Source organism: Pongo abelii, chromosome 1, assembly GCF_028885655.2.
Source record: "Pongo abelii isolate AG06213 chromosome 1, NHGRI_mPonAbe1-v2.0_pri, whole genome shotgun sequence".
NCBI lineage: Eukaryota > Metazoa > Chordata > Mammalia > Primates > Hominidae > Pongo > Pongo abelii.
Genome location: NC_071985.2, coordinates 83,083,235 through 83,135,200, shown reverse-complemented (window position 1 = coordinate 83,135,200; position 51,966 = coordinate 83,083,235). Strand labels below are relative to the sequence as shown.

The window sequence follows — 51,966 nt, the reverse complement described above, 5'->3', positions numbered from 1 at the left end:
AGTTTTGCTGCTAATGAACCATAAGTTGTAGGGGGCATGGTAGAAGGGTTCAGGAATTGGTGAGGAGAAGAGGCTGCAGTAGAGATGTACAGAACCTTAGGGAGATTTGGGTGTGGGAGATGAGCAGTGACCTAGGAGTCTGGTGGTTCTTGTAGTAACTGATATAAACAAGGATAAAGGACATAAGAAAGTTGGTCCTGGTGGAGTCAAAGCAGATAGGGATGGGAAGGTTACGATTGTTAGCAGACTAGGAGTTTCTGTGACTCTTCACTCGTGACAATGAGATTAAAGAGGATATGGGAGTTGTGCTCCCAGAAGCAGTACACTAGTTCAAGTAGACCTCTTTTTGAGTGGTCATCACTCCAAGCATGTCTGCCTCATTTTGACCCCTGTAGATGGACTGAAGGAATTTTAAGGAAGCTTAGAAGTTGGGAATCTATGGCCTGGGAGTTGGGGGTAGGTGCAAATAGCACTGCTATCATTAGTCTCAGCCTAGGGCCAGCAGCAAAGTAGAAAGCCTGAGCCTGAGCCTGAGACTTCTGCCTCTCAGGGAGGTGAAATTGTATCAGGTTGGTGGCAACCCTTGGACACTGTCAGAAACAGGTAACAATCCTCTCTTAAGAAATGTTTGTCCATTTTCGTTTCCCAGGATTCCTACAGATTAAAATCAAGCAGTAAGCTCATTAAACAAAGCCTTAAAAAAGGTGACACACTGTGAGAGTAGAATCAGCAAGTAACAGTTACCCACTGCAGATACTGAAATTGTCAGACATAGAAAATAAAAGAGCTATGCATGAAATGTTTACATAAAAGACTCATTCACAAAGAAGAGCAAGCAGGTGTATTTGAAGAAAAAGAAACAAAAGGAACTTCCAGAAATAAAACAAATTAGAATTGTTTAAGTGAAAAAACCCACAATGGGAAGTTAATCACAACTGAAAAGAAAATTACTGCGTTGGAAAATAGTTCTGAAGAAATGTAGAAAAAAGAGACAATGGAATGGAACATAAGAAAGAGATGTTAAGAGATATGAAGGAAAAAGATGAGGTTTAAGAATAGAGAGATGGATGAGAGGCTATATTTAAAGAGAAAATGGCTGAAAATTGTAAGAAATAATGAAAAACATGAATGCTCAAGATAAATATAAAAACCTATCCCAAAGATATTGAAGGGAAAATTCATGAACACCAGAGTAGACTTCGAAAGCAGCCATGGAAAAATATCGCCTACCTTTGTAGGGACAAATGACAGAAAACTCTGGCAGCAGCAAAGGCAGTCAAGAGATGGGAAATAATATTTCCAAAATGTTGAGAGAAAATCATTATCAAACTAGAATTGGGTACCCAATAAACTATCTTTGAAAAAAGAAGATCAAATAAATACATTTATACATTTAAAAATCTGTTGCCACCAATTGAACTAATAATAAAGGACTTCTGAAATTATCCTAGAAGGACAGTCTGAGATGCATGATGAGATAGCAAGGACATAAAATGGCAAACGTGCAAATCTAGACAAATATTGTTTGTATAAAAATTGTAATTATTAGTATATTTATTAACTTGTGAGGTTATAAAAGGATGGGACTAAAATACTGGATCTATAATAACATGTAAGTCTGAAGAAGAGTTAAATGAAATTAAGGTATTCTAAGTTATTGAATGGTTTATTAAGAAATTAATATATTATTTTACACTCGATATTATTAAGTCAAATAGGTGTGGCAAAATTTCAGAGGTAGCCATGAAGAGAATATAAATAAAGTAAATAATTCCAAACCAATAGAAAACAATTGGAATAAGGAAAAATGCAATCAACAACAATAAAATTAACTCATACCTCTGGAGGCAAGGGAAAAACAAGAAAAACATGGGGTTGGGGAACAAGGAAAATAGTATAAAGTAAAATGGTAAAATCTAATGCAACATATCAATACTTAAAATAAATGTAAATGGACTAAACTCACCAGTTAAAAGTTTGCCATTCTGAGTTTTTAAAAATCCAGTAACATGCTGCTTATAAGATTTACACCTGAAGCTAATTGCTACGGAAAGATGAAAAATAAAAAGATAGGCTGGGCGCAGTGGTTCACCCCTGTAATCCCAGCACTTTGGGAGGCTGAGGCGGGAGGATCATGAGGTCAGGAGTTTGAGACCAGCCTGGGCAACATAGTGAAACCCGTCTCTACTAAAAATACAAAAAAATGAGCTAGGCGTGATGGCGGGTGCCTGTAATCCCAGCTACTTAGGAGGCTGAGACAAGGAGAATCACTTGAACCTGGGAGGCAGAGGTTGCAGTGAGCTGAGATAGTGCCATTGCATTCCAGGCTGGGCAACAGTGCAAGACTCAGTCTTAAAAAAAAAGAAAAAAGAAAGAAAAGAAAAAAGAAAAAGGATAAAAAATATATATACTGAACCTAAAATAAAAGTTTAAAAATAGATAAACAGAGAAATACCACTCCTGTCATAATTATATTAATATCAAATAAAAGTGTTTAGTATAAAAATCATTGCATTAACCAGGAAATATAAAATACTCAACATTTTTATATTTCCTGGTTAATTCAATGATTTTTCCTTTTATACACCTATTATAATAATTTCAACAAATGCAAAACGAAAACTAATAGAATATAAGGAAAAACAGACAAATCCATCATCATGCCAAAAGATTTAAACACAAGTCTATTATTGATAAGTCAAGCATACCAAAACCCAGTAAATATATGGAATATTTGCAATTTTAAACTAACAAATTTGATCTAATGGACAATTTGTCAATCACATTCATTTCAAACAGACATGGAACTTTTTCAAAAAATGATAATGGACCAAACCATAAATTAAATCTCAATAAATTTCAAGAAATTGACATACAGTCATGTTCTTTCTCCACTATTCATCTATCAATAAAATTTTTTTATAACATTTAAAACCTGTAAGTCTGAAAGAAATAATGGATTCTAAAACCTTCTTATGACTAAATGATAGTAAAAATTCTTCATAACAACTGTACAATAATCAAACACTACATATTAGAATATAGAAGCATTGAGAAAATACTTATATTACAAGTAAAGAAGGGCTGAAAATTCAACAATTAAATACCAACTTAAGAAGTTAGAAAAAGAATAAGCCCATTAAATATAGAAGGAAGGTGATAATAAAAAGAAAGCATCAATGAAATAGAAACGATATAATAGGTTCAACAAAGCCCAAGTTGGCTCTTTGAAGAATATTAAAATAGATAAAACTCTGGTGAGATAAACCAAGCAAAAAGAGGGAAGGCACAAACAACATTATGTTCCAAAAGGGGACATTAAGTTCAGACCAGCAGGGGTAAGGACATAAAATAATTAATATGAACTTTCCATACCAATAAATTTGGGAACTTGGATGAATTGGAAACAAATTCCCAGAAAAATATAATTCACTGGAAGTGTCTCAGGAAGAAAGAAAGCCTATATTTCCTGAAACAGAGAAATTGAAACAACAGTTTAAAGTATTCTAAAGAATAAAATGCCAAAGCCACAGAGTTTAACAGCTGAATTCTAAACTTACAAGGAATAGAGTGTTTCAATATATTTAAAAAGTCATGTCCGAGTTGAGTTTCTTCAGGAGAGCAAGATGATTTAGCATTCAAAAATCTATAAATGTTATTTACCATATTAATAGATTCAAGGAAGAAAAGTGGTGCTCACCTGTAGTCCCAGCTACTCAGGAAGATTGCTTGAGCCCAGGAGTCCGAGTCCAGTCTGGGCAACATAGTAAGACCCTGTCTCTTTAATTAATAATAAAGAGAAATTTTATGAGAGGCTTTTTGGTGACTTGGGCAGTAAAATATTGAAGTGTAGAATTTTCTTTCTCTCAAGTTAGGGTATCTTAATCTTTAAGACAGTTGATTTGGGAAGAGCTAGAGTTAATGAGTTGCCTGAGACTTTTCCTGTTTTAGAAAATAAAGGTGGAAGAGTGCTTTCCCAGTAAATCAGATGTCTTTATCAGCTGCTGAGCTGAAACTCTGTGTCCTTACTTAGCTTTAAAAAAAAATACAAAAAAGAAAGAAACGTTCAATCCAGTCCTAGTTGGATGCCACCTTGGGATTTTATTCACCCACCACATCACAGTTTGAGGAACTGGAAAAGTTCATTTCACTGTTCGAGACGACAGACAAGGATGGCAATTTAAATAAATTTGGCTTTCCAGGAGCTAAGAATCAAATCTGCCAGCAGAGTCCAAAGAGCATCCACCATTTGCACTAGACTTTGCTAAAAATAACATGCATTTTCTGTCTCCCACTGGGACACAATGGTGTTAAGCACAGCTACTTCAACACTGGAACAGATCACAAAAGAGGGTGATGAGTGTTTAAAAAGCTTTTAACTAGTAATATTAAACCCTTGACTTTTATCAGATGCTAGCAGCACCCTTACGGAACTTTACAAATTTTCTGGCACCTGCTTTTAACCAAAAAACTTGTTGGAGGCTAAAGCACTGCTGAACATGACCTGAACTTGGAGATTGGGGCATTCATTCCAGTTCCACTGAGGTATACTTAAACAAAATACAAACTCACACTTGTACCTAAATTTCCACGAGCCCTGACTTTCTAGCCAAGCCTGGAATGCAATCTCATCTCTGCCTCTCTTAGGACACTAAATACTTTCCATATTATAATAAGAAGTGTATGTATATTTTGTCTCCCCAACTTGAAAACAAAAAGACATCCTTTTAAATTAATATCACTATTACTATTTGTAATTGGCATTGTATGTATGTAGCTCAAATTCAAAAGTTACCAGGGATACACGGTAACCCCTAGGGATGACACCATTGTCCCCATGTACTTAATTCCTTTCCCCAGGACATCAATGTGGCCAGTTGTTGGGTATTTTTCCAAAGTATTATACACCTATAGAACTATAACAATCAAGCATACAGTCATATATTCTTTATTCCTTCTTTGAAAAAATGGAAATTGTTATGTGAGGTGGGGAGGATATCTCTCCTTCTACCCATCTTAGGTTCGTGGCTGAGATCCTGTAACAAAAACAGATTAACAAGAGAAAAGCATACACATTTATAAGTTCTATGTGACATGGGAGCCTTGATAAATAAAGACTCGAATAAACAATTAAACCTGAGTGTTTTTTTCATAGATTTCATAAAGAATGGATAGTCATGGAGAAATACGATAGGATGAATTGGTGTGGTCTAAGGGTAATGAACTGGGAGAAACTTAGCAAGGCCTGCCTGTTCATATGCTTTTTGGCATCTCTTGATCTTCAGAGATAAGGACGTTCCTTTCCTTTTCCTCCAGGTACAGGAAGGGCACCTCTCACATGAGGGTCTTATGACTTACTTCAGGGAAAGGTCAGGTTGACAAGTTATGTCACCACTCTTCCTCACTGTTGCTGTCATCTACTCCACCAGATCACTCCCACTCATTCTTTGATTATTTTAGCTCTGAGCTCTGTCATACTCTCCAACACTACTTCTGCCTTAGTTCTTGGAGAGTTCAGTCTCCATGAGATGATCTTCTCATGGATCAGATGTCTTGGTTCTTTGGCATCCTCTCCTCAGGAATTTGCCCTTCACCCTGCTTCTACTATCCACTTTCTTAGACATATACCAATAACACAACTCCACACCCTCCATTTCAACATTATACTCTCTGCTCACCACCTCCATTTTTAGCTCATAAATTCTGGCACCCCAAGTTAAACAATTCTCCTATTTTTGAACTTGTAGGTTTAATGGGACCTACAACCCATTAATTTAATCATATTTTTTCCTGTGTCATACAATGCTTTTGTTCACACTTTGACCCTTACCATGTTCAAAGTCCACAATCAAGTGTTATGATCACTCCCTGGTATACATTCCCACTTCCCTTACTAAACAATTGTGTGGCACTATCTAAAGCCTTGCTAAACACAACTCTCTGCTTACTTCACACCAACACCTACACATCTGAATAACACTGAAGAAAAGCACACTGCCATGCTACCTGGTCTCACTGTGAATTCATGACCGCCACCCTCAATGAGGCCCTTAACACTACTGCATTTGCCTCATCCACTGCCTCTCAAGTCATGCTTTTCTTTTCCTAGTCCACTCACTCGCTAACTCTTCTTCTAGATTACTCTTTCATACCTTCTCTTCTTTCCTTAAAATGCCAACATCTCCTTCCCAACCTCACTTTTAGCTTCACACTTCACTGAGGAAGAGAACTTCTATAAGCTCTCACCACCATATGCTGTGTCCCCCACTCCATCCTCAACCCTGCGTGTTAGAATGAATAACTTGTTGGTGCTCCTCTTAAGGCCAATAACTCTCCTCTTCTCTAAATCTCATCCCAGACTCAGAGTGTTGAACCAGCAGTTCTCCCCTCTTTGGCATCATTAATGGTTCCCTCCCAATTGGATCATTCCCATCACTGTACAATTAGTTCTCTCATTAAAAATAAAAATAACCCTTGAACCCCTCTCTGTCTATTGCTTCATTATTGGCTCCCTTTTAGAGCAAAGCTTCTCAAAAGAATTATCTTTTCTTCCTGTCCTCAATTTCTCTCCTCCCATTGTCTCTTGAACTCAGTCAGGCATTTGTCCATGTCACTCAACTGTAATTACTCTTATCAAGGCCACCAGTGACTTCCACATTGCTAAATCAAATGGTCCAAGTCTCAGTCCTCAACTTAATTGACCTATAAGCAATATTTTGTAGACACAGTTGAAACAGTTTCTTCACTTGGCTTCTAAGACCACGCATCCTCTTGGTTCTCTCTTGCCTTATTGGTTGCTCCTCAGTCTTAGCTGCTCTTTCATTATCTCCCTTTCTCAAAATTTTATAGTTCCCCAGAGCTCAGCTTCCAGATATCCCAATTTCAGACTTATTGCTGCCAGAACTGTGAAAGAATAAATTTCTATTGTTTTAAGCTACACATTGATGACAATTTATTTGGCGGCTCCGGGAGATTAATGCATACTTCAATAAAGCTGCTTAAAAACAAACGAACCTGTACTGGTTCTTCATCCTAAGTCATGTGAAAGTTCAAAGTCAAAGTCCTTTCTGTAGCCACTAAGACCCTGCACTATTTCCCTGGCCTTGCTTCCCACACTCACCTCTGCTCCGTCTGCTGCAGCCACACTGTCCTCCTTACTCTTCCTGAAATACTCCAAGCACACTTCTGCCTCAAGGCCTTTGCCCTAGGTGGTTCATCTACCCAGAATGCTCTTCCTGTAGATATCTGCATACCTCTCTCCTCACCTTCCTCAGGTGTTGACCCAAATGTCACCTTCTCAATGAGGTCTTGACCCCTTCTTCAAAATAGCAGTTATCCACATTCTGTAGCCCCCTGGCCTGATTTATTATTCACCATTGTAGTTATAAGCATTGGACATACTTTGTTTTACTCATTCATTTTATTTAGGATTACCTTTTCCCACCACAAGGAAAAGAAATTTGTCTTTCTCTTTGTTCACTGCTTTTTTTTTAATTTGGACAAATTTATGGCATACATTTGAAATTTTATTACATATATATAATGCGTAGTGACCAAGTCAAGGTATTTGGAGTGTCCATCACCTGAGTATAATACGTTTTTATTAACTATAGTCTCCCTACTCTGCTATCAAACATTAAATTTATTATTTCTATATAACTGTACACTTGTGTGCTTTAGCCCACTTCTCTTCAACTTTGCCTACCCTCAACTCACCCTTCCTGTTATCTTTCTATTCTCTGTCTCCACATAATCAAATATTTTAGCTCCCACATTTAAGTGAGAATATGTGATATTTGTCTTTTTGTGTCTGGTTTATTTCACTTAAGGTAATGACTTCCAGTTCCATCAGTGTTCTGTACATGACATGATTTCATTCTTTTTTATGGCCGAATAGTACTCCATCGTGTATATATATACCACATTTTCCTTATCCATTCATCTGCTGATGGACACTTAGGTTGATTTCATATCTTTGCTATTGTAAATAGTGCTGCAATAAACATGTGAGTGCAGGTATCTCCTTGATATATTGATTTCTTTTCCTTTGGGTAGGTACCCGGTAGTGGGATTGCTGGGTCAATCTATTTTTAGTTTTCTGAGAAATCTCCATGCTGTTTTCCATAGTGGCCATATTGGTTTACATTCCCACCAACAATGTGTAAGAATTCCCTTTTCTGCACATACTCAGCAGCATCCATTATTTTTTGTCATTTTAATAGTAGCCATTATAAAAAGGGGTATGGGCTATGATGATATCTCATTGTGGTTTTGATTTACATTTCTCTGATAGTGATGTTGAACATTTTTTTCATATACCTGTTGAGCATTTGTATGTCTTATTTTGAGAAATAGCTATTCACATTCTTTGCTCGCTTTTTAATGGAGTTGTTTTTTCTGTTGAGTTGTTTGAGTTCTTTGTATATTCTGGATATTAGTACCCTGTCAGATGGATAGTTTGCAAACATTTTCTCCCATTCAACAAGTTGTCCCTTCACTCTGTTTATTATTTATTTTGCTGTGCAGAAAGTTTTTAGTTTAATTAGGTCCCATTTGTCTATTTTTGATTTTGTTGCCTGTGCTTTTGAGGTCTTAGTCATAAATTCTTTGCCTAGACCAATGTCCTAGAGTTTACTCTAGGTTTTCTTCTACTATTTTTATAGTTTCAGGTCTTATGTTTAAGGCTTTCATCCATTTCGAATTGATTTTTGTATATGGTGAGAGCTAGGAGTACAGTTTCATTCTTCTGCGTGTGGCTAATTTTACCAGCACAATTTATTGAAGAGAGTATCCTTTCTCCAATGTAAGTTCTTGTTGGCTTTGTAAAAGGTCAGTTGGCTGTAAATACGTGGCTTTATTTCTCAGTTCTCCATTCTGTTCCATTTGTCTATGTATCTATTTTTATACCAATACCATGCTGTTTTGGTTACTATAGCTGTTCACTGCTATTTTTACAACATTGCCTGGAACAGAGTAGATAATGGATAGATATTTGTGGAAGGAAAGAAAGAAGGAGGGAAGGGAGGGAGGGATGGAGGAAGGAAGGAAGGAAGGGAGGGAGGGAGGAAGGAAAGAAGGAAGGAAGGAAGGAAGGAAGGAAGGAAGGAAGGAAGGAAGGGAGATTCCCTATTATTCTTTTTTTCAATCAAAATGCTGGGGCCATCTTGTTATTTGACATAGGGCTTTTGTTTTTATTGTTGTTTTTGTTGGTTTTACTTTTTATTATAGAAAGTTTCAAACATACAAAAGTAGAGAAAACATATAAAGAATCTAGTGTACCTCTCACCCTGATTAAACAGCTATCAATACAAGTATGGCAAATTTTGCTTCACCTATACCCCCACCCATTCCCTGTACCTCCCACCAGATTATTTTGAAGCAAATTTCAAACATATTATTTTAATTTATAAGGATTTCAGTCTGTGCCTTCAAAAGATAAGGACTAAAAAGAACAAAAACAAACCCAAAAAATCAGGCCATCTCAGTACACACCTAAAATCGATTTATAATAATGCCTTAATGTTATTCAGTAGTCAGTCTTCACATTTTCTCACTTGTCTTAGAAATGATTTTGGTTTTGCTTTTTGTTTTACACTTTGATAGTTTGGATTGAGATACAAATAAGTATCATATATTCTAATTTATTGATATGTCTCTTTTATTCCGTATGTTCCCCCTTTATTTTCTGCAAACTTAAAAATTTTTGTGATAAAACAAGCTCTGTAATTTTCCATAGTTATACTGTAGTTTCCTATAGTCTGGATTTTGCTGACTGCATGGCTGCCCTAATAGATCATTTAACATGTTTTCCTCTGGCCTGTATCACTTATGAACTGGTAATTACATCTAGATACTTGGTCACATTTTTCCCCCACCTCAGGCCTTTACAGGTGGTGTTTGTATTTCTAATAGGAGGGACAGTCTCTGTTGTTTTCTTTTTTGAGGGTGATGATCATTGCCCAAATCCACTACTTCAGTAGGTTTTGAAACATAACGATACTGTAATTCTATCCCATTCTCTTTTTCTTTTTCTTTTCAGCAGAAATACTTTTGCAAAGAGAAGCCCCTCTACCAACACACCATATCAAATATCTGGTTTTTCTAATCATTTAAGAAAGAGAGAACAAATGTTTTATTTACCTATTTTTAAATTAATAATGTGGGTTATTCCAGCATCTTCCAAAGGGGACCAATGAGCTGTTGTGGTTATTTTAGTATCATTATAAAAATGGATATGTGGTTTTAAAGTTTTTACTGTAATAATTATCTTTATTATCATTGCTTAAGTCATCCTGTCTTTTGGCCAGTGGAAACTTATTTAGATTGACATCTGAGTCCTAGTGACACAATTCTAATAATCTTTGATAACTTCCTTATTCCTTTATATTTTTCATTTTTAATAGCCATTCTAACTGGGGTACGATGATAACTCATTGTGGTTTTGATCTATACTTCTCTGATTGTTAGTGATGTTGGACATTTTCTTCATATACCTGTTGGCTATTTGTATGTTTTCTTTTTAGAAACGTCTATTCACGTCCTTTGCTCACAAATAACTTAATGAAGTTATTTGTTTTTTTCCTGTTGAGTTGTTTGAGTTGAATATATTCTAGGCTCACCTTCCCCAGACCTGGATTCAGCCATTTCTCCAAAAAGCCATATTTTTGTTTGTCGGCAATGGTATTTACCACAATCTGTGTACTAGTGGTGCCTTGCTGTCAGTTTGCAGCAAAGGATTAACTCAGCAGGCATGAGTTGCCCAAACCCTGTACATTCCACAGAAAGTTTGGCCCTTGACCAACTCCTGGGAGATAACTTTGAAGACCTTGGGATGTCTTTCCTGATAAGAATGTCTGTTTCTGTAGGACCTTGGGCCATACCGGCTAACAATGTGATTTTTGATAGATGCCTCGGGCCATGCAGTATCAGTTGACCTTTGGAAATTCCTGCCCACATCACTAACACCAGATTTAAAAAAAAAAAAAAAAAAAGGCTTCTGTGGTTGGCACTACCTTGTATGCGCTGCTACACGTCATTGCTGGGAAAAATTAAGACTGTCCATATGACTCCACTGGGACAGGAAAAATGGAAGCTTGTATCTTGTCTTTCTTGCAATCTTCCCTATGTGCCTTTTTCCATTGCTGATTTTAATCTGTATCTTTTCATTGTAATGGACTGTAACCATGAGTACAGTAGATTTGCTGAGTTCTACCAGTTTTTCTAGAGAATCACTGAACCTGAGTTTGGTCTTGGGGATCCCTGACTACAGTCAGAGACTCTGTCTGGATTTCTTCAGTAGGCAGAACTAGAAAATATGTTTTTAAGATCAAACATGTCATGATTTCATACAGATATTCCAAATGAAATACAGGTCTACGGGTTCTTACTTAAACTTATTAATCTTGCATCTATATCTGCTTTCAACCACACCAAAAATATATAGTTCTCAATGAAACCAAATAATCACTTTTCTTTATCCTACAACACAGTAGTCTCAACATAGCAATACCAACTCTACCACCAACAATATGACTACTGAGAACAGTTCAAGGTTTTGTTTTTGTGTTTGTTGTTCTTTCTGTCCTTAGGATTGATCTCAATGGGAATATATGGCCAAATTGCTGTTTTAAAGTCATGTGAAGGCTGGGCATGGTGGCTCATTCCTGTAATCCCAGTACTTTGGGAGGCCAAGGCAGGAAGATCATTTGAGACCAGGAGTTTGAGACCAGCCTGGGCAATATAGTGAGACATTGTGTCTACAAAAAGTTAAAAACCTAGCTAGGCATGGTGGCATGCGCCTGCAGTCTAAGCTATTTGGAAGGCTAGGTGGGAGAATTGCTTGAGCCCAGGAGGTAGAGGCTCCAGTGAGCCAAGATCAGATACATGGTCTCAAAAAAAAAAAAAAAAGTCATTCGAGGTTGCTTTTGTAGCTTAAGTGTGATGACTGAGTTTGCATGTGCATGTGTGAGATGTGCCAACCTCGAACCTTATTACAGCATGAGCACATTACCCATCTGACATGAAAAAATATAAAATAAAATAAAGTCATTTGAAATTATTTTTCTTTGTTTCATAATGGTGTTTACTGGCTACACAAATATAATCACATTTTATTTTTGCTTTGGGGGATTGTGTTTTTATTTAATTTTGTTTTATAATTAAAAAATAATTTATGTTTCTAAAGACAAATCTTTGGAATATTCAAAGATATTCCTCCCTCTCCTCTTCTATACAGCTATTTAAAAATAGTTTTTATTCCCTTATTGGTTTTTATAATGTAAGCAAATGCATACCTACAGAGATAGGTAGATAGGTTCTACTCTTTCTTTCATATGTAAATGGTAGCTTACTACACATATTTTTCTTCACTTTGCTTTTTTCATTTAACAGTATACCCTAGAGATCTTTTACTATATAGAGATAATCCCCATTTTACACTGCAGTGTATCATTATGTGGCTGAAGCATTATTTAACTATTGTGCTATCGATTCTGATTGATGCCAGTCTTTTGTTATTACAAATAATGCTGTAACAGTACCTTATACATACATCTTGTCATATTTTTGCTACTGTGGCTTTGGGATAGTGTTCTAAAATCTAGATTTCTAAAAGAAATGTCAGTATGATTGCTGAGTCAAATGGTAGATGCACATATAATTTTGCTAAATTTCCCCGTATTCCCCTCCATCATCATGATGCCATCTTTTATTCTTACAAGCAATGTAGAAGAGTGTTTGTTTCACCCTAGCCTCACCAATAAAGTATGTGGTCCAAATTTTGGATTTTTGCCAATCTTACTGGTGGAAAATTGTATCTTAGTGTAGTTTCAATTTACACTTATAAGTGAATGATGTTGAGCATCTTTTCCCAGGGTTAAGTGTAATTCTCACTTCTTTTCCTGTGCATTGTCTGTTCGTGTCTCTGATGAGGCTTTTCCTCATGCTTCAAGTTATTATATTTTTGTTAACGAACACAGCCTTAAATTCTAGCAAGATCTGAATATGCCAAAGAGACCTCAGGTCCTATGGAAACTCAATTGGAGGGTGGGGTATGGGGACCATGGAGTATCACAGACATGTACTTGGCACATGGACAAAAACACGAAGATTTTCAAATATTAATTAGAGTCTTGAATTTTAAGAAATATTGGATTTCTTGGATATTTAAGTTTATTTTATTAATTCATTAATTCAAGTAATATTTGTTGAACATACGCTATGTCCAAGCACTGTTTTAGGCACTGGAGTTACAAGAGTGAACATATTTTCCTTCCTCAGAAAGTAGTGGAAAAAAAAATGACGTTATTCTCCTGATTCAGGCTAAAAGACCATCTCTAAAAGAATAGACTATTCTTTCATATGATTTTCCCCATATTCCCATTTGCCATATTCAGAAATTGCAGGTCAAACCCCACTGATAAGTTAAAAGCAGAGGTAAAAACGTTGGTTTCTTCCATACAGATGACTGTTGGCTCTAGAAGAGGATCTTGAACCTCTTCCTGACTCATTCTCTTATCAATAAGAGGGAAAAATCTCCAGAGACCTTGCCACTGTTCAAAGTCACACAAAGCCGGAGCACCTGGTTTTCACGTCTTCCTCAATTATTTCCATGGCATCAAACTTGTAGAGAAGCTAAGGGAGCAGCAATAACACAAATGCAACCCTGCTCTTTGGTCCTGTCGGGTCTGGAGAACAACCCTTATTAATGGGACCTTGGGCGATATTTGATGGTGGCATTGTTTCTCTGCTCTGCTTAACTGTTCCCCGGCCAAGCCACAGAGCTCTCCTCTGTCATAGAACAGGTTCAAAGGGACTGCAGGATGTTTTTAGTTTCATAAAAAAGACAATGAAAGCCAGTTAGAGAAAAGTCAGAACAAGAAGATGAAAGTAACATGCTGGGAGAGGAGGAAGGCTTCCCTGAGCTGATAAACCATATAGATTGTTCCTGAAGGGAGAGATTAAGGCTCATGGTATGAATTGTACTTAAGCAACTAACATCTTTATTTAAGGGTTCTCAATCTCTTTCTGGGAAAAAAAAAAAAAAAAAAATCTATAAGACAGCCCAGAACTAACATAGTTAGACCTGAGTTTGGGCTCTGTCTTTGTCACTAACAAGCTACATGATCCTTAACAAGTCACTTTAATATCCCGAGCCTTGGTTTCCTCATCTGTAAACTGAGATGAATAATGCCTGGCTGATAATGTGGCTGTGAAGATTAAAATGGGTCATGCCTTTGAATATGCTTTATAAAATTCAGTTCTTTCATTTCCTCAGCCGACTGTTCATGTTCCTCTAATACACTGTCCCCACCCTGGACAACTTCTAGCAGGTATACGCACATCTCAGGATACTGAGACAGGGAGACTGACTAGTTGTGATTCACTGAGGCCAATGTGTCTAGAAAGTTGCTCACTAAGTATTCCCGCAGGGTGTTTGCAGCCTCTTGCTGGATGCCTGGTGAGACGAGACACTTTGAAACCACCTTGCAAAGCTCCTGCTCCAAGACAGCTGCAGCCTGTGCTCTGTAGAGCGATATGAAATAATTGCCCGTTGGCACAATAAGCCCATCTCCTCTCTGGGCAGCACAAAAGAAAGCTCAAAAGCATCTCCGGTTTTGATTGCCAAGTGGGGGAGGCAGTGAAAGTAGACTAAATTATGAGTCCAGGTGCCTCGCTACAGAAATCCACTTCCGCCTCGCTGCAGCTCTGAAGGCGCGCAGTGGGTGTTGACGTCACCTTCGGCCACAGGAGCTTGGAGAGGCTGGGCCCTGGCTCCCCGGGGGGTCCGCTGGTAGACCAGGGCGTGCTCTCAGACTGAAAGTGCTGAAAGGCTCGCTTACTCTCACCATAGACCAGACTGACAGGGGTCTGCCAAGGCTGCTGGGAATGTGGGAAGTGAACTTTAGGTGGAAACAGAAAAGCTTCTCTCTCCGTGGGTAGCCTTTTTTTTTTTTTTAGTTCAGGAGAGGAAAAAAAAATCATAGAAGCTTGCCAAGCCAAATAAACTATGCTCAATTAAGTCTTTCAACTGTGCAATTCCTCTTGTTGATTTTATGAGGAAAAGGGCAGAATAGAAACATGATGGGCTTGTTTAAAATACTTCAAAAGGGAAGAACCTATATTCTCCTGCTTCCCAGCCCGTCCTCTTTCGGGCTTTCCTCCAGCCTTGCTGCAGGCCTTTCACTGTCATCTCCTCCATCTGTTATAAAGCTGTCTTCAGAACCCGTCCTTGGCTGCTTTCTCACCGCACACCCTCACTCAGGGCATGTCCTCCATGTCATGCCCCTCATCCAGGCGTGTGACTCCCAAGGAGCTGAATCAGCCAAAACTCTCCCTCCCCAACCCCAACTCCAGGCGCTTAATACCTCACTCCCCACAGCTGTTTTTATTATTCGTATTCACTGCTACTCAATCCCATCTTGTTTTCAAGTGGACTTAAGGTGGATTCCACAAATACATAAAAGATGAGAACTAAATAAAGTCAAAATCACTGTGAAGATAAAATGAGGGCAAAAAAGGAGAGAGAGAGAGATGAAATCATGGACAAAGTTAGTTCACCAACTCCATTTAGAAAAATCCTGAACAGTTCCTTGACATATATAAGTTTGACTCTGAACTTCCTAGCAATCATTGCAATGAGGAAAGCACAAGTTGTATATAATTCATGGTGTCCTTAATACAATGTGTCTATAGCAGACTTGCTTATGTGGCAAAAACTTATGACCTAATGTGAATAGAAAAAAAAAAAAGAAGAAGAAGCCGGGTGCAGTGGCTCATGCCTGTAATCCCAGCACTTTGGGAGGCCGAGGCAGGCGGATCACCTGAGATCAGGAGTTCGAGACTAGCCTGGCCAACATGGGGAAACCCCGTACCTACTGAAAATACAAAAATTAGCCCGGCGTGGTGGCAGATGCCTGTAATCCCAGCTACTTGGGAGGCTGAGGCAGGAGAATTTCTTGAACCCAGGAGGTGGAGGTTTCAGTGAGCCAAGATTGTGGAAAAAAACCCAAAAAACTGAGCAGCAAAAACTTTCCTAGTAAGCAGACCTGAGAGAAAATTATCTGGTGGATTTTCATCAACAAGTAATTTACAATGTAGTGAGCATGTCCTCAACAATACTCTAACGATAAATACAAAAATGAGAGACCTAATATTGCTTCTAACAATTTCCTATAATGATGCCCAGTGGAATAATGCTAAAGTAGTTATGTAAAAGAATTCCAGAGGGACTCAAGGCGATTCCAACCGACGATGCAGATCCAATGGCTTGGCTTGAGACAAGGAAAAAGTAAAGAATATTCTATATTTTGTACAACTCTCTGTAAGTACTATTTCTTTTATTGGAAGTTGTGAAATGTATCGATCAGCAGTAAGTCCAAACTTATAATCTCTTGAAATTTCTGGGGTGCAAAATTCTTAGTTGGATTTAAGTGCAACTATTCTTAAATTTAAGCCAGCCAAGAAGGGTGGAGTGGGGTTAGGGTGACATCCTTTTATGAAGGTTGAAATGCTTAATTTAGACACTTGCCCATGCAGAGGCCACTTCCCTGGTTTTGCATAAAGTTGACTTGAAGGGCTACCAATGAGCAGAAAACAAGGTTTGCTCCAAACCAGGAATATATAAGCAGATGAGGCCAGGTCTCTATGCCCCAGAAAAATGCTGCAACAGAAAGGAGAATGGGGAGGAGGAAGACTCATAGGAGAGATGCTAAAGGGATAATATCTTCAAAACTGGCCACTAGTTGACTTAAAAAGAAAGTGGCGTCTAGGAGGACTCTCAGGTTGGGAAAAACTTACATTCGGGGTCTCTTTTCTTATCATTGTATTGCTCTGAGCAAATCATTCCCTGTCCAGTTACTGCTGGTAAAGAGAAGAGAGGTTGCTGTAGCCCAGCACTACAGGAATCAGCTGCAAGCTTCAAAGAGGGTGCCTCGCCAGAGAAAATAACAAGAGAGGGACTCCCCCCAGCCCACACTTGAGGCCGAGTGACTGCAATCAGGAGCGAAGGCTTCTGAAGACGAGCAGTGCCTGAAGCTGAGGTATAAGCAGTCTCCTAGGGTCAGGGTCTCCCTGAGGTGGGGAAGCCTGTGGGCTGTCCACCCTGACGGCCTGGGCAAGTGTTTTTGGGCCCTACACCTCATTCCCTTGGTCACCTGCTTGTAGTTCAGCTATAATGGACAGGTCCACGCATAATGCCTCTGCATCTACTCAAGTGCATGCTACACTCTTCTTTATCCCCTCAGGAGATTTCTACCAACCTATGAGGGGCAGCTGGGAAGTGTCGGGGAGGTGACAGCCCCAGAAACAGCCCTTAGCCAGTAGATCCCTATGGGATGGAAGTGGCAGATAAATGCCCCAGCTGTTCCTCCCTTCAGTGCTACAATCCTGAGGCACATTCTACAGTTTCTCAGAGGGCCCCTAGTAGAATGAGCCCTAGTTGCCCAGGAAGCAGAAGTGATGGAACAAGAAAAGTGGGACAGAAAAAAAGTCAACAAAATCTGTTATGGAGTGGGCTATTGCTATGGGATCATCTCCTAAGTAAGACAGGCATTGTGACCTCAGGCTCTGCTTTCACAGAAACCTAAACTAAGCCAGCCTCTATCCCAGAATTAGTGAACTAGAAGATTGGGTCAAGGAACACTCCCCAAAAGGCATTAGGAAGGAATACAGTAATGGAAAATATAAAAGAAGAGTTAAGAGATCTGGCTGCTAGAAGTAGATGTGTCACTATTCAAATAATAAAAAGGAGGAGTTCCAGGAGCAGACAAGAAAATTTTTGTAATAGTTCAAGTTAGTTTGTCTCTGTTGAACTTTATTGAGTAGATATCAGTTGCCTTCTCACTATCTCTTATCTTCAATTTCTCCTGCCTTAAAGCTAAGGAAGTAGAGGGGAGACAAGTTCAATGGGTCAGGCATGTTGCCCTTGATTCATTTCCCTTGGCATCTGGTGATCAAAGCTACTCAGACCTCAGTTTGAGTTGGTCATCTCTCTGCTCTACAGCTAAGACACCATGGCTGTTGGCCTTCATATACCTCAACTCATTGGCTTATCTTCCCAGACATTTGAATAGCAGCTTCTAATCACTGGGGGGAATGACTTTCCAAGAGAGTAAGGGTGAAAATCTGGATGGGCACTCTCCTCATGAAGGGAAGAGGAGCAACTGTGGAGCTCATGAAGGGAAGAGAAGCAACTGTGGAGCTGTGTTGTTCCTGGCAAGGCCAGAGGGGACAATCTTTGCTGTCTAGGATCAGAAGGAGCTTTAGGCCCTGCCATACCAATGAGGGTCAGAAATGCCAAAATGAGTCTAGAAATTACAGCCTTCACTTTGGTGGCTCCTTAGACTAGCCCAACATCACTTTCCTCTCTCCTTCTTTCTCTTCCTCCCAATACATGATTGTTCCTCTGTAACTCTGGGTGAATATCCCATCTCATAAAAATGGCAATGACTTTAGGAGTAATGCTGAGACCCAAGTGGAGGATTTTCCCATAATTTTTCTTTTTTTTCTTTCTTTACTTTTTGTTGAGCAAGACAGGGAGGGCAGGTTTTGCTGAGAGAGATCAGAGACCTGTTTTCACAGGCTTTCTATATGAGCTACAGCAGCTACCTTTCAGCCAGACAGATCTTCTCTAGCCTCTCAGTGGAACCTGTGTGAGATTAATATATCAAGTCCCATTTTTCTGAGAGAAAAACTAAAGCATAACTAATAATTAGTTAAGTGTATACTCCCTACATATATATGTCATAGATACTTTTAAATGTATTATTACTAATCCAATATAAAATTTAATTGGAATGTTTTAAAATATTTTATTAACTCAAAATAGGGAGGGAAAAGGGAATTGTAACTGCAAAAACTCAAAACAAAACATAGAACAACAAACAGCAAAATGGTAGACTTTTAAAAACCATATCAATAATTACGTATAAATGACTTAAACCATTCAATTTAAAAGGCAGAGATTGTCAGAATGGATTTTAAAAAGAAGATCCACTTTAAATACCATAACAGAGATAGGTTGAATGTAAAATAATGAAAAAAATACCATAAAGACAATAGGCATAAAAACGTTGTCATATTAATTTACCAGAGATCAATAGGAATATTTCTCTATTGACAAAAGCCAATTCAGTAGGAAGACATGGCTATTTTAAATGTGTGTGCCTAATAACAGAACTTCAAAATAAATTAATCAAAACTGATAGAAATTTAAGAACCAATATCATTTATAATAGTATCAAAAATATAAAACACTTTTAAATTTAACAAAATACTTGCAAAACCTTTATGGCGAAAGCTAAAAAATACCTCTGAGAGAAATTAAAGAGACCTAATTAATAGAAAAGATATGTCATCTTTATAAATTTGAAGACTCAATATTAAGATGTCAATTTTCCCCAACTTGATCTATTAATTAAATGCAATCCCAATCAAAATCGTAAGCATATATTTTATAAATGTAAAAGTTGAGTCTTAAATTTATGTAGAAAAGCAAAGGATCTAGACTCACCAAAACAATCTTAAATAATCAAGAGGACTCTACGATGAAAAATGATGATATCATGAACCTACACTCATCAAGACAGTGCAGTATTGGCAAAAAGATAGACAAGTGGATCAATGGATAGTTTTTTAATTGTGATGAGTAGGTCTCTGTAGAAATGAGTGCCCACATTAAGGGTGACTGACTGTGATGCTTGGTGCTAACAGATTTAGCACCAAGATTTAACATCACTTGTATTTTTGCAAGGGTTGTTAGTGTTTTGAAAGTGATCTGGTTACAAAGGCCCACTGGTTTTCAAAGTTCCATCGGTTTTATGTGGTCTTCCTCTAATCCTAACTTTCCTGTATGTCCTATTAGTTTTAGTGTGTAATTTTGAAGAATGCAAAGTTTTTCAGAAATGCATATATATTGTTATACCTGAGATGCCTGTATTATAGGTAACAACTGCCATATACAAATTTTACAAATTTAAAACAAAAAACCTTAACTCTGTCTCCACTCCCACATGTCCTCCATTCCATCATCCTGTTCATACACGGGATCAAGAGAAAATGTTTTCAAGTAGAAAGAGCAACGTCTTCAGAATCAGACAGAATTGAGTCTAATCTTCATTCCATCACCTACTAGCAATGCTACCTCCAATGAGTTTCTGCTTCTGAGCCTCAGTTTCCTCATCTGTAAAATGGAGAGGGTATGTGGAACTTAGGAAGAGGCAACTGTGGCAGAAGCCAATAGCTGGTTTTTTCTTCCTGAGCACATATAATAAGGTCACAAGTTTGCATTTCCTTGCCTTCCCTGCACAATGTGTGGCCTCGTGACTAGTGCTTGCCAATGGGCCAATGGCATGTGGGCACAATCAGGGTCGTCACTTCGGGATCAAGTCTGAGGAAGCATTTGCACCTTTGCTCTGCTCTCCTTCCTTTCTGCTGGCTGGTTTCAGACAATTTCCAGGCCCTTGAGGATAGAAGTCCCACTAATGTAAACAGTTGGAGATAAACAGAAGACTGGGCCCCTGAGTCTGTCTCAAAAGCTGTTACCTGTGTGAGAAAGAAACTTCTATTGTATTTGAGTCGTTATAGCTTTTTAGTCCACTTTTATAGCAGTTTAGCTCATCTTAATTGAAACAAAAAATTTACTCAACAACATGGAAATCAGGGAAATAAGACTGCCTCTTAGAGATAAACTTTAAAATCCTAGATCCGAGCAGAAATATTCAGTATCCCCTCAAGAGGAAAGACCAGTTCCCAGACCTAACAGTTATTTGGAGCTGGAGGAAAGTTTTAGCAAATAAAAAGGCAGTGTATGCATGAGAAAACATGTTGTAGGAAGGGATGACACGGTGAGCTGAGAAAGTGCAGACAAAGGGCCATCACAGACAGAAACCAGGCTGAGTCTTTCTGGAAACCTACCTGAGGAGAGGCAGTCTCGGTGAGCAAACTCAATAGCCAAGCGTCCCCAAAGAGGCCCTCCCCATCGGACCAGACTTACCAATAGGATCACTTCTGCAGATGCCCCGGGCCCCAAGCCAGAATATCCAGGGATGGAGCCAAGACCAGAGAATCTTCCAGAATTTCCACAGGGGATATGACACCTACTTATACAGACTGCCATCAAAGATAAGAGCTCCTTGATGGTAGCTGACTTCTCTTGTTCTGATTCCATGCCCAGTAAGCAACTGAGGGCATAGTGCCCATGGGGTGAGCTGGCCTGGGTCAGGTGGACAGAAAGGCTGGTCTACTTGACAGCTGTAAATAGCAAATTGACATTCTGTGTTGATCCAAATTGCTTAAATTCACTGTGTCTCAGCTTCCTCATCTGTAAAATGGGAATAATAATGGCACTTATCTCATAGTGTGAAGATTATGAGATGTTCTATGGAAAAGGCCTAGAACAGTACCTGGCCCAGAGCAAGTGCTGCTGCTATAAGCATTGTACATCAGGCACTGTGAGCTTGGTTAATGTGACTCTGCATTTGAGAGCTGAGGCCCTGTCACTGTGTCACAAAAGCAGCTTAAGAACAAGACTTTTGGGGAGGGAGAGCATTAGGACAAATATGTAATGCATGTGGGACTTAAAACCTAGATGACAGGTTGATAGGTGCACCATGGCACATGTATAACCTATGTAACAACCTGCACGTCCTGCACATGTATCCCAGAACTTAAAGTAAAATTAAAAATAAATAAATAAATAAGAAGATCCTGAAGAGTGGCTAATTTACCAAGCTGTATATTAGTTCATGGGTTTCTCTCTGGGCAGCCAGAGTCCCTCCTTAGGTGATAACATGAACACCTAACATTGGCATATGCCCAAGTATTCGAAACTGCGAGTGGGGATTATATGAAAAACTGTCTCAAGTGCCTAATAAGGGTTTATAGTACACAATCTTCCCTCAATTAATGGGTAGCATTTGTCTCTCTTCTAAAATACCATAAAGTCTTTGAACCAGCAGCTGGAAACCATAATTTGGGAAGGGATGCCTGACATTCTAAGGAGACTGTATTGCTGGGCTAATTTTGATTGTATAAGAACCTACAACAGTCTAATTCCCAGAGTCTGTGGACTGAAATAAATTCAGCAGGAAACTGTAGTCTTACTGAGTGATAATGTGATTTGACACCCAAGTAATAGAAACCTGCATTGGAGGACAGAAGAAATGTCAGCACCAGCCCTTTTCCACTTGTAAAACTCCTCCTTCTTCAAGATGCAGCCCAAATGCAACCTCCTCTCTGAAGCTTTCCTGAACTCCCTTAGGCTGAGTTACTCAGGCCCTCCTCTGTGTCCTGTAGCCCCTTCTCTCACTCACATAATTATGTTTCTATGTCTGTGAGCTCCATTAGATTTTAGCTCCTCCTGAATAACAGTGTCTTAGTGACTTTTATATACTCTGCAACCAGCACACTGCTTGGCACATAGTAGATGCTCACAAAATATTTGCTGTTGAATTAATGCAGTGGGTCTCAATTTCCCTCCTTTTCTTCCCTAAGCCTGGAGCTAAGGCAGGTGAACCTTCAGAGTCCTTTGAGGGGCAGAGAGAAGTCAAGTCAAACCTGGGGGAAGGTGGCCACCTCTGCTTCCGTGGCTCCCTCAAGAACATGCTTGTGGAATCTTGCACCGTGAGGACTGGAAGGCACCTCAGAGTATCTAGAGCGCGAGGAGATGTCCTTGGGCAAGATACTGTGATACCAAATGTTATTCATTTAACAAACCTTTGTCAAGGGTCAACATATGCCAGGCCATAAGGAAGCTACAGTTCCTATCCTTACAAATCGTACAGGGTGAGGCAGAGACAGACCTGTACGCAGGTGTAATAGGCACACAGTACTGCATGACAAGTGCTCGGAGAGGAGGGAGCACAGGAAAGGACACCGAGGAGCAGACCTTGAATGTCTCACAGGAAAGTCAATGTCAAAGCCAAGAACCCACAGCGGAGCCAAGTTGCCTTGGAGGAGGAAGCGTGACAGTTCTCTGTGACAGAACAAGAGGACTGCCCCGCCCCTTTCTCAGGAGGGGCATCATAGGGAGCAGAACTGGCTAGAGCATTTCCACCATCTTCCTTCAAGCATGTGGACTGACACCCAGGCCTCCTGGTGTCCTGACACTGCAGGCTCCTGGAATATACCTCCACTAGCAGGCAGGAATCTGTCCTATTCCCAGCAACCACTAGAGGCACTGCCTGACCCTACCGCAGCCACAAGCAGAGGGACCCCAAGATTCTCAACTCCGTTACCTTGTCTCACCTCCCCTAGGAAGCAGAAGAGTGCTATGGTGAGTAGAGATGATCCATGAGACCCAAGCTTTATCTTACTGCAAACAAAATCCACATTAAAAAAGAAATAAGAATTTCCACCCACAATTTTATTATTACTGAAAGCATTTGGAATGAAGCAAAGGATTTAACAATATATATATAAATATACATTTTTTAAAAAATCGCAAGTAGACAGTAGATTTATGGAATTATTTTTCTGATCATCCAGAAAAGACAGCAATAGTAAACTGCAGTTGGGCGAGACCAGCCACTGGGCCATGAGACCTAAGCAGCCCTAATGCTGCCTGAGCTCTCAAGGGTAGAAGAAATGCTCGACAAACAGAGGGAGGCTGTGGGACAGCCCCACCAGAAAACCAGAGCCCGAATGGGCTGGGCAGGGCCAGGGCTGAGGTATCGGGATGCAGGAACAACCAGGAACCCCGTGTGGGTTGAGGAGACATGCCAATTATTCTGGCCTGGAGAGGAATTACCAGGACACAAGAACCCAGACCATCTGAAAGCAAGCTCCCTTGTGTGTGTTCACTTTAAATCAATTCATGTTTAACTCACTGAATGAATGAATATGTGGGTTCAGGTGGGAATCATCCTTGTGTCTACGATCATCTCAGGGAGACCAGAGAAGGGAAGCCACAACTAATCAAAGCAGTTTCCCCAATTAAGCTTAAGTGCCCACTAGGATGGGCACCGGCTACTAGGGCTTCAGGGAAAGCAAAAGCCATGAGGCCCAGGCCCTGCCCCAAGGAGCTGGCACTCTAATACGGTGAGAGGCACTTGCTCAGAAGACTGTGCCTTGTGGCCCATGATTGGATGTGGGACAGAGTAACAGGATTGTTTCCACATATGTGGACAATTAAGGTAGGGTTAGAGAAATCCTTGTGATTTGAGATGGGCCTGGAGGGACAGGTAGGATATTGACAGGCAGAGATGGAAAGTGTGTGGGCAAAAGCTCCCCAGGGCCTGTGCAGCAGGAGTAGGAGGTGGCCTTCCCAGGAGGGTTTGGAACATACTGGCAGCTACGGGAAGTGAGGCTGGAAAGGGAGTGGGAGCTGGAGGCCAGGCCAATGCAGGGCCCCAAGCATACTCACTTATTCTTTCATTCATTCAACAAAAATGTGTGGAGTGCAAACCCTCCACCCCTCCAGGTGCTGGGCACACAGGTGAGCAGGGCAGCCCCCACCCTCCAAGGCTGGCATTGCCTCCCTGGAGAGTTCTGAGTGGGAGCGCCCCATGCTCAGCGCTGTGCTTCCAGGAGCTCTTGCCAACTACGAGGGAAGTGGAGGCTGCAGCCTGGTCTTGAGTGAGGGCCAGGCCCTGCACCAGGTGTCACAGCCGGGAGGGGTTACTTCACAGGATAGTGAGGTCAGCAGGATCAGCACAGGGACCCCCTTACCAGGCCAGCCATGTTCCCCACAGCTGACACTGGGGAAGAAATGTCCCCATCAATGTCTAGGATGGAGGGACAGGAGAACAGGGCTTAGAAAGGAGAAGGGAGGCCAGGAAGCGGGAGAACGAACCCCTAACCCTTCCTCCGCCGCCCTCTGCTGCTGGCCTGTCACTGGTCGAGGTGGTCCGGGGATTCACGCCCAGTGCTCCTCTGCTCTTCTTGCCTGTAGTCATCCTCCTCCTCCCTCTCTCTGGAAAGTTCTCTTAGCTGCTCTGGTGGCTCCTCATAGGCTGCCCGGTTCCTGCAGGGCAGCGGGGGACAGAGGGGAAGGATTTGCTCTCAGGTGGACCCTCAAGGGAGCTGGGCTTCATAAGCATTACAGGAAGAGCAGCCTCCAGACCTCCTCCCCACCCACCAGCTGCAGAGGACACTGGGCTGAAAGGCTGGGCTGAGAGTAAAGGTGCCACAGACTTGTTCCACACATGAGCTGAGGGGATTACAGGAACAGGCTGGCTTTACCAGCCCAAGAGGAACTGGCCCCGCGACAGGGGCTCCAGGCCACACTTGGCTCTAGTCATGCCACAGGAGGCCCAGCCCTGAGCTCCCAGACTGGAAAACCACAGGACTGGGAGGCAGGTCCTGGGGCTGCAATGCACATTTTATGGCTTGGACAGGTCATTGTTTCGTCAGCACAAAATGGGAATGATATACCCCAAGGGGTGCTGCAAGTAGAAGAGGCTGTGAGGAATTGGGATGCATATTTCCAATCTCCCCAGACCCTTCCAACAGGCTACCAGCCCAGACACTCACGGCCTTGCATCCTCCTTGTCTTCGGTGTTGTCGTCCTTCCCTCGGCAGCAGCAGCAGTAGATGATGATGCCAATGATAATGAGGGCTGCAACCATGCCCACCGCGATGCCCACATACAGGGCCACGTTCATGGAGGCTGCAAGAGGACAGAGCAGCTGCACTTGCCAAGCTTCTAAGCTAGCTCGGGGACTCCTTCCAGCCAGGGAGCAGCAGCTACCAGCTTCTGGTAACACTCCATGAAAGGCATGGTCTTGGAGGAATGTGACCAGCCATGGCCCAGGAATATTCTTCAGGATGGAGGTGCAGACAGAGACATATGGACCACTTCACATCTTAACACTCTCCGGGCTACCGTGGCTCTGCAAAAGTCCTCAGGTGTCAGCCCGGCCAGCTCATTAAGCTAGATTTGGTGTCTCACCCCAGAAGGACGTGGTCCAGACTCTGCGGCGGCTGCCCTGGACACTTCCTCCATGCCCACCGAGTGGCTCCTAGGCAAGTGGGACTGACAAAGCCTCTGAGTCCTAGAAGTCAGTCCTAGGATCCACTTCCAAACACCAGTGGAACTGGACTGGCCTCAGAGTAAGGGGAGCCTAGGACAGAGTCATCCTGCCTAGGTCACCACAGCTAACCTGCAGGTGCGTGGCCCTAGAGAGGCTCCCCTATTCCTCCTCACGGTGGTCTCAGCTGACTCTCTGGACCCCCACCAGTTATCCTGTGGCCTTTGTCAGCTCTCCCTCCCCAGGCTGCTCTTACGAGATCTGACGGCCACCGTCATGTTGCAGAACTGGGTCCCCGCCTCATTGCTGGAGATACAGATGTAGTAACCCGATGTGTCTGTGGAGATATTCTTCAGGGAGACAGGCTGGCCCGACGCTGCAGGGGAGGGAGAGTCAGGGTGAAGAGAGGCACCACAGTGGAGTGGAGACAGCCAGGAATGGGAGGTCTGGACTCCTAGGGAAGCACAACCTCTGCCACTGAGCTTCTCCAGGCCAGAGCCCCATCTCCACCTCCAGGGCTGCAGAACGCTTAAACCAGGCAGGGCCCACAATGTGAAGTGCTCAGAATTCAGTCAGGCACCCTGGGTTTGACACCTGGCTCTGCCACTTATTAATTTGTCTTTAGCAAGTAACTCAGCTTCATTCAACCTCCATTTCCTCATCTAAAATCAGAAATAATAGTACCTGCCTCACAGGGTACTTGCAAGCATAAAATGAGGTACTAATAATAAATATAAGCCCGCAACAGAATGCCTGATATGTAGTAAGTGCTCAGGAAACATAATACACATTATGTATTACATGAAAATGCTTTCTAATCAGAAGATATTACTTTTATGATCTTCAGAAACCAAATCTCTTAGTTTAGACTCATATGAAAGAAGCCTTTGGAAATCAAAAACTCTGATCTCTGGATTTCTGCCATGAGAGAGGTGTGTGGGGTGTGTGTGTGTGTGTGTCTGTGTGTTGTGTGGTGTGTCAGTGTGTGTGGTGTGTGGTGTGTCAGTGATGTGCAGCGTGTGTGTGCTGTGCTCTGTGACAGTAGTGTGTGTATGGTATGTGGTGTGTGTGGCATATGTGTGGTATGTGTGTATAGTGTGTGTGATGGGAGTGTGATGTGTGGTGTGTGTATGTGGCATAAGGAATGTGTGTGATATGAGATGTGTATGTGGTGACTGGGTGGCGTATGGTGTGCTGTGCACTATGAGAGTGGTGTGTGTGCATGTAGTGTGTGGTGTGTGTATAAGGAGTGTGTGTGCTGTGTGTGTTTAGTGTGTGGTGTGTGTGTGTTTCTGGGGTGTGTGTGGTATGGGGGTGGTGAATGTGTATTTGTGGTGTGTGGTGTGTGTGTGGTATGTGAATGTGTGTAAAGTGTGGGAGGTATATGTGTGTGGTGTGGGGGGCAGTGAGTGTGTGTGGTGTGTGTAATGTGTATGTGTAGAGTGTGTAGTGTGGTGTGTGTGTGTAGTGTGTGGTATATGTGGTGTGTGTGGTGTGTGTGGTGTGTGTGGTGTGTGTATGGCGTGTGTGTGGCATATGGTGTTTTGGGGGTGCCTGGGTAGAATATGTGTGTGGTATGGGGGGCAGTGTGTGTGTTGTGTGTAGTGTATAGTATGTGAGGGGTGTGTGTATGGTGTGTGTAGTGTGTGTGATACATGTGGTGTGTGTGGTGTGTGTGGTGTGTGATGTGTGTGGTGTGTGGTGTGTGTGGTGTGTGTAATATGTGTGGTGCCTGTTGTGAGTGTGTGATGTGTGTGGTGTATGTAGTGTGTATGGTGTGTATGGTGCATGTGTGATGTGTGTGGTGTGTGTGTGGCATGTGTAGTGTGTGGTGCGTGTGGTGTGTCTGGTGTGTGGTGTATGTGTGGTGGCGTGTGTAGTGTGTATGGTGTGTGTGGTGAGTATGTGATGTGTGTGGTGTGTGTAGCGTGTGGTGCATGTAGCATGTGGTGCATGTGGTGTGTGATGTGTGTGGTGTGTGTAGTGCATGTAGTATGGGGGGTGTGTGTGGTGTGTGTAGTTGTGTGGTACATGTGAGTGTATGTTGTGTGTGTGTGGCATGTGTAGTGTGTGGTGCATGTGGTATGGTGTGTGTGTGTGTGGCAGCATGTGTAGTGTGTGTGGTGTGTGGTATGTGATGTGTGTGGTGTATGGTGTGTGTAGTGTGTGTGGTATGGTGAGTGTGTGATGTGTCTGGTGTGTGGTGTGTGATGTGTGTGGTATGTGGTGTGTGTAGTGTGTGTGGTGAGTGTGTGATGTGTGTGGTGTGTGTAGTGTGTGTGGTATGATGAGTGTGTGATGTGTGTGGTGTGTGTAGTGTGTGTGTCGTGTGTGATGTATGTGGTGTGTGTGGTGTGTGTATGGCGTGTGTGTGGTGTATGGTGTTCTGGGGTGTCTGAGTGGTATATGTGTATGGTATGGGGGGCAGTGTGTGTGTTGTGTGTAGTGTATAGTATGTGAGGGGTGTGTGTATGGTGTGTGTAATGTGTGTGATGCATGTGGTGTGTGTGATGAGTGTGTGATGTGTGTGGTGTGTGTAGTATGTGTGGTGTGTGTGGCGAGTGTGATGTGTGTGGTGTGTGTAGTATGTGTGGTGTGTGTGGCGAGTGTGATGTGTGTGGTGTGTGTAGTGTGTACGGTGCATATGGCGAGTGTGGTGTGTGGTGTGTGTGTGGCATGTGTAGTGTGTGGTGCATGTGGTGTGGTGTGTATGTGGCAGCGTGTGTAGTGTGTGTGGTGTGTGATGTGTGTGGTGTGTGTGTGGTGTGTGTAGTGTGTGTTGCATGTGGTGTGTGTGGTGTGTAATGTGTGTGGTGTGTGGTGTGTGGTGTGTGTGGTGTGGTGTGTGGTGTGTGTGGTGTGTGTAGTGTGTGTTGCATGTGGTGTGTGTGGTGTGTAATGTGTGTGGTGTGTGTGGCGTGTGTAGTGTGTGGCGTGTGTAGTGTGTGGTGTGTGATGTGTGTGGTGTGTGGTGTGTGTGTGGTGGCGTGTGTAGTGTGTGTGGTGTGCGGTGTGTGATGTGTGGTGTGCAGTGTGTGATGTGTGGTGTGTGGTGTGTGTAATGTGTGTGGTGTGTGATGTGTGGTGTGTGTTGCATGTGTAGTGTGGGTGGTATGGGGGGTGGTGAATGTGTGTGCTGTTGGGGTGGGACGGAGGCAGACTCTCTAGACTCTTCCTCTGCATCTGCCGCCACTTGAGCAAGCCATTTAACTTCTTTGAGCTGTAGGCTTCCTCTGGAAAGTAGGAGTGAAAACACCTGATCCTCCTGAATCAAAGAGAACGGGCTAGAATGTCTCATGGAAGACCTTTCCCCTCAATCTATCATCCTATGAATTTCTTCATCTTGAAAGCAAGAGCTTTGTGCTTGGGCATATGTATATGTCCTGCCATGCAAGATGCTTTGTTATAACTGCTATTTTGAGAGGAGCTGGAGACCTACTTCCTCTAATTTTGCTGCAGAGCCAGCCTTGCCTGATCCCTGCTGCCACCAGGTGGTTACACGCCATCCCTAAGAGACGCTCTAAATTGTAAATAGGATCCTGTCACGGCTCTGTTCAGACATTTCAGGGGCTGCCCAGCAACCACTAGAGGTAATCCTCAGTAACAAGTCCAAGCTTCAGGTCACAGATCTGGCCCTGTCAATCATACCAGCTTTGTCTCTTGCCACTTGGTGCTAGGGGCAAAACCAGGGGAGCAGTCCTCTCTCCGCCCCACCGTCACCTTCTTGCAAGATTGCATCTCAAGATTTTCCTTCTCTGGATGTGCTGCTCAGTACACATCCTCAAATGTGATGTTCTCTCATCCTTCCAGCAATCCTCAATATTTCAATCTCCAATTCATGGAGTTAACTGGAGGCTTAAAGAAGTTAAGTGAACTGCTCAAGGTCACAAAATTAAGAAATTATAAAACAGGAACAAAAATCCTGTTTCAGGTCTAGAACTCCCTGGAGCCATTGATAATTTTCTTTTAAAAATGTGTGGCCGGGTGCAGCGGCTCATGCCTGTAATCCCAGCACTTTGGGAGGCCAAGGCGGGCAGATCACTTGGGTCAGGAGTTCGAGACCAGCCTGACCAACACAGTGAAACCCCGTCTCTACTAAAAATATAAAAATTAGCCAGGCATGGTGGTGTGTGCCTCTAGTCCCAGGTACTTGGGAGGCTGAGGCAAAAGAATCGCTTGAACCTGGGTGGTGGAGGTTACAGTGAGCTGAGATCGCACCACTGCACTCCAGCCTGGGCAACAAGGTGAGATTCCATCTCGAAAAAAATATATATAAAAATAAAATTTTGTATGATAAAAGCAATGTATGCTCCTTATAATAATTTATAAATGATATAAAACTATTATTTCAATTCAATTCAATACAGAAAATCTTTAGCTGCTGATCACAGCTATAAACGAGATGAAGAGGGTCCCTGTCTTCTTGGTGTTTCCAGTCTCCCAAAGAAGACAGACATGAAACAATGGTGGTTACAGTTCAAGATGGAGATACTATCTGAGCTTATGGCAAGGGGTTTTAATCTCATCCAAAGGGCTAAGGAAAGCCTCTTTAAAGAAGAGAAAACAAATAAAAATCATTCATAATTCCATCACCTATAAATAACACTTTGATTTGGTGCTATTTTCTTTCAGTCTTTTCACTTGTAGTTTCTTCAAATTCTTCCCTTGAACCCCAGGACACTACTCTTTGGATGCTCATTCTTCATAAAATGTGCCCCCTTCTATCCTAGAATTCTACGCCTCAGTATGTTTTCTGGAACATTGTTTACATGTGATATTAATATGCGGCATGGAGAAGGAGTCCCTAAAAAAGCAAGTTTAGGAATCACTGAGTTAGGTTTAAGTAATCTTTCTAAGGGCAGCACTGTCAGAGCTCCTACAATGCTGTTGAGCACTGGGAACTTCTGACAGCGGGGTGTGGTATTCATGCTCTCATTTGCTAAATGAATTGGATTTATTATTTTTAAGAGGCATCCTGAAGGAACACACTTTAGGAAATGCTCTATGGCCCTGGACATGCTTAGGAGGTCTAGAGCTCGTAACAGATTCCCACCACTTAAGAGTGTGAAGCTTGGACTCTGGGTTTAGTGTAGGCAGCACATTGCAGACAGTCAGGACTTTTTTAGTTGTCAGAGTCCAGCTTTGAGCTCTAGGCCTTGTTTACGGTGGGGAACATGGGGTTTCCCAGTCCAATGAGTCAGCGCTATCCTCCCTCAGTTCCCTGATGCAAACGGTGTGCACTGGAAGCTGCTGGGATGAACCAGCGCAGGTCTGGTGCCACAGGACCTTCCTTGATTCCGAGTTGGGGCTCCCAAGCCCCTTTTCCTTCGGAAAGGGACTAGTAATTTCTGATATCCGGAGAAAACTGTTTCCGCTGCAGTGGCGACACCTTGTGGTCAGAAAGGGGAATGCACAGGACGGTCATACGCTTCCCGCCTTCCTCTGCTCCAGCTGTGGAGAGATTCCCCTCAAGAGAACCTCCGGTCTCACCAAGACGCTAATGTCACGTTGACAAGATCTAACGTTTCCACATCCCCCCAACCCCTACCCAATCCCGTAGCTTGTCGACAAGCCCCTGCTGCCACCTCTCTCTCACACAGGGCCCTCACGATCCTCCTTGGACTGGTCCCCACCCTTCACAACCTCCTCCCCTTAAGTGCTCCAGGCCCCAGAACTACCCCCTCCCCCACTTCCTTGATATCCAAATTCCTGTTTCTTCAGTGCATGAAACTCAGCTTCCTGGGACACAGCTTACAAAGTCTGTTCAGAGCTATTACACATGGGATCTCCTCTCATCCTCTTCACAGCTTTTGGGGAATCCCAGTTTTTTTCAAAGGGCAGTACTAAGGGTCAGAGAGGCTGTGAGTGACTCACAGCTCCAAAGTGGAGAAGTCAGGACTTCTTGTTTCCTGATTCTGGATTCCCTGTTCTTTTCACTGCTAGCTTGTTTCCACTGAGGGTTTAGTCAAAGGAACGAATCTCTAATGTTGGAAATTGTCTTCAGATGTAGGAGGGCAGAGGTACCCTCCTCTCCAAATTGTCCATGGTAGACTGAAATGTTTTAAAAGCCAGAAATAATTTGGGCTGACCCACAGAGGAAGAAGAATTAGCAGATTCTCTCTCTTTTTATTTATTGTTTGTTTGTTTTGTTTTTTTAAGACAAGATCTGGCTCTAGTGCCCAGGCTGCAGTGGCACCATCTTGGCTCACTGCAACCTCTGCCTTCCAGGCCCAAGGTTCTTCCCACCTCAGCCTCCCAAGTAGCTGGGACTACAGGCATACACCACCATGCCAGGCTAATTTTTGTATTTTTGGTAGAGACAGGGTTTCACCATGTTGCCCAGGCTGGTCTCGATCTTGAGTACTCCTGTACTCAAGTGATCCACCTGCCTCAGCTTCTCAAAGTGCTGGGATTACAGGCATGAGCCACTGCACCTGGCCAGAATTGGCAGATTCCCCAAGGCTCTGCGAAGCAGAGTGGAAACAAAGGCTTTGAGAACTCCGCCCTCAGCCCACAATGTCTCCAGATGCCAGGGCGTGTTGTTATGGACATTAACCGTATTCTTTTCTGTCACCCCCAGGTCCCCATTCCGACCCAGCAAATCTTAACTAGAGACAGGATAAAGCTTTCACAAATTAAAGCTTTCACAAATTATAGAAGCAATTCTCTTTTCACCTCCTTTCCTGTCTTCAGGATTCTCCCTTTTGGATAATGAAAGAACTAAGTTTTGGCTTCTAACAACCAGAGGAGTCTCCCTGTGGAGGCTGGAGAGAACTGCAGCTGGGCTGTCCCTTTGTGAGGCTCCTCAGAAGGTACCCGTGGCTTACAGGGCGAAGACTAACCTCCCTAGCGTGACGCACAGGCTCCTCATGATTTCTCATCACTGTGTTTCTTAACAAGAGTATCTCCCACCATTCCTACACCTACACATGCACCCTACCCCTTAGCCACACTAGACAGTCATGATTCCTTCCTGTTCTCCATGCCAAGCCTCCTCATCCTTCAGGACCCAACTCAAATAACAGCTAATAATACTTAGCATTAAATGAGTGCTTACTACCTACCAGGCACTGGTCTCGGTGCTTTACATCTACTTTTATTTAATCTTCACAACCCTATGAAGTAAATACTAGCATTGTACCCATTTCACAGACATAGAACCTAAGGCACAAAGAAGCTGAGTCACTTGCCAAGGTCATACAGCTAACAAGTGTCCGAGCCAGAAGTCAAGCCCATGGCATGCTCTTAACCACTGTCGACTCCAATACCCACTCCTTGGAGAAACCTTCTTTGATCTTCTTATGCATCTTCTGTGTTACATCACCACTGGGTATAAAGCTATTACAGCATTTGCCACCTGTAACCTTCAGCTTTGGGTCTCCCTATACACACTTTGCTGGAAAGAAGATCAGACACTACCAGTGTCCACAGCACACCTACCATGACCGTGGCTGGAGTCACTAGACTATTCATAGGCCTGAGAGAGGAGGTCACAGAGCCCCAGGAGAGCTGCCAGGTGGTTTCAACAAAAATTCCAGACATATTCGATAAAAAGTTGCCAACGAGAAATATGTAAACACAACTGGAAGCTTGTTGAAAACCTACATTACATTGACCTATTTTAAGTCAGTTCGAGTGGATTCTACTAACTTTTTTTTTTTTTTTTTTGAGATGGAGTCTCGCTCTGTTGCCCAGGCTGCAGGCTGGAGTGCGGTGGCGCGATCTCGGCTCACTGCAAGCTCCGCCTCCCAGGTTCACGCCATTCTCCTACCTCAGCCTTCTGAGTAGCTAGGACTACAGGCGCCCGCCACCATGCCCGGCTAATTTTTTGTATTTTTAGTAGAGACGGGGTTTCACCGTCTTAGCCAGGATGGTCTTGATCTCATGATCCACCTGCCTCAGCCTCCCAAAGTGTCTACTAACTTTTTTAAGAAGTCGATTTGCCCCCAAACGAGTGATAAAGCTCTTCCTGGATTGAGTGCACCCCCAATGTGTGCATCCATCCGGCTGGGCTTATCCAGGACACGAGATATTCTTCCCCCCGGTCCTCACCCCCACCCCCGGGCACCTCATCTTCTCAGAAGAGCTGTGTGCCCTGCTGGCTTTGCTTTCCACCTCTGGCCTCCTTTTCCACCTACACTGAACTGAAAGACCTCCCAGAAGCTAAATCTGATGGACACCTTTCAGGCCTTGTCTTTCTTTTTAAAAAATATTTTATTTTTTTATTTTTTTTTTATATTTTATTTTATTTTATTTTTATTTTATTTTATTTTATTTTATTTTATTTATTTTATTTTATGGCAGGGTCTCACTCTGTTACCAAGGCTGGAGTGCAGTGGTGTGATCATGGCTCACTGCAGCCTCGACTTCCAGAGCTCAAGCAATCCTCCCACCTCAGCCTTCTGAGTAGCTGGGACTAAAGGGTGAGTCCTGCCATGCCCAGCTAATTTTTTAAAAACTTTTTGCGGAGACAGGGGTCTCACAATATTGCCCAGGCTGGTCTTGAACTCCTAGCCTCAAGTGATCCTCCTGCCTCAGCCTCCCAAAGTGCTGGGATTACAGGCATGAGCCACGGCACCCAGCAAGCCTTGTCTTTCTTGATCCTCAGGAGCAGGGGTGGGCACTAGGGGCCCTGGAACTCCACCAGGGTATTTCCACACCCGTTGGGTCCGGGTGTGGAAGGGACGGTAGGACTTTTATGTAGCTCTTTCTTTCTTTTTTTTTTTTTTCAGTTAGTTTCCTGACTGAAAGGTCCAATACCAAGCTGCCCAGTACAAAACTGGTCTCCTGGCAACTATAGCTGAATCCACCATCGCCTCCCCTAAGAAGGTGGGACCCTTACAGCAACATAGTGCTGTAGTTGTGTGGAGCCATAAGAGGGTGGTGTGTCTGGGGCAGTGGGGGTCCATGACGGCTGAGATGGACCGGCCTGGATAAGGAATGGGAAAGTTAAATTCCCCACTTTTGGGTGGAGCTCCCGAGTTAGACTTGGGGTCTCAAATGTATACTTCAGGACACAATCAAATTAAAATCCTACCCATGCTTTTGCACAGAGTGCTTATCAGGGCACGTTCATCCAAGAGAACTGAGGAATGAGGAACAAAGAAAACAAGTTAACATTTACCACGGCTTCCGCTACGCGCTTTACATGAATCATTTTTGTTTCTTGCCGGAACCTATGAGGTAGGTATTATTATAAGAAACCAGTGCTGGCCGGGCGCGGTGGCTCACGCCTGTAATCCCAGCACTTTGGGAGGCTGAGGCGGGTGGATCACCTGAGGTCAGGAGTTCAAGACCAGCCTGGCCAACATGGTGAAACCCCGTCTCTACTAAAAATAGTGGTGGGCACCTGTAATCCTAGCTACTTGGGAGGCTGAGGCAGAAGAATCACTTGAACCTGGGAGGAGGAGGTTGCAGTGAGCCGAGATCGTGCCAACTGCACTCCAGCCTGGACCACCTGCGAGACTCTGTCTAAAAACAAGAAACCAGTGCTTAGAGAGGTGGGGATATGGGGATAGGGATGGGGTAGGGAAGCAAGCGGCCTTCAGGGGGATTTGATCGGTCAACCCGAGTTGCAGCCCCTAGCCAATCAGCTGCATGTGCTGCACTTTGACGTGGGGCGCCCGCCTTCCCTACTGCCCCCTTACCTGGCTGGGTCAGGGGCTGCTCCTGATTCAGGATGTTGTACCTCTTCCAGCTGTACTGAGGGGTTGGTGAGCCCTCCTTTGATTGGCAGGTCAGCTGGATGTTGTTCCCAATTATGGTCTCTCCCTCGATGACGCATTCTGGTTGGGAGGGTGGCACTATATAGAGGAGAGACCAAAGAGAAGGCATGTGGCAGGTGGGGCTTGGTGACAGCCACCCACTCCTCCCCCACCACATGCACACATACTGCCTTGTTTGTTCACAGGCAGAAAACTCCATAGTTGAGTAGTGAGATAGAATGCTGTAAAACCAATTCACCCCAATATGCCCTCAGTGGTCTGTCACCATCACAAAGGAGCGGTACATATGCTGGGAAGCATTGTGGGCCTGCAGTAGCTTTCCAAGGCATGGTTTCATGTGTGCTCTAGTTTACAGTCATGGGATTTTTAAGATAGCGGAACATGGCCGTTAGAAAGATGGGGACGTTTCGGCCAGGCAAGGTGGCTCACGCCTGTAATACCAGAACTTTGGGAGGCTGAGGTAGGTGGATCACCTGAGGTCAGGAGTTCGAGACCAGCCTGGTCAACATGGTGAAACCCCATCTCTACTAAAAATACAAAAAGTTAGCTGGCCATGGTGGCACGCACCTAGAATCCCAGTTACTCCGGAGGCTGAAGCAGGAGAATTGCTTGAATCTGGGAGGCGGAGGTTGCAGTGAGCTGAGATCGTGCCATAGCACTCCAGCTTGGGCAACAAGAAAAAAACTGTGTCTCAAAAAAAAAAAAAAGAAAAGAAAAAAAAGAAATAAGAGGAGCCAAGATGGCCGAATAGGAACAGCTCTGGTCTACAGCTCCCAGCGTGAGCGACACAGAAGACGGGTGATTTCTGCATTTCCATCTGAGGTACCGTGTTCATCTCACTAGGGAGTGCCAGACAGTGGGCGCAGGTCAGTGGGTGAGCGCACCGTGCGCCAGCCGAAGCAGGGGGTGAGGCATTGCCTCACTCGGGAAGTGCAAGGGGTCAGGGAGTTCCCTTTCCAGGGGTGACAGACGGCACCTGGAAAATTGGGCCACTCCCACCCGAATACTGTGCTTTTCCGACGGGCTTAGGAAATGGTGCACCAGGAGATTATAGCCCGCACCTGGCACAGAGGGTCCTACGCCCACGGAGTCTCGCTGATTGCTAGCACAGCAGTCTGAGATCAAACAGCAAGGCGGCAGCGAGGCTGGGGGAGGGGCGCCCGCCATTGCCCAGGCTCGCTTAGGTAAACAAAGCAGCCTGGAAGCTTGAACTGGGTGGAGCCCACCACAGCTCAAGGAGGCCTGCCTGCCTCTGTAGGCTCCACCTCTGGGGGCAGGGCACAGACAAACAAAAAGACAGCAGTAACCTCTGCAGACTTAAATGTCCCTGTCTGACAGCTTTGAGGAGAGCAGTGGTTCTCCCAGCACGCAGCTGGAGATCTGAGAACTGGCAGACTGCCTCCTCAAGTGGGTCCCTGACCCCTGACCTCCGAGCAGCCTAACCAGGAGGCACTCCCCAGCAGGGGCAGACTGACACCTCACACGGCCGGCCGGGTACTCCAACAGACCTACAGCTGAGGGTCCTGTCTGTTAGAAGGAAAACTAACAGAAAGGACATCCACTCCAAAAACCCATCTGTACATCACCATCATCAAAGACCAAAAGTAGATAAAGCCACAAAGATGGGGAAAAAACAGAGCAGAAAAACTGGAAACTCTAAAAAGCAGAGTGCCTCTCCTCCTCCAAAGGAACGCAGTTCCTCACCAGCAACGGAACAAAGCTGGACGGAGAATGACTTTGACGAACTGAGAGAAGAAGGCTTCAGACGATCAAATTACTCCGAGCTACGGGAGGATATTCAAACCAAAGGCAAAGAAGTTGAAAACTTTGAAAAAAATTTAGAAGAATGTATAACTAGAATAACCAATACAGAGAAGTGCTTAAAGGAGCTGATGGAGCTGAAAACCAAGGCTCGAGAACTACGTGAAGAATGCAGAAGCCTCAGGAGCCGATGCGATCAAATGGAAGAAAGGGTATCAGCCCTGGAAGATGAAATGAATGAAATGAAGCGAGAAGGGAAGTTTAGAGAAAAAAGAATAAAAAGAAACGAGCAAAGCCTCCAAGAAATGTGGGACTATGTGAAAAGACCAAATCTACGTCTGATTGGTGTACCTGAAAGTGACGGGGAGAATGGAACCAAGTTGGAAAACACTCTGCAGGATATTATCCAGGAGAATTTCCCCAATCTAGCAAGGCAGGCCAACATTCAGATTCAGGAAATACAGAGAACGCCACAAAGATACTCCTGGAGAAGAGCAACTCCAAGACACATAATTGTCAGATTCACCAAAGTTGAAATGAAGGAAAAAATGTTAAGGGCAGCCAGAGGGAAAGGTCGGGTTACCCTCAAAGGGAAGCCCATCAGACTAACAGTGGATCTCTCAGCAGAAACCCTACAAGCCAGAAGAGAGTGGGGGCCAATATTCAACATTCTTAAAGAAAAGAATTTTCAACCCAGAATTTCATATCCAGCCAAACTAATCTTCATAAGTGAAGGAGAAATAAAATACTTTACAGACAAGCAAATGCTGAGAGATTTTGTCACCACCAGGCCTGCCCTAAAAGAGCTCCTGAAGGAAGCTAAACATGGAAAGGCACAACCGGTACCAGCCACTGCAAAATCATGCCAAAATGTAAAGACCATCGAGACTCGGAAGAGACTGCATCAACTAATGAGCAAAATAACCAGCTAACATCATAATGACAGAATCAAATTCACACATAACAATATTAACTTTAAATGTAAATGGACTAAATGCTCCAATTAAAAGACACAGACTGGCAAATTGGATAAAGACTCAAGACCCATCAGTGTGCTGTATTCAGGAAACCCATCTCACGTGCAGAGACACACATAGGCTCAAAATAAAAGGATGGAGGAAGATCTACCAACAAAAAAAGGCAGGGGTTGCAATCCTAGTCTCTGATAAAACAGACTTTAAACCAACAAAGATCAAAAGAGACAAAGAAGGCCATTACATAATGGTAAAGGGATTAATTCAACAAGAAGAGCTAACTATCCTAAATATATATGCACCCAATACAGGAGCACCCAGATTCATAAAGCAAGTCCTGAGTGACCTACAAAGAGACTTAGACTCCCACACATTAATAATGGGAGACTTTAACACCCCACTGTCAACATTAGACAGATCAACGAGACAGAAAGTCAACAAGGATACCCAGGAATTGAACTCAGCTCTGCACCAAGTGGACCTAATAGACATCTACAGAACTCTCCACCCCAAATCAACAGAATATACATTTTTTTCAGCACCACACCACACCTATTCCAAAATTGACCACATAGTTGGAAGTAAAGCTCTCCTCAGTAAATGTAAAAGAACAGAAATTATAACAAACTATCTCTCAGATCACAGTGCAATCAAGCTAGAACTCAGGATTAAGAAACTCACTCAAAACCGCTCAACTACATGGAAACTGAACAACCTGCTCCTGAATGACTACTGGGTACATAACGAAATGAAGGCAGAAATAAAGATGTTCTTTGAAACCAACGAGAACCAAGACACAACATACCAGAATCTCTGGGATGCATTCAAAGCAGTGTGTAGAGGGAAATTTATAGCACTAAATGCCCATAAGAGAAAGCAGGAAAGATCCAAAATTGACACCCTAACATCACAATTAAAAGAACTAGAAAAGCAAGAGCAAACACATTCAAAAGGTAGCAGAAGGCAAGAAATAACTAAAATCAGAGCAGAACTGAAGGAAATAGAGACACAAAAAACCCTTCAAAAAATAAATGAATCCAGGAGCTGGTTTTTTGAAAGGATCAACAAAATTGATAGACTGCTAGCAAGATTAATAAAGAAAAAAAGAGAGAAGAATCAAATAGATGCAATAAAAAATGATAAACGGGATATCACCACTGATCCCACAGAAATACAAACTACCATCAGAGAATACTATAAACACCTCTACGCAAATAAACTAGAAAATCTAGAAGAAATGGATAAATTCCTCAACACATACACTCTCCCAAGACTAAACCAGGAAGAAGTTGAATCTCTGAATAGACCAATAACAGGAGCTGAAATTGTGGCAATAATCAGTAGCTTACCAACCAAAAAAAGTCCAGGACCAGATGGGTTCACAGCCGAATTGTACCAGAGGTACAAGGAGGAACTAATACCATTCCTTCTGAAACTATTCCAATCAACAGAAAAAGAGGGAATCCTCCCTAACTCATTTTATGAGGCCAGCATCATCCTGATACCAAAGCCAGGCAGAGACACAACCAAAAAAAAGAATTTTAGACCAATATCCTTGATGAACATTGATGCAAAAATCCTCAATAAAATACTGGCAAAGAGAATCCAGCAGCACATCAAAAAGCTTACCCACCATGATCAAGTGGGCTTCATCCCTGGGTTGCAAGGCTGGTTCGATATACGCAAATCAATAAATGTAATCCAGCATATAAACAGAACCAAAGACAAAAACCACATGATTATCTCAATAGATGCAGAAAAGGCCTTTGACAAAATTCAACAACCCTTCATGCTAAAAACTCTCAATAAATTAGGTATTGATGGGACATATCTCAAAATAATAAGAGCTATCTATGACAAACCCACAGCCAATATCATACTGAATGGGCAAAAACTGGAAGCATTCCCTTTGAAAACTGGCACAAGACAGGGATGCCCTCTCTTACCACTTCTATTCAACATAGTGTTGGAAGTTCTGGCCAGGGCAATTAGGCAGGAGAAGGAAATCAAGGGTATTCAATTAGGAAAAGAGGAAGTCAAATTGTCCCTGTTTGCAGACGACATGATTGTATACCTAGAAAACCCCATTGTCTCAGCCCAAAATCTCCTTAAGCTGATAAGCAACTTCAGCAAAGTCTCAGGATACAAAATCAATGTACAAAAATCACAAGCATTCTTATACACCAATAACAGACAAACAGAGAGCCAAATCATGAGTGAACTCCCATTCACAATTGCTTCAAAGAGAATAAAATACCTAGGAATCCAACTTACAAGGGATGTGAAGGACCTCTTCAAGGAGAACTACAAACCACTGCTCAAGGAAATAAAAGAGGATACAAACAAATGGAAGAACATTCCATGCTCATGGGTAGGAAGAATCAATATCATGAAAATGGCCATACTGCCCAAGGTGATTTACAGATTCAATGCCATCCCCATCAAGCTACCAATGACTTTCTTCACAGAATTGGAAAAAACTACTTTAAAGTTCATATGAAACCAAAAAAGAGCCCGCATCACCAAGTCAATCCTAAGCCAAAAGAACAAAGGTGGAGGCATCACACTACCTGACTTCAAACTATACTACAAGGCTACAGTAACCAAAACAGCATGGTACTGGTACCAAAACAGAGATATAGATCAATGGAACAGAATAGAGCCATCAGAAATAATGCCACATATCTACAACTATCTGATCTTTGACAAACCTGAGAAAAACAAGAAATGGGGAAAGGATTCCCTATTTAATAAATGGTGCTGGGAAAACTGGCTAGCCCTATGTAGAAAGCTGAAACTGGATCCTTTCCTTACACCTTATACAAAAATCAATTCAAGATGGATTAAAGACTTAAACGTTAGACCTAAAACCATAAAAACCCTAGAAGAAAACCTAGGCATTACCATTCAGGACATAGGCATGGGCAAGGACTTCATGTCGAAAACACCAAAAGCAATGGCAACAAAAGCCAAAATTGACAAATGGGATCTAATTAAACTCAAGAGCTTCTGCACAGCAAAAGAAACTACCATCAGAGTGAACAGGTGACCTACAAAATGGGAGAAAATTTTCGCAACCTACTCATCTGACAAAGGGCTAATATCCAGAATCTACAATGAACTCCAACAAATTTACAAGAAAAAAACAAACAACCCCATCAAAAAGTGGGCGAAGGACATGAACAGACACTTCTCAAAAGAAGACATTTATGCAGCCAAAAAACACATGAAAAAACGCTCACCATCACTGGCCATCAGAGAAATGCAAATCAAAACCACAATGAGATACCATCTCACACCAGTTAGAATGGCAATCATTAAAAAGTCAGGAAACAACAGGTGCTGGAGAGGATGTGGAGAAATAGGAACACTTTTACACTGTTGGGACTGTAAACTAGTTCAATCCTTGTGGAAGTCAGTGTGGCGATTCCTCAGGGATCTAGAACTAGAAATTCCATTTGACCCAGCCATCCCATTACTGGGTATATACCCAAAGGACTATAAATCATGCTGCTATAAAGACACATGCACACGTATGTTTATTGCGGCATTATTCACAATAGCAAAGACTTGGAACCAACCCAAATGTCCAACAATGATAGACTGGATTAAGAAAATGTGGCACATATACACCATGGAATACTATGCAGCCATAAAAAATGATGAGTTCATGTCCTTTGTAGGGACATGGATGAAACTGGAAGTCATCATTCTCAGTAAACTATCGCAAGAACAAAAAACCAAACACCGCATATTCTCACTCATAGGTGGGAACTGAACAATGAGAACACATGGACACAGGAAGGGGAACATCACACTTCGGGGACTGTTGTGGGGTGGGGGGAGGGGGGAGGGATAGCATTGGGAGATATACCTAATGCTAGATGACGAGTTAGTGGGTGCAGCGCACCAGCATGGCACATGTATACATATGTAACTAACCTGCACATTGCGCACATGTACCATAAAACCTAAAGTATAATAATAATAATAATAAATAAATAAATAAGAAAAAAAAGAAAGAAAGAAAGATGGGGACATTGAGGCCCAGAGAGGACACTTGCTCATGGGTACTGGCAGAGCTGGGACTAGAACTCAGCTCTTCTAACTCCAGATCCTGTGCACTCTCCACCAGCCCATATGAGCTCCTTCTGCCACTAATTCCTCTGTGCCATTTTGGGAAAATCCTCAATTCCCCTCGACCTCAGTGTTCCATTCTATAAAATTAGTGGACAACAAACCTGTTATGTAAAGGGCCAGGTGGCAATATTTAGGCTTTGCAGACTACATATTGTCTTTGTTGCTGCTACTTTTTCTCTTTAAATAGTATGTTAGAAATGTAAAAACAGTCTGTGGGCTGGATTTGGTCCTAGTTTGCCTACCCCTGGACTAAGTGATCTCTGAAGACCTTCCACTCTTAACTTCTTAGTAATGTTCTTTCTGGGTTCAGCACCATCCTCCTCCTGTGCTTTGCAGATAACGTGCAGTTGCCATAAGCACGGGATGATGGGCGGACCCACAGGCAGCAGTAAAGTTATGTGCAGGATGAAGGATGAGGACTGATGGGACTCGAGCAGGCAGAGGGCACAGAGGTAAGGAGAGGGAAGCCCATAGACTGGAGGTTACCCAGAACGGCAGCCACCCTCATCTCACAACCCCAACCCGATTCCCTGGATTTCTGGGAAGCTTAAGCCCGTGCCTTTCACTCAGCATTGTCAAGATACCATTGTGGAGCTGGGTTCATTCTACAAACCTCACTGGGTGCCTACTGTGTGTCTGACAGTGCTGGGCACTTGGAGGACAAAGTGAGTGGGTCAAGGAATCTAGTGGGGGCAAAAGACAAGTAGCTGAACAATGACCAGGCAGGAGGCAAGGCTGCTGGGGCAGATAAGGCCTAAACACAGCCCCAATCCCAAGATCAGCTGTGACCTGAAGGAAGCATGATAGTAAACAAGGTCAGTGGTGGAGGCGGGAGTGGCGGTCAGAGAAAGAGGTGATGGTACTCCAGGCAGAGCGAACAGCATGTGCAAAGGCTCAGAGGCAAGAAGCAGCATGAAGCATGCTTGAGACTTCAGGTCGTGTCCTTGGAGGTGAGAAGGGGAGGACACACAGCGGAGAGGGTTGCTCCTGGAATCCCTAGGTGGCAAGCCTGTCTCCTCTGCGTCTTTCTTTTCACATCCCCTTGGATGGCTTGCTTGCCCAATAAACAGTGCTGCCCATTCTATAATCCAGGTGCATGGTCGCTGAGCATCAGGAGTGCATTCTGATCTCGGCCCCACCCGGCAGCTGCTGAGAGAAATCCTTCCACACACACCACTCCCCTCTAGCCCAGCAGCCACAGTATTTCCTCTTGGAAAGAGCCAGGCTATTGTTGGGTGTGCCCAACATCTCCTGCTGCCATAGTGAGGGCTGGCCAGGTGCAGGGCGAGCATGAGGGAAATTAGAGGCCCTCCCTGATTGTCACTTTCCCTTGGATGGTTCCTAAACATAAGAGGTCCAAAGTTCAAGGCCAGGCCTCATCTATCCTGCACCAGACCCTGGGACTGGAGCAGTGTGGGGAGGAGGAGTCTGCAGCCTAAGGACCACTCTTACCAGCAGCCAACAAGCAGGTCCCCGGGGAACAAGAGAAGGTGAACACCACTTCCCAGAGGACCCCTAGGATGGGCTTGCTGAGCCAAGCTTTATCTCTTGAGCTTTTCAGAGGTACGGGAGCATCCCTCTCCACGCATCCAAACCATTCAGCCTTTTCCCAGGAATGCCTTGAATAGGAAGCAAAGGCTTTATTCCACAACTGGAGAGCGGGCAAAACACCAATCCCACCTGAGGAGTCCCAGGTGTCCCCAAAGTCACACCAAGTGTGCATGACTGACAGTAGAGCCTTTCTACAACCAGGTTTCTTTGGGATAGAAGACGAAAAGGGAAGAAAAGTAACTGAGGCCTACTGGCATCTATAGAGCATGCAAAGGCATCTGAATGCATCCAAAAACTGTTATAGCTTTGCTGAAACCACCATTTTCTAAGGGAAAACTGCTGAAAGCAAATCCTTAATTCTCTCCAGAGGCAGAGGTACAGACAATGGCAAAGACGTGACCAGCCACTCCCAAAGAGATCAGTCTTTGGGCGGAATGTGTCAGTTCTCAGCCCCTAAACCCTCTGGCCTCACCCAGGAACCCCTGCTCTCACCCTGTCCAGATCCCTCACTAAGGTCTCTCTCCTCAGCCTTCCACCGTCAAAAACAGGTAGGACCTCCGATCAAACAGATCCTTAACAGATCAGATCGTCCTTCCACACATGTGGGGCCCGTGAGACCTCCGAGGGACTCGGTGTATTATCAGTCTTACCTCCCCAGCAGAATGCAGATGTTACCTGAATATTCACTGGAGGAGCAGTGATAGGGAGGGAGGGGAAACAGAACCAGTCGGGTGCCAAGGCCTCTCCGAAGCCTGCGACTCCCGCTACAGACGTCAGGGGGCGCCAGAGGCCGGAGCACCGGGTCCCCGGCCCCGGAGACCCAGTTTTCCCAGCTGAGACCGAGACTGAGACCACGCGTGCTGCCCCGAGGCGCGGGCTGAGGGGCTGCCGGGCTGGGAGCTTCATGCTCGCCTCGGTTTACTGAGGTCATCCAGCCCCAGTGGGCCGGCTGCCTTAAAATAGCCTAGCTGCAAAGCCATTAGGAAAGAAAACGTGTGTGTGAATGTTTATATATGTTTTTATTTATGTTTATATATGTTTATATGTATATAATTTAAACTTGTTTCTTAGAGTGCCTTAAAAAATAGGCTCTTTCTTTTCTCTATGTTTTTTGTTTGTTTGTTTGCTTGCTCGCTTGTTTGTTTTGAGGCCGGTCTCTGTCACCCAGGTGGGAGAGCAGCGGCTCGATCACGGCTCATTGCAGCCTCGACCTCCCCAACTCAAGAGGTCTTTCACCTCAATTTTTTTATTTTTATATTTTTGTAGAGAGGAGGTCTGGCTATGTTGCTCAGGCTGGTCTCCGCCTCGGCCTCCTAAAGTGCTGGGATTACAGGCGTGAGCTACCGCACCCGACCTTCTTTTTTTAAAAAAGTAAAACATTGGTTTCACCGAGTTCCATAATCTCAGATTAAATTTGTATCCTTCTGGCCCTGGTTGGAAGGAAGAGGGATCAGCATTTATATAATGCTTATGTGGAGATTTTCGGGGGAGTGTGCATTAATACTTCCATTGCCCAAAGGAAATGAGACATGTTTAAGGAACCCCTAACATACATATGTACTTGTGTGTATAGGATGTCTATTGTAGTATTGTTCACACAAAAAAATGTTAACAGCCTGAATATTCATCAGTATGGAACACTTGAATAAATCATGGTACCTCCGTGTGATGGAATGTATGCTGTTAATCGGTAGATCCGAAAAGTGCATGAAACAAGGTTAGAAAGAAAAAACGCAGAGTGATCTTTATAATGTGATTCCATTTTTTTAAAGGAAATAAAGGAAAAGAGAAAAGTATGCAAGAGTGTGTGTGTGTTGAAAGGGCATGAGGAAAATATGGAATACCTACCTGTGTTGCCATTGGCTACCTCTCTAGGGGGTAGGGTGAAAGGAGACCTTAGTTATTCTTTATACAATGCTAGTTTGCATAGTTGTATAGTTGGACTCACTATAGTGCTTTCAAAACGTCAGGCAACCACCTTATACAATAAAAATATCTTAATTGTTAATTAAATTAAATTTTTAAATAATTTAATTTAAATTAAACATATTAATTAAAAATAAAATGCAATCAAATATGTAAAAGGAAGAAGGAAAAAAGATCTTTGTTTTGGTTTAAAGCATTGCTACCTCCCAGCAGTGGTGCTATTTCTTATATTGGACATAGACTAAGTGCTCATTAAATAACAGATATTTTCCAATAACGATTTGACTTTGAGTCAGTTCCTTCCTTTCTCTGGGACTCATCTACAAAATGAGGATATTAAAGTAGATGATCTTTCAGATCCTTCCCAAACTATAAATTCCAATAATAAGTCATTCCTATGAAAAAAATATTATCTTGGGACACATTTCAAAGGGAGTAGAACCTGATTGATGGAGTATCTGTTGAGGGATGGGGGTGAGCAGATAGTAGCATGAAGAATTTCTGCTGGGTAGCCAAAGTTACGGCAGGGAAAGATATAAGAGAATCATGATGTGGCCCTCTGAGCACCCAATTAAGGCACAATGAGTCTTTGCAATAGGATTTAAGATTTTCCTTTATCTTTGTAATAAGTATGGTATGAAAAAGAGGAGCTGGTGTGGAGGAAAGGACACTGACAGAGCAAGGGACCACTCCAAATCGGCCTTCTCTGTCCTTGAGAACTGTTGGCCATTGGCGGAGAATTCAAAATAGTGTTTAGTTCCAAAGGGAGGAACGGTCCCTCTGCTGAAGACAGCCTGGACGAGGTGAGGAGTCTTAGCGCCTTGTTGCTGCCTCTGGCTTCGTCTCAACACCTGGGCTCTTCTCCCTGTGCTGCCACCAGCCCACCCTCTTCCTACAACTCCTGAAAGACATGAAGACACTCACCGAGGACCAAGAGGCGGACACGTGACTTGGTGGTGCCCTCCAGGTCTGACATCAGCGAGACAGAACACTCGTAGGTGCCGTTGTCAGCCATGGTCAGCTGATCAATGGTGATGGAGGCATCGGACTGCTCAACATTGCTGGATATGCTGACACGATTCTTATAAAGGTCACCATAGACGTAGTTTTTGTTTGAAAACTGCCAGATGAACACCCTTTCCTGGAGAGAGAAGAAATGACACTAGGTCTTCACCCAAATGCCCTTGCCTGGTGCTTCCAGCCTGCCCTGACTACCCTCATCCCCCAGTTTCCAGGGCCCAGAAGCACAGACCTGCCAACTCCTCAGAACAAATAGCTTGCATATGTGCTACCCATTTGTGGATTTCTTTTATTATATATATATATATTTTTTAAATTTATTTTTAAAATGAAAATATTGAAAGAAGTTAGGTAGTTCATACCGCAGTACACATGTGGGTAAATGGGTCCATCTGGGATCCCAGCACTTTCAGCTCTGGTAATCTCCGGCATCTCTCTTATCCATTCCATTTTCTCCATAGCCTATCCTCACTCATTCAGTCTACCAGTATTTACTGAGCACCTTCCATGTACCAGGCATCATGCAGGGCAGCCAGCCTTGGTTGCCAAACCCACTTTATTTTCTTGACTCTTGCCTTTGGAATGTACTGATTGATAGACTCATCGTTTATCAAATTGTATGTGGTAATGGCTAAATCACAGACTTTCAAGCCAGACTGCTTCAATTCAAATCCCCATTCTGCCATGTACTAATTGTATGACCTTGAGCAAAATGCTCCACCTGTGACTCTGTTAACTCTTCTACAAAATGGAGATGATGACAATAACACCTGCCTCACAGGACTGTAGTGAGAATTAAAGTAGTAATATACACAAAGCAGTTAGGGCATTGTGTAACATGTTAAATTTCTAGAAGTGCTAGCCATTATTATAACTGAGCATCTACTAGGTGTCTGACATTCAAAGATGATAATTCACGAATTCTGCACCCAAAGAGTGATGGAAGTGATAGACAACCAAACCTTACAACATCTTGTGATTATCTCTAGGACCCCAGAAGAAAGTATCACTTCCAGACTGGGAAGTCAGGGGAGGCTTCCTAGGAGAGGTGACAGTTGCCTTGAATCCTAAAAACAACTAAGAATTAGCCAGACAAAGGGCTGGGGGTATTGGGAGAGTAAGTGTTGGAGTAGGATAAAGGTGTTGGGCATTTCAGGCAAAGGAAGAACCACAGAGAAAGAATTAGATGTGGGAAGCAACATGTCAACCCCAGTCATTCAGTATGAATGCAGGTAAGTGTGTGAGTGAGGGACTGGTGAGAGGGTGAGCTTGGGCAGGTAGCAATAAAGATCATAGCTGCTATTTATTGAGTGTATGCTATGTGCTAGGTACCAGTCTATGCACTTGGTATGTATTATCTCATGGAATCTTCACAACACCCCTGAAGTAGATATATGATTATACTCATTTTACAAATGAGGAAGCCAAGGCACCAAGAAGTTAAAGGCCTCCCCCAAGTTCACATGATGTTTAAGTAAATGACAGGGCTGAGGTTCAAACCAGGCATTCTGGCTCCAGAGCCTGAAGTCCAGAGATTCTACAATGCCAGGTCTCAGACACCGTGTATATGGGACTAAACAGTTTGCATTTACCCTGAAGCGCTAGAGAGCCATGTATTTAGGAAGTCAGCTCTCAACACGGGATGGAAAGTGACTTGGAAGGAGAAAAGGGACTGGTTAAGAAATCAGTTTAACAATTCAGGTAAAAAATGATGGGTCCTCAGATAAGGTTGTGGCAATGCAGATGGAAAGAATGAAATGAATTTGAGGAGTATGAAAGGCGGGACACCAATGAGACCATGAAGCCAGGAGAAGATCCGATGGACAGAGTTAGGGAACAGCAGACCTCCAAGGTAAGAGTTTTTTGGCTTGGATATTTGGTGATGTCATTTCCAAGAGAGGAAACACAAAGGAAGGGAATGTTTTATGAATAAACAATGTGTTCTCTTTACGTGTGGGGTGTCTGGAGTGTCAGTGGGAGATCCTTCTAGGTGGAGGAGTCAGTAAGAGCCAGACAGGTCAGTTTAGTGCAACTGGGGATGAAGGTTTGGGAGCCAACGACATGTCGATGTTCACTGAGACATGGGCTAGATGAAGCCACTCGGGATAAATAAGTAGAGAAATGGCAAGTCTCCAAGTTACTTCATTCGAAGAGTCAAGGAGAGGTCAGAGAGCTAAGAGGAAAAGCCAAGACAAGACTGCCAGAAAGTAAAGTCAAGACAAGAAGACTCCAAGTTTGGAAAGTGGCTGCCAGTGTGAAATGCTAATGAGAGATGAAATAAGATGACTGAATGAAGTGTACTGAATTGAGCAAAAAAAGAGGTTGCTGTTGATTTCTGTAGAGCATTAGGTAGAGAAGCGAGACCATGATGGACAGGGAGAATGTGGAGACCCAATGTCAAGTCTGACACCTGTGTGTGCAGTGCACTTTGTGCAACATTAGAATAAGGGGCTCTACAGCCTGTGCTGGGATACATGGCTTGGCTAATGAAGCACATACCCTTGTGCAGGGTGCAATCTACCCAACCACAGGCAACAGACCTGGTTGAGGCAGACAGCTCTTTCAGGAAGCTTGGGTGACAAGTTAGGGAGAAACAAGATGGGAGATGCAAAGGTCCCTCGGGCTGTGGATCAGTCCATGGATACCGGTCCTTCCCAGTTCTGCTCTTTTCTGACCCTGACTGGCTCTGCCCAGGACCCTCCGCCCACTAACCCTCCTCCCGTCAAAGATATCCTAAGCCTCCCTCCCTGGATCTCCCCCGGGCTAGAAGACCTGCTAGGACCTATCACAATAATCTTCTTGAGGGGCCTTATTTAAATCCCTTTCTCTATACTCTTGCAGGGTCTCAAGGCAATTGCCTGAAATCCTTCTGGAAGTAAGGGACCCAGCAGTCAATAAAATAACTTTAGTATCTACCTTAATACCCAGAAAACTGTCAGGCAGAGACCTCCTGTCTGGCCTGCTAAATAAGTATGATGGCAAGAGAAGGTGCCCTTTCACTCCTACAAGCTAAAGGCAGCAGCTCCCCTCTCTGGGATTTTACCCTGGGACTCTGGGAGCAGTCGGGACAGGTGGCTATGGCCCATCATGGTCCCTTGGTGCGTCTGACCAAGACTTGCTCTCTTTCCCCATCCGTCCTGCCGCTTGAGGCCTTGAGTGTTCTAGGCCACCCCTTCTTTCCTGTTAGGGAAAAAGCTAAGTCTTTCCACTCTAAGTGATCAGGGACCTAATGCTTATCTCTGCCAGGCACGTTTGCATTTTAAAAGGAGACCTCACTTTTAAACTTACGAATAGATGCTCTACTTCTTATAATTAAAGAAATGTTAATTTGATGATGAATGAGATGCTTTTTCGCTTATCAGACTGGCAAATAGCAAACAGTTTGAGAATGCTCTGTGTTGGAGAAATAGGTGTCCTCACTGTTGGTGGTGAAAATAAAGATTGGGAGACATTTAATGAGAACAATTTGATGTTATTTATCAAAATGTTTAATTCACATACCCTTTGACCCAGAGTTTTAATAATTTATTATATATATGTATATATAGAGAGAGGTACATATAAGGGTATTTATATTTATGCAGCATTATTTGTAGCAGCAAAATACAAGAAACAAACCAAATGTCCATTCATGGTACATATAGTACCTTCATAAATTGAAATGCCTTATGCAAATGTTGAAAAATGAGATAGATAAATATACTCATATACACAAAGAGCCCAAGATGTATTAAGAGTCGAATGCAAAACAGTATGTGTGTAGTATATGTAAATATACATATCCATATATGCAAATACATCTATAAAAACATATATCCATGCTTGTATATGCCCTGCCTGGGGGTGGAGGAAAGTGGGGGATAGAGGATGAGGGTGTGGGAAGAGGGTGGGTGAGACAGGAGAAGCAGGGATGGGAATGAGCCTTCTCAATGCACACTTTTTATGAGGTTTTGATTTTCAAACCATGAGATTATATTATCTATTTAAAAATAGAAATAGAAAAAAAAAACTCATCCACACTTCCCGAAAGAATCCAAACAGGAAAAAAACCCATAAAATTTGGCCTCAGAGCAAGGGCTATGCTAATCAAAAGGAGTGACTGATTTGCATGATACAATTTAGGTCATTTGAGATTGGCCACCAGAAAGATATTTTAGGGGCAGGTGACATTTTCAAAATAAAGCTGACATACTCTGGCCCTCCATGAGTCCATGAGTATGTCTGGCCCCAGACATACTCTGGCCCTCCATGAGTCCAACATTCACTGCTCCGTCCCCACCCACTCCAGCCTGGGTGCTAGTATTTATTCTATCATTTATGGAAAGACTTCATAGTGCTTGCCTTCTAAGTGGTCCTGGTCAGGTGATCATCATTCCCATGATGCCTGAACTTGTAAAGTATCCTTACCGTATGAGTGAGGAGAAGCTTATCCCATTGAATAAGTCCCTCTCGATTGGAGATGGAAGTGTGGTAGGTGCAGGGTAGGGTGACACTCTTTCCCTGCGAAGCCCGAAGAACGTCCTGCGGAGTTTCCACAGAGATGGCATCGACGGTCACCCTGACTGGAAAGAAAGTAGGCAGTGGAAGGGAAAAGTAAAGGACATGGACAGACATACCCACTTACTGCCCACAGGACCACTGAGGGAATGCCCAGGGCTGTTCTTGCACCTCCAGCCACAGCTAGAGCCACTTTGGCCACCTTGGCCCTGGCAACCAGCTTCTCCTCCAAGACTGCGATGAGGACAAACACATGGGCCTTGGTCCACCTAACTCCACCCCACAGCATAATGAATTGCCTGGCCCTGAACCTCAGCCCTACTTCTTACCAGCTGTGTCAACTTGTCTGAGCCTCAGTTTTCTCATCAATAAAATAGGAGCTCTAATACTTACTTCCTTGAGTTA

The 51,966-nt window shown here is 43.2% G+C and overlaps 1 protein-coding gene and 1 non-coding gene across 2 annotated transcripts; one reads left to right on the top strand and one right to left on the bottom strand.

Moving 5' to 3' along the window:
* Window positions 1-11,918: 11,918 nt before the first annotated feature.
* LOC112131567 (small nucleolar RNA U13) lies at window positions 11,919-12,020 on the top strand. Its single transcript, XR_002913608.1, has one exon. It is a non-coding gene; the product is annotated as a small nucleolar RNA U13 (small nucleolar RNA).
* Window positions 12,021-24,742: 12,722 nt separating this feature from the next.
* GPA33 (glycoprotein A33) lies at window positions 24,743-51,678 on the bottom strand. The gene is made up of 6 exons (XM_024252317.2): window positions 51,472-51,678; window positions 46,969-47,185; window positions 35,615-35,770; window positions 26,224-26,343; window positions 25,471-25,606; window positions 24,743-24,961 (listed from the first exon to the last, which is right to left on the bottom strand). Exons 1-6 carry the CDS (start codon window positions 51,676-51,678, stop codon window positions 24,829-24,831), a joined length of 969 nt encoding a protein of 322 aa, XP_024108085.2. The 3' UTR covers window positions 24,743-24,828.
* Between the last annotated feature and the right edge of the window lie 288 nt (window positions 51,679-51,966).

Excerpts from the sequence above, each read along its gene's own strand:
- GPA33 (XM_024252317.2), bottom strand. The coding sequence starts at position 51,678 with ATGTCTGTCCATGTCCTTTACTTTTCCCTTCCACTGCCTACTTTCTTT. Across the intron at positions 35,771-46,968 it reads TGTCCGCCTCTTGGTCCTCG|TGCCACCCTCCCAACCAGAA; the intron begins GTGAGTGTCTTC and ends TCCTCTATATAG. Across the intron at positions 24,962-25,470 it reads GACAAGGAGGATGCAAGGCC|GAACCGGGCAGCCTATGAGG; the intron begins GTGAGTGTCTGG and ends GCTGCCCTGCAG.